Here is a 72,089-nt window from a genome sequence, read left to right as displayed (position 1 = left end):
ATACGGATTTCAACGAGTTTTTCCAACTCAAGCAATCCGGCCTTCACCTACAGGCATTCAAAACAGTTTAACACATAAGCATCTAGCCACATGTTAAGCATGTTGTCATGGCAACATTCACACTCATGCGATATGCTAAAGCGGAAATACTTACATAGTACTCCGTGCCAAAACAAAGAACTTGTTAGCAAATATGCATGATCCAAGTCCATGTGAAGTGTCTAATGCATCGCATACAAGATGTTACTAGAATAGGCTCGGCTATCCTAAACATGTCATGTGAAAATGCACAGTTATCACATATTCAGTTTGGAATTTGAAGTATTGATGCAATTAGCGTGATGTACCGAGCCTAATGCATGCAATACAAATGCATGGATGCACACATGCATAGCATAAGGTATGCTAAATTAGACGTGCCCTAATACTAACCATCAAAGCAGGTAAGTAAAAGGGAAGAAAGAAGTGGGGATTGGAAGACATTCACACACCCACACACACTTATTACAGATTTGCCCTCGCTCGGAGGGACCGAATAAATATTACAAATTAACTAACTTTGCAAGCTAATTAAATATTACAAATTAATTAATTAACGAATTAACTAATTAATTAAAGCAGGAAAACGCCTCGGGAAGCGTGCCGTCATGCGCAAGCTGCCTCTGTTTTCCTTCCTTTCCTCCTCTGGAGGCTGTCAAAACCTCAGGACTGCATCCTTGGACAGAGGGGATCACCACCGGCTGATTGAAATTGCCACCGGCAGTGTGGTATGGCCATCGGCACAAAATTGAATCTGTCGGTAGGGAAAATTGTGCCGGTCGGCACATTACACTGCCGGTCGGCAGAGTATTCCTGCAGAACCTGCAACTCACAGCAACAAAGGGCAAAACAAGGCATGGCAGCATATTTCAAGGCATGTATGCATCAACCATGTCTCTTATCATTGTGATGACTCAAAGGGACATGTGCCTCGGTTTTCGGACCACCAATCACGCATTTCCATGCATGATGGCCCAAGGAACCAAGCATGCAACTTTGATTTCAAATGCATGCAAACCAATCAAACAAACTAAAGCCCAACCTCTATCACATGATCAAGAGGCAAGGCATGCATGCCAATGCAATGCAACCTAGGCATACGAGCTAAGGATGCAACATGCCGATACAAGCAAACATGCAAGGTGAGCATGCAAATAAGCAAAGGATGGTCTTAAACATGAATTAGGCAGCTCTAGTTAGGCCCAAAACAGTGGCCATTGGAAGAAGATGAAGTGCCTCGAAATGCGCGTGCACGGGCACGCAAACCGAGGCAATGGCATATGCAATGCAATGGCTAAAATGGCATATAGAATGCAACATGGACTTATACTAACATGAGAGAGCCTCAGCCACACTCACATAAGAGGCCGATGGATGAAAATGAAGTGCCTCGAAATGCGTGCGCACGGGCACGCAAACCGAGGCAATGGCATATGCAATGCAATGGCACGGAAAATGATATGCAAACATGCCAATGGGATTTCAGCACTGAAATGTGGGGAAAACAGCCCCGAAATGAGGCGAAAACACACCCGATGCATGGAATAGTCCCGAAACATGGACTTTTGGCACCCGAAATGGCTTACAGCTATACAAAGCATGCACAATTGGTACATGGAATGTAAAGACAGAAGCAAGGCAGCCCCAAAATTAGCATTTTACCAGTACAAAACATGGCCAAACAGCAAACCAAGATAGGGCAAAACTAGCATGCAAGAAATGGTCCTAAACATGCGATTATGAAGCAACTCACAGCTGCTAACTCCAAATAGGTTAGGGCCCTTCAACAACATTGAAGAGGGACCCAAAATATGCACATTTACAGAACTGTAAAAGCCCCAAAAACAAACATGGGTAGGGCTAAGCTCTTATGCAAAAAATGGGCCAAAAGGTGGCCAAAGAAGCAAGTATGCAAAACAATCATCAAACAGCCAAAGACCCTTAATAAAACATGACAAGGGGGTCAAAATATGGCTGTTTTTAGTTCGGACCAAAGTCCAAAAACAGCAACATCAGGGGCTGCCAAGGCATGCAAAAATGGGACCAAAAAGAGAATATAATGGCAAGTATAACATGGAGGTCCAAAACAGTGTTGAGCCCTTCTTCAACAATGGTGCTCCAATGGCCTCCTTGAGCTCTAATCCAAGACAAAAACTTCAAAACACACTCTTTAGAACCTCAGCTCCTAGAGGAAGGTGAAACACTAGGTGTTTGTGTGCAATAATGAGACACAAAACACCTAGTGTGCAAAATGAGAGGGAAAGAGAGATAGGTGAGTGTATCTAACCCTAACCCTAGAAAACCAGAGCTCTCCTCTGTATTTTCCTCTCTCAAAAAAATGTCTAAAGCCTCCCCTTTTTGCCTTAGAGAGAGTTCCTCCCTATAAGCCTCTTGTAAAGCTTACAAGACAAGCTTTGCAAGAGGGAGATCCCTCCATACACGTGTATGGAGGGGAGCAAAAGTTATACAGCTGTCCAAAAATATCTGCAAAAGCAGATGAACAGAAATCGGCCGGCAAAAAATGCCATCTTGGCCAAACAAAGTGCCGACCGGCACAAAATAGTGCTGACCGGCAACAAATAGTGCCGACCGGCAAACTATTTTGCCGGTGGCAGCAAAAACCAGCCGGTGGCATCTAGCCACTGCCGGTGATGGGTGGGGATGGTCTACAAGCCCCACCCTGCCTCTCAAAGGCAAGATGCAAGTGTTTGGTGCAAAACCAGACACTAAACGGTCGAGTTCGGGGATCCTGAGGCGGGGCGCGCGAGCCGAGACCTCCGGGAACTCCAAACGAACACAAACATGGATAATCACCGAGTGTTCAAACGGTGACGTCCAAGTCTTGAGGACGGTCAAAAATGGGGTGTCTACACCTACAGAATGTCAGCTTCGCCACCAACTGCATCGTATGCCGAGAATTTCATGTCGAAAGAGCCCCCGCTATTGGGGCAAATTGTAATCGACCTCTATCAACCCGAAACCATCCCAAGTTCCAGCAATGACAGGTCGAAAACAACGGGGCTCTGCTCTGATATAGCGACCCAAACCTTCCACCAAGATAAGGCGAGTGGTAAGGACAAGGTGAAGGTGGACACCGATCCTTATGAACGACTCCTATGGGCAGTTGAGGCTTTGAAAGTCGGAGGACTGAATAGACAGCAGGTGCTCGCTGTTGCAGTAAAAACTATGGATGACTTTTTTCCCACTCAGAGTGAGAGTAGTTCAAGCCAAGGGAAAAATCGGGACAAGGACCGTCGAACCAGAACCGTTCCTTTCAACCCTAACCCTGCACCCGAAAAAGATCAGAAAACCAAATCAGCACCTGCCGACCCTTTTACCAGTGCGTCTGGCAAAAGTCCGCAAACCTCGAAGTATCTACCCCGAGGTCATAGGGTCATCCATGCCCTCTACATGCCTTTGTCCAAGGCGCTTCAAATTCTTGCTGAAAAGGGGCATCTCAAACCCCTCGAGCCTCGGCCTCTCCCTAGTCATCTTCCATCTAGTCATGACGCTACCTAGTACTGTGCGTACCATCAACAAACCGGCCATACCACTGACAACTGCTTCCGTCTTCGCCACGAAGTACAGGATTTGTTTGATAACGGGGTTGTCCTCCCACCCAGCTCAACAAAGTCCATCATCACTGGGTTAGTGAACTTCGAGGATAATACAAGTATATGATCGGGGGGTGAACCACCTACGGGCGGCGCTTAGTTTATTCCAGATGTGGCGTATGGAACGCACTATTTTGAGCATTTGCGAATGCTAGCTTTTGTACTGTCTGACTTGGGTATTCAGTCAGTTTTGTTGTCTTGTATATAGTCAGTCTTTTTGTACTATGTCAGTCGGGTCTGTCTTGTTATATTGAGTCAGTCCTGTTGTACAGGAGTCGAGTGATTTCGGGGGTGTTATCTCGGATATCAATGTTTTGTTTCGTATTTGTCTTTTTGCTTTCTTTTGGGTCTATTTCTGCCATGGAGCCAGTTACACCAGAAGATTTGAATGAAACAGCAGTAAATTTTCATACTCTTGTGTTTGCTTCTGTCTTGCACCGGTTGTGCCAGAAAGTTTGAATAAAACGGCAATGCTTTTCACTTACTTTTCTGTGCCTCGAAATCATTGCATTGACCTAAGTTTTTTAAAACTTTTTGAACAATATGTTGAAAACAAAGAGAAAGGAATTCCTTGAGATTTGTAAAATTTTGATCAAGTGAGAGAAAGAGAGGCGCGCCAAACCCTTAAGGAATGAGATCATGTTTGTTAAACGGGAGTACTGAGAAGGATCTTGGCTTGATCCACATTGGTTCTACATTGTCTTCAGCACAAGCAATTAGTCGCTTTCTTAAAAGATTTCAAAAAATGTTTTGCGCCGTCCTGCGAAGACCTGTGTGGAATCGCTCTTGAGATTGTGCAGCTTAGGATCGCTCTTAACCTTGAGACTCGACCCCCTTACTTTCAAACCTTGAACCTGGATTCAGATTGTTCAACGGTCAACCACAATGTGAGGCCTGTGTGGCCAGATTCGAAGCAGCCCTCGAACAAGAGGCAAGAAAGTCAGATCAAGAAGGTTAGACGCCGTCAGAAGAAAGCTTGCAAAGCCAGATCAGAAGCACCCCTCAAATTAGGGGCAAAAGAACTACAGATGTGCTCGAAGGGCGAAAGGTTGGGACATTTCTCAAGCTAACGAAGATCGGCAAGAATGCCAAATCCAAGAAGGGAGGAAAGAAAAAACTATTGCTGAAGGACAACTGAGTTCCTATCCATAACACTAGGGGCAAATTCAACCGCCCATTGGATTGACTTCTACATTATCAGCGAATATCAGCCATTCTTTTGGATACAGATGGCCTCGAAATCTTAAAACCATTTGACATGGACAAAGCTACACTTTTTCCCTTGAGAGGCTCGCTGGGCCGAAAACCTAGAACGGCGACCCAAGCAAAAGTTAGAGCAACAACAAAAAAAAAATACAAAGTTTGAAAAATAAGGAAAAGAACAAAAAGAAGAAATGAAAAGAAATGGAAAGAAAAGAAAAATCGAGCTCGCAAGGTTGAAAACCCGGAAGGGCGCCTTGGCAAAAGTTAGAACGTAGAAAGAGAGTTTAATACACGAGTGTACCTTAAACTGGAACTACGTAAGGCTTGATTCCCATGTTTGGGATACGTAGGCAACTTCGTTTTGAAGTTCAACCATAAACACTTCCAAATCGATTGTGTCCATGTAATGGTTTTGATCATCTTTGTCTTTGCTCTATCCGAGACCTCGGTTGTGATCGTCACTTTGAGGACTGATTACGGTATGCTGCGGCGCAATTCAAACAAGGGGGAACTTTCTGTTGCCATTCAGTGCCGTTCAGACAAGGGGCAATTTTCCATTGCTTCCGATTCCAGGTTTTACATCTCAAGAGTAGGTTCCGTGCTCGTTGAGCAATGGCCGTTTGCAAAAACAGTTTTTGAGAATTTTTACTGAGGTTGACTAATTTTCTCAAAAATTATTCCATTTTTCTGAAACTGGACCTTTTGTTGGACCCAAAAAGGAAAATTTGCAGTGCTCACAATCCAACTTGCATGATTTTGAATCAAAAAAGTTGAACAAGTGTGTTAATCTAACTCTCATAATGGTCGAAATTGTTTTAGTAGAAAGCAAAAACAAAAAATGGTCAAAATGATGAACTAGGGGGCAGAGTTGAGTCAGGTGTTCTGTCTTTTCCTCATTGTTAACATACTTGCCAGAAAGGGCACAACTAAAGCTAAAAACAAAGGGCTGAAAGCTCTCAATATCCTCCAAGCAACGAGGTATCAAGCCAAGTGCGAAGCACGAACTAGAATGGATCGAGATACTCCACTCCCTCATCCGGGGCATCACCTAGACATCACCAAAGAAAATAATTGCGAGCTGGAAATGATTGGGCAGAAACCCACAACTTCCTGTTTATCCATCAACTGCCCAAGGGAGGGATAAAAATGAGAGATTGAAGAATAGAGAGATGTGCGTTGAGAGAAAAAGTAAGGAAAAGGGTTTTTTCAGAAAAACAGAGCCTGAGGGCCGAGCGATGTGAGAATCACAAATGAGAAACGGTGGTAACCAATACCCGAAGAAACTGGCTCCTTGCGAACTGAGAGGTCTCTCGCCTTTGTAATACGTCTGAGTGTCGTGTTTGTTGTTTTCTTTATCTCGATTCTTGTTTTGAGTCGTTTCGAGTGTTACTCGATGTGTTTAGGTTGCTTACCTTTGTTTGTCTTCGTTGAGTCATTTTGACTGTGGTCAGCTGTAGGCTCAATACCCGGTTGAGAACCCTTCTCTCATTATAATTTCAAAAATGAATCATTTTGTGCTCAGAGTGCTGTGCCATTCTCTACATTTGTGCAAAACAGAATTCATTCTTTCACAAAACCGCAAGGTTTAACCGAGGTCATTTCAGAGTAGTAGAATCAGGACCTATCTGAAGCTATAGGGTCCAGGTTGCAAAACAAAAGAAAAGAGGGAAAATTCGGAGCATCTGAGTTTGTTTCAACGCTACAAAGTTCCGTCTTTCCATCCTGTGTGTTCAGAGAAATAGAGTACTGTGTTATGGGCTGTGTGTTCAGAATGAGCAGTGTTCAGAATGGGCTGTGTGTTCAGAGAAATAGAGCATTGTGTTATGGGCTGTGTGTTCAGAATGAACAGTGTGCTGTACGAACTGTGTGTTCAAAGTGAATCAAATGCTATGTTGACTATCTCAATATCGGAATCACGATTAGGAGTGCTCTCCCTGAGTACCAATCCCTGCCAGAGGCATCTTGGTCGTGTTCGCAATGAGTCCTAGGAGATCAATTGTGATGGTGGAAATTAGAGTTCGAATGGCTGTTGCCTAGAACATAAAGGTTTGGAATTTCCAAAACTAAAGTCTGGTTTAAATACCCAGGGGCGTACCCCCGGCTTGAAACCTGTATGGAAGCCTCATAGGTTGAGGTAGCAGGTACGCACCTCGATTCTGGATACTGAACCAACCTAGTCTGCCACCCCGTTGAAGAATAGGGAAAGTTGTGAATATGATCAGGAATAAAAGCGGCATCCATGGTTTCCCCAACAGATGTTGCTCCTTGTCAGCATTTCAAAACCCTTGTACTACGAGTTGAAGGTTAGTGTTCGAGGAACACAGGAGGGGATCCCCATTGGAGTAGAGCGGTTCACCGCCACTTACCTCATGAGGTGCTTCATAAAGCGCCGCTCTGTCTGTTTATTGCATTCTTTAAACATCATGCATTGTTTTGCATTTTGTCTATCTAGATCCTTTCTCAGTCATGCACAGTATTGTATGTACTATTCATTTAGAAAATCTAATTCAGTTTGACTGATACCTTTCTCCTCTCGCCGTTGGCACGCGTTTGGATACGCTGAGAGATGCTTCCCTTCCTCTCTTGCGTATAATACAGTGAGAGATGCTTCCTTCCTCTCTTGCGTGTGATACGCAGAGAGATGCTTCATTTCCTCTATTGCATGTGATACATTGAGAGATGCTTCTTTTCCTCTCTTGCGTGTGATACGCTGAGAGATTTTCTCTTTCCTCTCTTGCGTGTGCGACGCTGAGACGTTTACTTTTCTTCTCTTGCGTGTGATACGCTGAGAATTTTCCCTTTCGTCTCTTACGTGTGATACGCTGAGAGGTTTACCTTTCTTGTCTTGCGTGTGGTACGCTGAGCAATTGCCCCTTTCCTCTCTCGCGTGTAATAAGCTGAGAGTTGTGCATTGTTTTTCACTTTCTTTCTTTCTGAAACACGGGGATATGTCCCTATGTTTCTCTTTCCTTTGGGGAACACGGGGATATGTCCCTATGTTTCTCTTTCCTTCAGGAAACATGGGAATATGCCCCTATGTTTCTTTCTTTTTCTGAAACGGCGGGGATATGTCCCTATGTTTCTCCTTTTCTGGTTTACAGCATTTGGAATACGTTCCGATGCTCATACCATTTCGAAACACTCAGATATGTCCCTGTGTTTCTTCTTCCTTGGTTAAGATCACTTGGAATACGTTCCAGTGCTTGTACCACTCCTTTTTCTCTCTCGCATGTGATACGTTAAGAGATGTCTCGTTCCTTATGCGATTTCAGCGTGTTTGGAATTTATCTCAGGACGCGTGATGTGCTAGCCTGGGCGGGTTTTATCTCAGGTTGTGTTTGGTACACACCTGGGCGGGTTATTTTTGGACCTCCTTTCACGATCTCAGCGTGGTTTGAGTATCCCGTTCCTTACGCGATTTCAGCGTGTTTGGAATTTATCTCAAGACGGGTGACGCACGGGCCTGGGCAAGTTTTATCTTAGGTTGTGTCTGGTACACGCTTGGGCGGGTCATTTTTGGACCTCCTCTTACAATTTCAGCGTCGTTTGAGTGTAGCCATTCCTCACACGTTTTTGGCGTATTTGGGATTTGTTTTTCCTCCTATCACGATTCCAGCATGGTTGGAGTTTGTCACCCTTAGCATCTACTTTATTATTTCATCGCACTGTTTTGTGCACCTTACTTGCATTAGGCATTGCATCGCCCTATCTTGCGCACCCTATATGCACCTGTTAGTGCTTTGCATTGGATTTTTCACATTGCGCTATTTTGTGTACATCATATGCACCTGTTAGTGCATTACATTTCACTCGCGCTATCTTGCGCATCGCACTATTTTATGCATTACATCGCGCTATCTTGCGCACCTTACTTGCATTTGTTAGTGCATCGCATTGTCGTGAATCTTTCACTTGCATTGTCTTACATTCCCTATAACCGGCATTGTCTTGCTCATTATTTGCGTAGTCCTACGTTCCCTATAACCGGCATTGTCTTGCTCGTTATTTGCATAGTCCTGCATTCCCTATAACCGGCATTGTCTTGCTCGTTATTTGCGTAGTCTTACATTCCCTATAGCTGGCATTGTCTTGCTTGTTATGTGCATTGTCTTGCAAACTTATCTAACTTGCATTGTTTTGCAAACTTTTCTAGCCTGCATTGTCTTGCAAACTTATCTAACTTGCATTGTTTTGCAAACTCATCTAACTTGCATTGTTTTGCAAACTTCTCTAACTTGTATTGTTTCGTGTACCCTTAACTTGAGTTGTTACGTTCGTTATTTACATTGTTATATACGTCTTTAACTCGCGTTGTCTCGCATGTTCTACCTATATTGTTATACACACTTTACTCGAGTTGTCACGCAGTTTGAAATTGCATTGTTATGCATGTTTCTAACAATATTGTACCTGTTAAGTTTCATTCTTTTGCAGGCACGATATTGTATGTACGGTTCATTTGAATTTGGCGCGACCAGACGAACCAGACAGGTACGATATTGTATGTACGGTTCATTTGAAGCTGGCGCGACCAGACGAACCAGACAGGTATCGCGTACTCCGTGTGAGAAGTAGCGAGAATTGTATAATTCTCTTATATCCTTTCGGCATGTAATGTAGTTAGATTTGTATTTGCCTGCTTAAAACTGTTGCATGTTTTACTTCGTTACAGCTTTCTTTGCATGATCATAAGTTATGTTCGGCACCCTGCATGTCACTTGCATCTTGCCCCTGCCTTCGGGCACATATCTTGCTATCTTGCATTCTTGTCTAAGTCTTCAGCCTTGTCAAAAATGGTTCATCTCTGGGCTTTGACACTCACTCCCGTCATCTTTATGACTTTCGAGTTCTGTCAAAGAGGGGCAACTGTAGACACCCCATTTTTGACTGTCCTCAAGACTTGGATGTCATCGTTTGAACATTCGATGATCATCCATGCTCGTGTTCGTTTTGAGTTCTCGGAGGTCTCGGCTACGTGCCTTGCCTCAAGATCTCTCAACTTGTCTGTTTTGTGCTTGGTTGTGGACTAAACACTTGTGTTTTTGCTTCTAAGGGAAGAGGGTGGCTTGTTTGCCATACCCTCAACCCACCGGCCAAGGCTTGAAGCCATCGGCCCTGTTTTCTTTCCATCGGCCAAAAGCATTGGCCGATCAGCACTATATTTAGTAGGCCGGTACTTATGTTGGTCGATCGACCTTTTTTGGTGGCCGAACCCTATTCATCTACTTTATGCAGATATTTTGTGCCAGCTGGCACAGCTGGCATCCACCATTAACCCCCTCCATACACGTGTATGGACGGATTTTCCCTTTGCTTAGCTTCTCCAAGAAGCTTTGCAAATTGGATTTCTATAAGAGGGGAGGCCCTCCTCCCTTCTCAGAGGTTCTGAAATTAGGGTTAGAAAACGTTGTGGGTATGTTTGGTTTGAATTTCTAGAGTGATTTTGGGAAAAAAAATTTAGAAACTTTGTTTGGTTTGTAAATTTTCCAAAACAATTTTCAAAATCACTTTCTCTCTCTTACCTATCAATCAATCACTTTTTCTCTCTCCTCTCTCCTTCTCAATCACTTTTTCTCTCACACACATCTACTCAATTATAACAAAATATCAAATCATTACAAACTCCCAAACTCCAAAACTACTTTCAAAATATATAGCCAAACAAACCAAAAAATTTCTAAACTCTCTCCCCAAAACAATTTTCAAAAACTACTCTCCCAAAAACAAACCAAACAAGCCCTGTATCTCTTTCTATCTCTATCATTTGTGTGTGTATTTGTGACCTAAAGTGATTTTGTTCACACTATTGCACACAAACACCTAGCATTATACCATCCTTGGTTACTGAGGTTCTAAGGAGTTGGTTTTTGGTGTTCTTGGGTGGGTTTGAACTCAGAAAACTTGCTGGAGCTTTGTTCTTGAACAGGTTCTACAAGGGTAAGTTCCTCGCTTTACATATCCCATTCTTGCTTAAGCTTTTAGCCCTTCTTGCTGATTGTTTTAAGCTTAGATTATAACTGATAAAAGTTCTATTTTTAGTGCTTAAGACCTTTGTTTAAGGTCATTTTTGTGCTTGGGGTTCTTTACCCCCTCTTAGGCCTTGTTTGGCCTTGTTCTTGTGCTTTTTTTTTTAAGCTTTGAGATCACCTTGTTTTGGCCTTCTCACCACTGAAATCCCTCTGGATTTTAGGGGTGGGGATGGTGTTTTAAGGTCTCAAATAGGAGAGGGTCATCCCCTCTCCTTGTCATCTTGAATACTAGCATAAGTGGCTTATGTTGGTGGCTTGTATGCCTAGCTTGTTTTAGCTTCATTTCAGCAAGTATTTGGTGTTGTTTTGCCATGATTTACCTCTATTTAAAGTTGGTATAGTGGTCTCTTGCGTGCACCATATACTTACCTTGCAATCCCCTCATTTGCCTTAACATGTATCTAGCATTTAGACTGCCATGCTTCCATGATTTGGCTCAACTCCATGAAGCTTCTAGCCTTGTTTTAACATGCTTGAGCTCTATTTTTCATTGTTTTGGTCATGATTACATTGTTTTGTATAGCTACCATGCAATCTAGCTTGTTAGCTTTGGGTGTTTGAGTCACTAGCATGCTTTATTCGAATCATTTCAGTGGTTTGGCATCACTTGTAATGTTATTTCAGTCCATATAGTATGCTCATGTACTTGCATTTGTCACTCCTTTAATGTTTTAAAGGGTTTGTGTTTTGTGCCTCATGAATGTGTCATTGCGTATGCCACCATGCTTAGGTCTTTGGGATGCCATCTAAGTGAGTTTTTGGGCTTACTTTGACTTGCCATAACTCTATTTTTCATTGCGTAAATCATGCCATGTTCGGTTTTGATAGGTGTAGTGTAAAACCCTCTTTGGTAGCCTTGCATGCCTCATGTTTCGGCATTGTGTTCTAGCTTGTGTTGGCTAGTTTCGAGCTTGCTTTCGGTCTTGTTTGGACCTGTCTTAGGACTGTTTTAGGTCCTCTTGGCCCTTTGTGGCTTGCTTTGTATAGCCATGGTTTCAACCCTTAGGCTAGTTTTAAGCTTTAAGCTTTCTTGCATGCTTTGCTTGTGTACTTTGGTCGGTTTGGCACCTCTTCTAACATGATTTCAGAGCTTAACATGTTTGCCTAATAACCATCTTTGTCTCCCTTTAAGCGTTCTTAAAAGTTGCTCTACAATGCTTAAGGTAGTGGACCAATAACATGCATGTTTATATGTGTATTTCATGCCTTTGTTTCATCACTCTGGCCACTGATTTGGACCTATTTGAGAGCTGTCCATTTTGGTTTAAGACCCTTATCGCATGTTGTTGCATGCTTGCCTTGCATGTTGTTGCATACTTGGCCTATTGCATGTTGTTGCATGCTTGAGTTATATTGCATTTGACATGCCCCTTTTGTTAAGTTGCTTTGCATGTTTGCATGTATTGTCCCTTGCATGTTATTGCATGCTTGCCCCATATGTTGTTACATGCTTGCCTATCCTTGAATGTTGCCACATGCCTTGCATGTTTGCATGCTTGTTTAGGTTGCATTGCATTTGGCATGCTTATTACCATTATCCCCGTATGGCATTGTCCTTGACATGCTTCATGTTGCATTAGTTTTGCTTGCATGCTTGCATCCCTTGCCTCTTGATCAAGCATGATAGAGGTTGGGACCCCTTGTGTGTTTTTGTGCATTTCATTCCATATTCAAGTGCACACTTGGCTCCTTTGGCCATCATGCATTGAAATGCGTGATTGGTGGTCCGAGGGTCGAGGACTACACTCCTTTGAGTCTCAAACATGATAAGGAGGGTGGTCGTGCAAACATTGCCTTGTAAATGTATTGCCATGGCCGATGGCTCTATCTCTTGGCCGATGGACTCTCAGAAAGTTCCCAAGCTGGTTCAGAAGTGTCACAGGAGTTGGCACAGTTTTCAGAGGTACAGAGCAGTGTAAATAGAGGCAACATGTGACATGGCGATGGATTTCCGAGCGAAGCCGTTCGAGCACGCTTGCATCCCTCTTCCCGAGGCTGTTTTTACTGTTTTCATAGCTTAATTGATTTGCCTAATTAGTTAAGTGTTGTGTAATAATTAATTTGCTTGATTAGTTAGTTAATTATGTAATTTATATTATTCTTTCGGTCCTCCGTCGAGAGGGCGCAATTGTGTAATAAGTGTACGTGTGTGTGATGCATGTCTTCCAACCCCCACTTCTTTCTCCCTTTTACTTAACCGCTTACGATGGTCAGTTCTAGGGCACGTTTCAATTAGCATCCTTATGCTATGCATGTTCGCATCATTCATCTGTATTGCATGCACCGGGCTCGGCACATCATACTAACTGCATTGTATTTCAATTCTAAGTTGAATACAGGTATCGAATTGTCGCATCTCACATGCAATTTTAGACTTGCTGAGCCTATTCTAGTTGCATTTTGTATGTGATGCATTAGCCATCTTAACATGGACTTGGATCATACCTTGATTAGTAGCATGTTCTTTGTTTTGGCTCGGAGTACACTGTGAGTGTTTACGCTTTAGCATCTAGCATGTATGTGAATGTTAACATGACAGCATGCTTGCCATGAGGCTAATTGCTTATGTGATATAATTGCCTGAATGCCTGTGGGTGAAGGTTGGATTGCCTGAATTGGGACAATTCATTGAAATCCGCATTTTTAGCCTACTTGCGAGTAGCAAACTTCAAATCATTTTCAAACGAACGGATATGCGATGCTTTGTTCCAAATCTGGTGATCTAGTCTATACTTGTATGTTGTGCGCATCACATGGTAAATTCTAGCTAATAATCAGAATAAGAACACATGTGTTTTCAAAAACAAGATATCATGCTTAGTACAGGCCGATCTTCGAATCGGGCGAGCGGAAGTGCTCATAGATGACCTTCCCCAATCGTACCCAAGTTCCCGAGCCGAGGCAACTTTGGTGATGACAGACACGTGGCCTTAGGCAGGAGTCGAGGTTTCCTAAATTCCCCCAAAATAAAGTATTTATGTGGCGACTCTATATCTGGCAAAGCAGTCCATGTTTGGCTCTTCTTTCTAAAAATCACTTTTCCAAAACGATTTATCGGATTTGGACTCTTTGGTGATTTATCAATCTCGCATTGCACCTTATGGGATTAGATTCAGAACCGTGACATTTGAGTCTGAACTGTAAAAGCATGAGGCCCTCGGGGCGCATCTACAATTTCTGGTGACTCGACTGGGGATTTAGTGAACTTGACTCGAACTCATGATATCTTGTTTTTATTACACTTATGTATTTCTTTGCATTGCATGTGCATTGGTGCGCCTAGGACACTGTGTTTGCCGTATGTTATTCCTGAATGGTTTGCCAGAGGCATGCTTCGAGAAGCGTGCCATAAGGCTGACCAGTTGCGGGCTCTGCCACGACGGGAACAGAAACCCCGATTTTTACCGGGGCACCCTTTTTGACCATTCGACCTAGTGCATATCGGAATCCATAGTGACTATTCCAAACTAGGAAAGGTTGCTTACCCGATTGTAGGTTGTCCGAAACCGCTGCGTTCATAGCGAAACCCTAGTTCTTGACAAAATAAGACAGGGAAACCCTACTCCAACATAGGGGTGTTTCGGCTCTCATTTGCTTGCTATGTGCTTTTAGAGTGTGCCTCTACAGGAATACGCATATCAGTTTGCAAGTCTGGGTATCAGGCCTGCGGGCATCAGTATTTTGAGAATCAGTTATATCTGCAGGTATTAGATTTAGTTTTGGGGCAGTAATTTGGGGAACAATGATTAGTGGTCGAATACAGCTATTCAGCTATGCTTATGTCTATTCTGGTGTAATTGGGCTGAGATGCTACTTGTTTTCTCTTTCAAGGGGTCAAGAATCAGTTCTGAGCAACCAATGTTCTCTTTCGTTGAGGCAAGGCAGAAAAGGGCCAGTCAAGGCTCACCGGTTCATCAGATCCGTCAGCCACCAGTCACATCACCTCTGTTCATTTCAGCAGACTCATGATGACACAGAATTTAGAAGAAATTGTGGTCATGGCAGCGGCACTAAACCAAGGAATCACCATATAGGGTGAGACTGATGTTGAGATGCAACGTCCGCCTAGGTCACCAGCCGCACGTCCAATCTGGGAACCCCAGTTATTTCAAACTCGTGAGCCACCACTTTTGAGTTGCTGGGAATGATTGGCGATCTCCAGAGATCTGTGGCCGATTTAGCCTACAGAATGTCAGCTTCGCCACCAACTGCATCGTATGCCGAGAATTTCATGTCGAAAGAGCCCCCGCTATTGGGACAAATTGTAATCGACCTCTATCAACCCGAAACCATCCCAAGTTCCAGCAATGACAGGTCGAAAACAACGGGGCTCTGCTCTGATATAGCGACCCAAACCTTCCACCAAGATAAGGCGAGTGGTAAGGACAAGGTGAAGGTGGACACCGATCCTTATGAACGACTCCTATGGGCAGTTGAGGCTTTGAAAGTCGGAGGACTGAATAGACAGCAGGTGCTCGCTGTTGCAGTAAAAACTATGGATGACTTTTTTCCCACTCAGAGTGAGAGTAGTTCAAGCCAAGGGAAAAATCGGGACAAGGACCGTCGAACCAGAACCGTTCCTTTCAACCCTAACCCTGCACCCGAAAAAGATCAGAAAACCAAATCAGCACCTGCCGACCCTTTTACCAGTGCGTCCGGCAAAAGTCCGCAAACCTCGAAGTATCTACCCCGAGGTCATAGGGTCATCCATGCCCTCTACATGCCTTTGTCCAAGGCGCTTCAAATTCTTGCTGAAAAGGGGCATCTCAAACCCCTCGAGCCTCGGCCTCTCCCTAGTCATCTTCCATCTAGTCATGACGCTACCTAGTACTGTGCGTACCATCAACAAACCGGCCATACCACTGACAACTGCTTCCGTCTTCGCCATGAAGTACAGGATTTGTTTGATAACGGGGTTGTCCTCCCACCCAGCTCAACAAAGTCCATCATCACTGGGTTAGTGAACTTCGAGGATAATACAAGTATATGATCGGGGGGTGAACCACCTACGGGCGGCGCTTAGTTTATTCCAGATGTGGCGTATGGAACGCACTATTTTGAGCATTTGCGAATGCTAGCTTTTGTACTGTCTGACTTGGGTATTCAGTCAGTTTTGTTGTCTTGTATATAGTCAGTCTTTTTGTACTATGTCAGTCGGGTCTGTCTTGTTATATTGAGTCAGTCCTGTTGTACAGGAGTCGAGTGATTTCGGGGGTGTTATCTCGGATATCAATGTTTTGTTTCGTATTTGTCTTTTTGCTTTCTTTTGGGTCTGTTTCTGCCATGGAGCCAGTTACACCAGAAGATTTGAATGAAACAGCAGTAAATTTTCATACTCTTGTGTTTGCTTCTGTCTTGCACCGGTTGTGCCAGAAAGTTTGAATAAAACGGCAATGCTTTTCACTTACTTTTCTGTGCCTCGAAATCATTGCATTGACCTAAGTTTTTTAAAACTTTTTGAACAATATGTTGAAAACAAAGAGAAAGGAATTCCTTGAGATTTGTAAAATTTTGATCAAGTGAGAGAAAGAGAGGCGCGCCAAACCCTTAAGGAATGAGATCATGTTTGTTAAACGGGAGTACTGAGAAGGATCTTGGCTTGATCCACATTGGTTCTACATTGTCTTCAGCACAAGCAATTAGTCGCTTTCTTAAAAGATTTCAAAAAATGTTTTGCGCCGTCCTGTGAAGACCTGTGTGGAATCGCTCTTGAGATTGTGCAGCTTAGGATCGCTCTTAACCTTGAGACTCGACCCCCTTACTTTCAAACCTTGAACCTGGATTCAGATTGTTCAACGGTCAACCACAATGTGAGGCCTGTGTGGCCAGATTCGAAGCAGCCCTCGAACAAGAGGCAAGAAAGTCAGATCAAGAAGGTTAGACGCCGTCAGAAGAAAGCTTGCAAAGCCAGATCAGAAGCACCCCTCAAATTAGGGGCAAAAGAACTACAGATGTGCTCGAAGGGCGAAAGGTTGGGACATTTCTCAAGCTAACGAAGATCGGCAAGAATGCCAAATCCAAGAAGGGAGGAAAGAAAAAACTATTGCTGAAGGACAACTGAGTTCCTATCCATAACACTAGGGGCAAATTCAACCGCCCATTGGATTGACTTCTACATTATCAGCGAATATCAGCCATTCTTTTGGATACAGATGGCCTCGAAATCTTAAAACCATTTGACATGGACAAAGCTACACTTTTTCCCTTGAGAGGCTCGCTGGGCCGAAAACCTAGAACGGCAACCCAAGCAAAAGTTAGAGCAACAACAAAAAAAAAATACAAAGTTTGAAAAACAAGGAAAAGAACAAAAAGAAGAAATGAAAAGAAATGGAAAGAAAAGAAAAATCGAGCTCGCAAGGTTGAAAACCCGGAAGGGCGCCTTGGCAAAAGTTAGAACGTAGAAAGAGAGGTTAATACACGAGTGTACCTTAAACTGGAACTACGTAAGGCTTGATTCCCATGTTTGGGATACGTAGGCAACTTCGTTCTGAAGTTCAACCATAAACACTTCCAAATCGATTGTGTCCATGTAATGGTTTTGATCATCTTTGTCTTTGCTCTATCCGAGACCTCGGTTGTGATCGTCACTTTGAGGACTGATTACGGTATGCTGCGGCGCAATTCAAACAAGGGGGAACTTTCTGTTGCCATTCAGTGCCGTTCAGACAAGGGGCAATTTTCCATTGCTTCCGATTCCAGGTTGTACATCTCAAGAGTAGGTTCCGTGCTCGTTGAGCAATGGCCGTTTGCAAAAACAGTTTTTGAGAATTTTTACTGAGGTTGACTAATTTTCTCAAAAATTATTCCATTTTTCTGAAACTGGACCTTTTGTTGGACCCAAAAAGGAAAATTTGCAGTGCTCACAATCCAACTTGCATGATTTTGAATCAAAAAAGTTGAACAAGTGTGTTAATCTAACTCTCATAATGGTCGAAATTGTTTTAGTAGAAAGCAAAAACAAAAAATGGTCAAAATGATGAACTAGGGGGCAGAGTTGAGTCAGGTGTTCTGTCTTTTCCTCATTGTTAACATACTTGCCAGAAAGGGCACAACTAAAGCTAAAAACAAAGGGCTGAAAGCTCTCAATATCCTCCAAGCAACGAGGTATCAAGCCAAGTGCGAAGCACGAACTAGAATGGATCGAGATACTCCACTCCCTCATCCGGGGCATCACCTAGACATCACCAGAGAAAATAATTGCGAGCTGGAAATGATTGGGCAGAAACCCACAACTTCCTGTTTATCCATCAACTGCCCAAGGGAGGGATAAAAATGAGAGATTGAAGAATAGAGAGATGTGCGTTGAGAGAAAAAGTAAGGAAAAGGGTTTTTTCAGAAAAACAGAGCCTGAGGGCCGAGCGATGTGAGAATCACAAATGAGAAACGGTGGTAACCAATACCCGAAGAAACTGGCTCCTTGCGAACTGAGAGGTCTCTCGCCTTTGTAATACGTCTGAGTGTCGTGTTTGTTGTTTTCTTTATCTCGATTCTTGTTTTGAGTCGTTTCGAGTGTTACTCGATGTGTTTAGGTTGCTTACCTTTGTTTGTCTTCGTTGAGTCATTTTGACTGTGGTCAGCTGTAGGCTCAATACCCGGTTGAGAACCCTTCTCTTATTATAATTTCAAAAATGAATCATTTTGTGCTCACAGTGCTGTGCCATTCTCTACATTTGTGCAAAACAGAATTCATTCTTTCACAAAACCGCAAGGTTTAACTGAGGTCATTTCAGAGTAGTAGAATCAGGACCTATCTGAAGCTATAGGGTCCAGGTTGCAAAACAAAAGAAAAGAGGGAAAATTCGGAGCATCTGAGTTTGTTTCAACGCTACAAAGTTCCGTCTTTCCATCCTGTGTGTTCAGAGAAATAGAGTACTGTGTTATGGGCTGTGTGTTCAGAATGAGCAGTGTTCAGAATGGGCTGTGTGTTCAGAGAAATAGAGCATTGTGTTATGGGTTGTGTGTTCAGAATGAACAGTGTGCTGTACGAACTGTGTGTTCAAAGTGAATCAAATGCTATGTTGACTATCTCAATATCGGAATCACGATTAGGAGTGCTCTCCCTGAGTACCAATCCCTGCCAGAGGCATCTTGGTCGTGTTCGCAATGAGTCCTAGGAGATCAATTGTGATGGTGGAAATTAGAGTTCGAATGGCTGTTGCCTAGAACATAAAGGTTTGGAATTTCCAAAACTAAAGTCTGGTTTAAATACCCAGGGGCGTACCCCCGGCTTGAAACCTGTATGGAAGCCTCATAGGTTGAGGTAGCAGGTACGCACCTCGATTCTGGATACTGAACCAACCTAGTCTGTCACCCCGTTGAAGAATAGGGAAAGTTGTGAATATGATCAGGAATAAAAGCGGCATCCATGGTTTCCCCAACAGATGTTGCTCCTTGTCAGCATTTCAAAACCCTTGTACTATGAGTTGAAGGTTAGTGTTCGAGGAACACAGGAGGGGATCCCCATTGGAGTAGAGCGGTTCACCGCCACTTACCTCATGAGGTGCTTCATAAAGCGCCGCTCTGTCTGTTTATTGCATTCTTTAAACATCATGCATTGTTTTTCATTTTGTCTATCTAGATCCTTTCTCAGTCATGCACAGTATTGTATGTACTATTCATTTAGAAATTCTGGTTCAGTTTGACTGATACCTTTCTCCTCTCGCCGTTGGCACGCGTTTGGATACGCTGAGAGATGCTTCCCCTCCTCTCTTGCGTATGATACAGTGAGAGATGCTTCCTTCCTCTCTTGCGTGTGATACGCAGAGAGATGCTTCATTTCCTCTATTGCATGTGATACATTGAGAGATGCTTTTTTTCCTCTCTTGCGTGTGATACGCTGAGAGATTTTCTCTTTCCTCTCTTGCGTGTGCGACGCTGAGACGTTTACTTTTCTTCTCTTGCGTGTGATACGCTGAGAATTTTCCCTTTCGTCTCTTACGTGTGATACGCTGAGAGTTTTACCTTTCTTGTCTTGCGTGTGGTACGCTGAGCAATTGCCCCTTTCCTCTCTCGCGTGTAATACGCTGAGAGTTGTGCATTGTTTTTCACTTTCTTTCTTTCTGAAACACGGGGATATGTCCCTATGTTTCTCTTTCCTTTGGGGAACATGGGGATATGTCCCTATGTTTCTCTTTCCTTCAGGAAACATGGGAATATGCCCCTATGTTTCTTTCTTTTTCTGAAACGGCGGGGATATGTCCCTATGTTTCTCCTTTTCTGGTTTACAGCATTTGGAATACGTTCCGATGCTCATACCATTTCGAAACACTCAGATATGTCCCTGTGTTTCTTCTTCCTTGGTTAAGATCACTTGGAATACGTTCCAGTGCTTGTACCACTCCTTTTTCTCTCTCGCATGTGATACGTTAAGAGATGTCTCGTTCCTTATGCGATTTCAGCGTGTTTGGAATTTATCTCAGGACGCGTGATGTGCTAGCCTGGGCGGGTTTTATCTCAGGTTGTGTTTGGTACACACCTGGGCGGGTTATTTTTGGACCTCCTTTCACGATCTCAGCGTGGTTTGAGTATCCCGTTCCTTACGCGATTTCAGCGTGTTTGGAATTTATCTCAAGACGGGTGACGCACGGGCCTGGGCAAGTTTTATCTTAGGTTGTGTCTGGTACACGCTTGGGCGGGTCATTTTTGGACCTCCTCTTACAATTTCAGCGTCGTTTGAGTGTACCCATTCCTCACACATTTGTGGCGTATTTGGGATTTGTTTTTCCTCCTATCACGATTCCAGCATGGTTGGAGTTTGTCACCCTTAGCATCTACTTTATTATTTCATCGCACTGTTTTGTGCACCTTACTTGCATTAGGCATTGCATCGCCCTATCTTGCGCACCCTATATGCACCTGTTAGTGCTTTGCATTGGATTTTTCACATTGCGCTATTTTGTGTACATCATATGCACCTGTTAGTGCATTACATTTCACTCGCGCTATCTTGCGCATCGCACTATTTTATGCATTACATCGCGCTATCTTGCGCACCTTACCTGCATTTGTTAGTGCATCGCATTGTCGTGAATCTTTCACTTGCATTGTCTTACATTCCCTATAACCGGCATTGTCTTGCTCATTATTTGCGTAGTCTTACGTTCCCTATAACCGGCATTGTCTTGCTCGTTATTTGCATAGTCCTGCATTCCCTATAACCGGCATTGTCTTGCTCGTTATTTGCGTAGTCTTACATTCCCTATAGCTGGCATTGTCTTGCTTGTTATGTGCATTGTCTTGCAAACTTATCTAACTTGCATTGTTTTGCAAACTTTTCTAGCCTGCATTGTCTTGCAAACTTATCTAACTTGCATTGTTTTGCAAACTCATCTAACTTGCATTGTTTTGCAAACTTCTCTAACTTGTATTGTTTCGTGTACCCTTAACTTGAGTTGTTACGTTCGTTATTTACATTGTTATATACGTCTTTAACTCGCGTTGTCTCGCATGTTCTACCTATATTGTTATACACACTTTACTCGAGTTGTCACGCAGTTTGAAATTGCATTGTTATGCATGTTTCTAACAATATTGTACCTGTTAAGTTTCATTCTTTTGCAGGCACGATATTGTATGTACGGTTCATTTGAAGTTGGCGCGACCAGACGAACCAGACAGGTACGATATTGTATGTACGGTTCATTTGAAGCTGGCGCGACCAGACGAACCAGACAGGTATCGCGTACTCCGTGTGAGAAGTAGCGAGAATTGTATAATTCTCTTACATCCTTTCGGCATGTAATGTAGTTAGATTTGTATTTGCCTGCTTAAAACTGTTGCATGTTTTACTTCGTTACAGCTTTCTTTGCATGATCATAAGTTATGTTCGGCACCCTGCATGTCACTTGCATCTTGCCCCTGCCTTCGGGCACATATCTTGCTATCTTGCATTCTTGTCTAAGTCTTCAGCCTTGTCAAAAATGGTTCATCTCTGGGCTTTGACACTCACTCCCGTCATCTTTATGACTTTCGAGTTCTGTCAAAGAGGGGCAACTGTAGACACCCCATTTTTGACTGTCCTCAAGACTTGGATGTCATCGTTTGAACATTCGATGATCATCCATGCTCGTGTTCGTTTTGAGTTCTCGGAGGTCTCGGCTACGTGCCTTGCCTCATGATCTCTCAACTTGTCTGTTTTGTGCTTGGTTGTGGACTAAACACTTGTGTTTTTGCTTCTAAGGGAAGAGGGTGGCTTGTTTGCCATACCCTCAACCCACCGGCCAAGGCTTGAAGCCATCGGCCCTGTTTTCTTTCCATCGGCCAAAAGCATTGGCCGATCAGCACTATATTTAGTAGGCCGGTACTTATGTTGGTCGATCGACCTTTTTTGGTGGCCGAACCCTATTCATCTACTTTATGCAGATATTTTGTGCCAGTTGGCACAGCTGGCATCCACCATTAACCCCCTCCATACACGTGTATGGACGGATTTTCCCTTTGCTTAGCTTCTCCAAGAAGCTTTGCAAATTGGATTTCTATAAGAGGGGAGGCCCTCCTCCCTTCTCAGAGGTTCTGAAATTAGGGTTAGAAAACGTTGTGGGTATGTTTGGTTTGAATTTCTAGAGTGATTTTGGGAAAAAAAATTTAGAAACTTTGTTTGGTTTGTAAATTTTCCAAAACAATTTTCAAAATCACTTTCTCTCTCTTACCTATCAATCAATCACTTTTTCTCTCTCCTCTCTCCTTCTCAATCACTTTTTCTCTCACACACATCTACTCAATTATAACAAAATATCAAATCATTACAAACTCCCAAACTCCAAAACTACTTTCAAAATATATAGCCAAACAAACCAAAAAATTTCTAAACTCTCTCCCCAAAACAATTTTCAAAAACTACTCTCCCAAAAACAAACCAAACAAGCCCTGTATCTCTTTCTATCTCTATCATTTGTGTGTGTATTTGTGACCTAAAGTGATTTTGTTCACACTATTGAACACAAACACCTAGCATTACACCATCCTTGGTTACTGAGGTTCTAAGGAGTTGGTTTTTGGTGTTCTTGGGTGGGTTTGAACTCAGAAAACTTGCTGGAGCTTTGTTCTTGAACAGGTTCTACAAGGGTAAGTTCCTCGCTTTACATATCCCATTCTTGCTTAAGCTTTTAGCCCTTCTTGCTGATTGTTTTAAGCTTAGATTATAACTGATAAAAGTTCTATTTTTAGTGCATAAGGCCTTTGTTTAAGGTCATTTTTGTGCTTGGGGTTCTTTACCCCCTCTTAGGCCTTGTTTGGCCTTGTTCTTGTGCTTTTTTTTTTAAGCTTTGAGATCACCTTGTTTTGGCCTTCTCACCACTGAAATCCCTCTGGATTTTAGGGGTGGGGATGGTGTTTTAAGGTCTCAAATAGGAGAGGGTCATGCCCTCTCCTTGTCATCTTGAATACTAGCATAAGTGGCTTGTGTTGGTGGCTTGTATGCCTAGCTTGTTTTAGCTTCATTTCAGCAAGTATTTGGTGTTGTTTTGCCATGATTTACCTCTATTTAAAGTTGGTATAGTGGTCTCTTGCGTGCACCATATACTTACCTTGCAATCCCCTCATCTACCTTAACATGTATCTAGCATTTAGACTGCCATGCTTCCATGATTTGGCTCAACTCCATGAAGCTTCTAGCCTTGTTTTAACATGCTTGAGCTCTATTTTTCATTGTTTTGGTCATGATTACATTGTTTTGTATAGCTACCATGCAATCTAGCTTGTTAGCTTTGGGTGTTTGAGTCACTAGCATGCTCTATTCGAATCATTTCAGTGGTTTGGCATCACTTGTAATGTTATTTCAGTCCATATAGTATGCTCATGTACTTGCATTTGTCACTCCTTTAATGTTTTAAAGGGTTTGTGTTTTGTGCCTCATGAATGTGTCATTGCGTATGCCACCATGCTTAGGTCTTTGGGATGCCATCTAAGTGAGTTTTTGGGCTTACTTTGACTTGCCATAACTCTATTTTTCATTGCGTAAACCATGCCATGTTCGGTTTTGATAGGTGTAGTGTAAAACCCTCTTTGGTAGCCTTGCATGCCTCATGTTTCGGCATTGTGTTCTAGCTTGTGTTGGCTAGTTTCGAGCTAGCTTTCAGTCTTGTTTGGACCTGCCTTAGGATTGTTTTAGGTCCTCTTCACCCTTTGGGGCTTGCTTTGTATGGCCACGGGTTGAATCCTTAGGCTAGTGTAGACACCCCATTTTTGATCGACCTTGAGACTTAGACGTCACCGATTGAGCGCTTGGTGATGTTGCATATCGCGCTCGTTCAGAAGTTTTAGAGTCGCGGCCTTGAGCCTCGCCTCCGGACTTCCGAACCCTCTTTTGTGCCTTGCCTCGGTTTGCGAACCAGACTCGGTTTTCTCTGTTTCTTTTCCTGAGGGGAGGGAGAGGTCCTGTAGACCATCTCTTAGTGGCCGTGGGCTACATTTTATGGCCATAGGCCATTTTGCCCATTTCGGAGCCCGGTTCCCGGTTTTCGGAGCTGTCAGGCCGTGTGCCTCGGTTTGGGACCGCTTAACCATCTCTGTTTTCTCTAAATTTTGGCATACATCTTATTTGCTCCCTTTTGAGGGACACTGGGGTCTGAGAAACCCACTTCGTGGCCGAACGCCACTTTTGGTGCTTGGCAGCCCATTTTCGGGACCCCGAACTGCGTGTTTTCGCCCCCGAGCATTCGTTTTGCATTGGTTTTCGTTCATTTTTGGAAGGTGCCTCTGTTTCATCACCGGGAAGGTCACTGGAGGGTGGGAGGCCAGCAATTATCTTGGCAACCAGTTATATTCCATTTTCGCCCTCCGACACCCGTTTTTCGCACTTCCGAGCCAATGTTGAACACCTTGGGGCCACTTTCTTCAACCCCAAACCACATATTTGTGTTGTACACACATGGGAGGACCCTAAAAGTTCATGGCCGGCCACTAATGCTGCTTGACCCTTTTGAACCCCTCCTTCCGAGCCAATGTTGAACAACCTGGGCCTTTTTTCTTGAACTTTGAACTACATATTTGTGTTATACACACCTGGGAGGCCACCTTTTTGTGGTGGCCGGCCACTAATTATTCTTGACCCTTTTGACCCCTAGCCGGCCGGCTAGGGGGGGTGGCCGGCCGGCCACCTGCAACAAAAATACCTGGCCGGCCATGTTCCTCTCTCCTTCCACTTTACAGCTGTACAGCTGTTTTCCCCAGAAAATATCTATATCCGGGGGATATTTTGTGGGGGAAAAAAACGCTTCATTTCCCTCCACTCTTGCCTAGAGTCTTCTCTCCCTCTCTTGCCTATATTGCTGGCCTCCCAACTCTAGAAAAAGGGTTACAAGAGTTGCTTGGAGGAGATAGATACATATCACCCCATTTCCTTCAAGTTTTGGGCTCCATTTCTTCATCATCTTCAAGCTCTACCATCACCACTCTGTTCCAGCAGCAAAGGAGGGGATTCCAGCAGCTTAGAGTCACCAAATCTGGTCCAAGAAGCATCAAAAGTGTTGGTCTTCAAAGGTAAGTCCACTTTCCCTCTTTTCTAGCTCATTCTTGCACCATTCGTCTAGCCATCTTGCTTACTGATTTGAGCTCCGACCAAAACTGAAAGTGGCCTTATTTTAAGCTAATTTTCTTGTTTCATTAAGGGCTCAACCCTGTTTGAGGCCCCCATATTGCACTTGCTTCAATATCCCCTTGTATGTCAATTTTCTTGCATGCTTTGGCAACCCATTATGCTTCCATTTTTGGGCATTTTACAGTTCTATAAATAGGCTTATTTTGAGCCCCTTTTCAACATTGAAGGAGGGCTCATCACTGTTTGGGACCTCCATATGTCACTTCATGTTATATCTCTCTTTTGGTCCCCATTTTTGCATGCTTTGGCAGCCTATCATGCTTCTGTTTTTGGTCTTTTTATAGGCCTAGAGATGGCCTTATTTTGACCTTCTTAACATGTTTTATTAAGGGTCTTTGGCCGTTTGGTGAATGCTTTGCATACTTTGTGTTATAGCCTCTTTTGAGCCTCATTTTGCATTGCATTTCTAGCATGTTTGTATACTGTTTTTGGGTTTTTACAGTTCTGTAAATATGCTTATTTTTGGTCCCTCTTCAATGTTGTAGAAGGGAATTTTTCAGTTTGGGCTGTGCATATACCACTTGCCTCTTTGGCCACCTTTTGGCCCATTTTCTTGCATAAAATCTTAGCCATATCTATGTTTGTTTTTAGAGTTTTTACAGTTCTGTAAAGTTGCTTATTTTTGGTCCCTCTTCAATGTTGTTGAAGGGTCCTAACCCATTTGGGGTCAGCAGCTGTGAGTTGCTTCATAACCTCATGTTTAGGGCCATTTTTGCATGCCATTGTTGCCCTATCTTTGCTTGCTGTTTGGCCATGATTTGTACTGGTAAAATGCTTATTTTGGGGCTCTCTTGCTTCTTTCCTTTCATTCCATGCACCAATTATGCATGCTTTGTATAGCTGTAAGCCATTTCATGTGCCAAATTTTGCATTTCGGGAGAGATTCCTTGCATCGGGTGTGTTTTCGCCTCATTTCGGGGCTGTTTTCCCCCAATTTTCAGTGCTGAAATCCCATTAACATGTTTGCATATCATTTCCATGCCATTCCATGCACATGTCAATGCCTCGGTTTGCGTGCCCGAGCGCACGCATTTCGAGGCACTTCATTTTCATCCATCAGCCTCTTATGTGAGTGTGGCTGAGGCTCTCTCATGTTAGTGTAAGTCCATGTTGCATTCTATATGCCATTTCCATGCCATTGCATTGCATATGTCATTGCCTCGGTTTGCGTGCCCGTGTGCACGCATTTTGAGGCACTTCATTTTCATTCATCGGCCTCTTATGTGAGTGTGGCTGAGGCTCTCTCATGTTAGTGTAAGTCCATGTTGCATTCTATACGCCATTTCCATGCCATTGCATTGCATATGTCATTGACTCGGTTTGCGTGCCCGTGTGCACGCGTTTTGAGGCACTTCATTTTCATCCATCGGCCTCTTATGTGAGTGTGGCTGAGGCTCTCTCATGTTAGTGTAAGTCCATGTTGCATTCTATATGCCATTTCCATGCCATTGCATTGCATATGTCATTGTCTCGGTTTGCGTGCCCGTGTGCACGCGTTTTGAGGCACTTCATTTTCATCCATCGGCCTCTTATGTGAGTGTGGCTGAGGCTCTCTCATGTTAGTGTAAGTCCATGTTGCACTCTATATTCCATTTCCATGCCATTGCATTGCATATGTCATTGCCTCGGTTTGCGTGCCCGGTTGCACGCGTTTTGAGGCACTTCATTTTCATCCATCGGCCTCTTATGTGAGTGTGGCTGAGGCTCTCTCATGTTAGTGTAAGTCCATGTTGCATTCTATATGCCATTTCCATGCCATTGCATTGCATATGTCATTGCCTCGGTTTGTGTGCCCGTGTGCACGCATTTCGAAGCACTTCATTTTCATTCATCGGCCTCTTATGTGAGTGCGGCTGAGGCTCTCTCATGTTAGTATAAGTCCATGTTGCATTCTATATGCCATTTCTATGCCATTTCCATGCATATGTCATTGCCTCGGTTTGCGTGCCCGAGCGCACGCATTTCGAGGCACTTCATTTTCATCCATCGGCCTGTTATGTGAGTGTGGCTGAGGCTCTCTCATGTTAGTATAAGTCCATGTTGCATTCTATATGCCATTTTCATGTCATTTGCATTGCGTCTGTCATTTTCTCGGTTTGCATGCCCGTGTGCACGCATTTCATGGCATCTCTTTTTTTACAGCATAGTGCATACTAGGTTGTATCTTAGATCGTATTCATGCATTTCCTCGGTTTGTGTGCCCGTGTGCACGCATTTCGAGGCATCTCATTTTTATAGCATTGCGTATGTTAGGACTGTATCTTAGTTGCATTTCATGCATATCATGCATATTGCATCGTGTTCGGGATAGGAGTTAGCCCGGGCACGGGAAACGAGGTGCGTTTCGTACTCCGAGTGACGGAACGTGTCTCAATTCCCTGTCACCGACACTCCGGATTACCCATGATGGAGTTAGGTTCTTGTTGTGTTTACACGTGCATTCATTCTATATTGAGCTGCACATTTCGATTCCTCTGCCATCATGCATCGATATGCGTGATTGGTGGCACGAGGATCGAGGCATGCATATATCTGTGAAAATACATTGCCATGCCCCTTTCCTGCTCTCTGTTGCAGCAAATGAAGAATCAGCAAACTTCCGGAGTTTGGCGCGCTGTTCAAGAAAAATCACAAAACAGAGGATAATTGGGGCATCCCAATGGATTTCCGCGCAAGGCAGCCCAGACAAGCATCATTCATCAGAAGCAAGGCAGTCCCTGGCTTGCACGCCAGTTTTACAGCTTTCTTAGTTAATTTGATTGATTAATTAGGAATTTGTATATTATCTGGACTGTATTATTCGGACTGTAATATTCTTCCATTCGGGACTGTATTATTTATTCGGACCCTCTGCGCGAGGGCATAACTGTAATAAGTGTACGTGTGTGTGTTGTATGTCTTCCAACCCCACGTCTTTCTCCCTTTTATTTATCCGCTTTTGATGGTTAGATTAGGGCATATTTCAATTAGCATACAGTATGACAGCATGTTTACATTCATTCATCTGTTTTGCATGCACCGGGCTCGGATGCACCGGGCTCGGCGCATCATACTAACTGCATTGTATTTTCAAATTCCAAATTGAATACATGTTAGTTGTAGCATTTCATATGCCATGTTTAGAATAGCCGAGCCTGCTATAGTTGCATTTTGCATGTGTTGCATTAGGCATTTCTGTATACTTAGGATTCATGCATGATTTCTAATGTAGTCTCTTTTTTGGCTTGGAGTACCCGGTGAGCTTTATGGTTTAGCATCCTTGCATGCGTGTAAGTGACTGCCATGAATAGCATGCTTACCATGAGGCTAAATGCTTATGTGATATAACTGCCTGAATGCTTGTGGGTGAAGGTTGGGTTATTTGGATTGGGACAATTCATCAAATGTTTGTTTTAAGCCCACTAGATAGTGGCAAAACCATCTTTACTAAGCCCACCTGCGGGTGGCAAAATTTGCATTTTAAGCCTACTCGCGAGTAGCAAACCATCTTTCAAACAAACAAGCATGAAATGTTTTGTTCCAATTCGGGCGACCCAATCTATACTTATATGCTGTGTGCATCACATAGTAACCTAGGGTAATAACTGGAATAAGGACACACAAAGTTTTCAAAAATAGATATCATGGTTAGTAGAGGCCGATCTTTGATCGGGCGAGCGGGGGTGCTCACGAAGTGACCTTCCCCAATCGTACCCAAGTTCCCGAGCCGAGGCAACTTTGGTGATGACGGACACGTGGCCTTTGGCACCGAGTCAGGGTTTCCTAAATTTCCCATTGAAAAAACATTTAGGTGGCGACTCTGTATCTGGCAAAGTAGTCCATGTTTGGCACTTCTTTCAAAAACTGTTTTCTCAAAACGATTTGCCGGATTTGGACTCTTTGGTTCAGATTAAGAACCGTGACAAATTTGAGAGTCCTGAGTGTAGTGACCCCAAAATGAACGGAACGGGAGCTCGTTCCTTCCGGGAGCGTTCGGGGACGTCTACAGTTTCTGGCGACTCCGCTGGGGAGTTAGAGAACTTGACTCGAACTCATGATATCTGTTTTTGACTACACTTGTGTGATTCTTTGCATTGCATTTGCATTGGTGCGCCTAGGACACCGTGTTTGCCATCTGCTATTCCTGAACGGTTTGCCGGAGGCTTGTCTTGTCAAGGCATGACCATAAGGCTGACCGGTTGTGGGCTCTGCCAGTATGGGAACACAAACCCCGGTTTTACCGGGGTACCCTCTTTGACCATTCGACCTAGTGCATATTCGGATCCATAGTGACCATTCCAAACTAGGACAGGTTGCTTACCTGTTTGTAGGTTGTTTGAAACCGCTGTATGCGTAGTGAAACCCAAGCTCCTGACAAAATAGGACAGGGAAACCTTACCCCAACATAGGGGCGTTTTGGCTCTCACTTATCTGTTATGTGCTTTAGAGTGCGTCTCTACAGGAATGCATGTATCAGTTTGCAAGTTTGGGCATCAGGCCTGCGGCGCCAGTTCAGTATTTTGGGTATTAGGCTTGTGGGCACCAGTTCAGTATTTTTGAAAATCAGTTATATCTGCGGGTATCAAGTTCAGTTTTGGGGACGGTAATTTTGGGAACAGTGATCAGTGGTCGAATGCAGTTATTCAGTTATATTCATGTCTGTATTGGTGGGATTGGGCTGAGATGCTGCATGTTTTCTCTTTCAGGGGGTTCAAAGACTCAGTTCAGAGCAACCAGTGTTCCCCTTTGCTGAGGCGAGACAGGAAAAAGCTCACCGGTTCTTCAGATCCGTTAGTCACCAACCCGGTCTATCTGATCCATCAGTCACCAGTCACATCACCTCTGTTCAGTTCAGCAAAACTCGTGATGACACAAAATTCAGAAGAAATTGTGGTTTTGGCAGCCACATTGGACCAAGGAATCACATTGCAAGGTTATACCGATGGTGAAGTGCCACACCCACCCAGGTCACCTGCCTCGCATCCGATCTGGGAACCCCAGTCATTTCAAACCTGTGAGCCCACCACATTCGAGTTAATGGGAATGATTGGTGACCTTCAAAGATCCGTAGCGGATCTAGCCTGCAGAATGTCGGTTCCGCCGCCAAATGCATCGTATGCTGGAAATTTCATACCGTAGGAGCCCCCGCTACTGGGACGAATTGTAATCGAACTTAGCCAATTTGAAGCCATCCCAAGTTCCGGCAATGGCATGTCGACAACAACGGGGCTCCACTCTGATGTGGCAACTCAAACCTTCTACCAAGCCGAGGCGAGTGGTAAAAACAAGATGAAGGCGGACACCGATCCCTACGAACAACTCCTGTGGGCTGTTGAGGCTTTGAAAGCCGGAGGATTGAATAAACAGCAGGTGTTCGCTGTTGCTGTAAAAACTGTAGATGACATCTTCCCTACTCAGGCCGAGAGCAGCTTAAGCCAGAGGGAAAGTCAAGATGGGGACCGTTGTGCCAGAACAGTTCCCTCCAATCCTAACCCTGCACCTAGAAGAGATCAGAGAGCCAAGGCAACACCTGCCGACCCTTTTTCGAGTGCGTCCAGCAAAAGTCAGCAAGCCTCGAATTATCCACCCCGGGGTCGCAGAGTCTTCCATGCCCTCTATATGCCTTTGTCTAAGGCCCTTCAAATCCTCGTCAAAAAAGGGCATCTCAAACCCCTCGAGCCTCGGCCTCTCCCGAGTCCTCTTCCAGCTAAGCATGATGGTACCTAGTACTGTGCATACCATCAGCAAACCGGTCACAGCACCGACAATTGCTTCCGTCTTTGCCACGAAGTGCAAGATTTGATTGACAATGAAGTCATCCTCCCTCCAAGCTCGGCAAAGTCTGTCACCACCAGGTTGGTGGATTTCGAGGATAATGCAGGTATGTGATCAGGGGTTGGAACACCTGCGGGCTGCGCGCGGTTTACCTCGGATGTGGCGTATAGCATGCACTGTTCTGAGCAATATGCAAATACCAGTTTTTTTGTTTTCTGACTTGGGTATTAGGTCAGTTTTGTTTTGTTTTGAGTCTGTCTTTTTGTTTTAAGTCAGTCTTTTTTTGTTTTGGGTCTGTCTTGTTGTATTGAGTCAGTCCTGTTGTATAGGAGTCGGGTGATTCCGGGGGTGTTACCTCGGGCATCACCATTTTGTTTCGTGTCTGTCTTTTCGTTTTGTTTTGAACCTGTTTCTGTCAGGGAGCCAGTTGTGCCGACAGGTTTGAATGAAATAGCAGTGGTTTTTCACGCTCTTGTGTTTGCCTCGGCCATGTGCCAATTGTGCTAGAAAGTTTGAATGAAACGGCAGTACTTTTCGCCTACTCTTCTGCACCCCGAAATCATTGCATTGACCTAAGTTTTTCAAAACTTTTTGAATACCGCGGTGAAAACAAAGAGGGAGGAATTCCTCGGGATTTGCAAAACCTTGATCATTTGATAGAAAGAAAGGCGTGTTAAGCCCTTAATGAATGGAATCATGTTTGTTAACGTGAGTACTGAGAAGGACCCTAGCTTTGATCCAGATTGGTTCCACACTATCTTCAGCACGAGCAATTTGTCACTTTCTTAAAAATTTTCAAAAACAAAATGTTTTGCGCGGTCCTGCGAAGACTTGTGTGGAATCGCTCTTGAGATTGTGCAGCCTAGGATCGCTCTCAGCCTCGAGACTCAATCCCTTCGCTTCCAAACCTTGAACTTGAATTCAGAAGGTTCAACGGTCAACTATGATGTGAGGCCTGTGTGGCCGGATTTGAAGCAGCCCCCGAACAAGAGGTCAGGAAAGTCAGGTCAAGAAGATCAGATCTCATCAAAAGAAGCTTACAAAGTAAAACAGCAGCCATTCTCCTGGATTTAGATGACTTCAGGATCTCAAAACCATTTGGCATGGACTTGTTATACTTTTACCCCTTGAGAGGCTCACTGGGCCGAAAACCCGGAAGGGCGACCCAGGCAAAAGTTAGAGCAAGAGAAAAAATACAAAAAAGAAGCAAAAAATGCAAAAGAAAAAGAACAAAAAGAGAAAAGAACAAAAGAACAAAAAAGAAAGATGCAAAGAAAAGAACAAAAAAAAAAGGAAAAGAAATGAAAAGAATTGAAAAGAAAAGAAGAACAAAGCTCGCAAGGTCGAAAACCCGCAACGGGCGCCTTGGCAAAAGTTAGAGCCTAAAAAGGAGAGGTTAATACCCGAGTGTACCTTAACCCCGAACTACGTGAGGCTTGATTCCCATCATTGGGATATGTACGCAACTTCATTCTGAAGTCCAGCCGTAAAACAATTCGATTGTGTCCATGCGATGGTTCTGATCATCTTCGCTTTCTCTGTATCCGAGAGTTTGGTTGTGTTCGTCGCTCTGAGGACTGCCTATAATGCGCTGCGGTGCTATCCAAACAAGGGGCAACTTTCCATTGCCATTCAATGCACCGCGGTGTCATTCAAACAAGGGGCAACTTTCTGTTGCCATTCAATGCGTTGCGGTGCTATCCAGACAAGGGGCAACTTTCCGTTGCCATTCAATGCGCCGCAGTGCCGTTCAAACAAGGGGCAACTTTCCGTTTCCATGTAGTTCCCCTCAAGCAAGGGGCAATTTTCTTTCGAATCCGAGGTTGCGCATCTCGAGAGTAGGTTCCGTGCTCGTTGAGCAGTGGTCGTTTGCAAAAATAGTTTTTGAGAATTTTTACTAAGGTTGACTAATATTCTCGAAAAGTATTCCATTTTTAAAACAGGACCATTTCTTGGACCCAAAAGAGGGAAAATTTTCAGTGCTCACAGCATAACTTGCATGATTTCAAATCAGAAAATTGAACAAGCATGTTAATCTAACTCTCATTTTGGTCAAAATTTTTAGGAGAAAACTAAAAAAAAAAATGGTCAAAATGATGAACTAGGGGCACAGTTGAGTCAGGCTTCCTGTCTTTCCCATTGTCAACATACTTGCCAAAAAGGGCACTCTACTTACCAGAATAGGGCACAACCGAATTTAACAACAAAGGGTTGAAAGCTCTCTCATCCTCCAAGCAGCGAGGTATCAAGCCGAGTGCAAAGCACGAATTGGAATGGATCGAGATGCCCCATTCCCTCATCCGGCGCATCGACAGATGTCACCGAAGGAAATAGCCACGAGCTGATTATGTTGGGTGTGAGCCTGTAACTTCCTGTTCATCCATCAACCACCCAGGGGAGGGATAAAAAAATGAGAGATTAAAGAATAGAGAGATGTGCGCTGAGAGAAAAAGTGAGGAAAAGGGCTTTTTTCAGCAAAAACAGAACTTGAAGGCCGAGTGATGTGAGAATCACAATTGAGAAAGGGTAGGAAACATTACCCGAAGAAACTGGCTCCTCGCGTACTGAGAGGTATCCCGTCTTTGTAACACGTCTGTGTGTCGTGTCTTTTGTTTTTGTTTGTCTCGACTCTGGCTTTGAGTCATTCCGAGTGTGCCTCGATGCGTTTAGGTTGTTTACCTTTTCTTTTCCATTGTTCAATCTTCTTCGCTGTGTTCAGTCGTAGGCTCAATGCCCAGTTAAGAACACATTTCTTAATTTCAAAAAATTGTCTTGCGCTCATAGTGCCGTGTTGTTCTCCACATTGTGCAAAACAAGATTTTGTTGTTTCAAAAACCGCAGGGTTCAACCTAAGTCATGTGGGAACAGCAAAGCTAGAACCCATCTGAAGCTATATAAGTTCCAAACTTCGAAGCAAAAGGAAAAGAGGAAGATGTCGGATATCTGAGTTTGTTTCGACTCCTGCAAGTTCCGTTATCGCATCCTGTATGTTCAATCTGGGCTGCGTGTTCAGGAAATCAGAGTTTTGGCGGCGTGTTCTACTCTAAATTAGTGTGAGCTGCGTGTTCACTATCAATCTAGGCTGCGTGTTCAGGAAATCAAAGTTTGGGCTGCGTGTTCAACTTTCAATCAGAGTGGGCTGCGTGTTCACCATCAGAGTGGGCTGCGTGTTCACCTTCAATTTGAGCTGCGTGTTCGGAAAATCAAAAGTTTGGGCTGCGTGTTCAACTTTCAATCAGAGTGGGCTGCGTGTTCACCATCAATCTGGGCTGCGTGTTCAGAAAATCAAAAGTTTGGGCTGCGTGTTCAACTTTCAATCAGAGTGGGCTGCGTGTTCACCATCAATCTGGGCTGCGTGTTCAGAAAATCAGAGTTTGAGCTGCGTGTTCAACTTTCAATCAGAGTGGGCTGCGTGTTCACCTTCAATTCGAGCTGTGTGTTCGGAAATCAAGAGTTTGAGCTACGTATTCAACTTTCAATCAGAGTGGGCTGCGTGTTCACCTTCAATTCGAGCTGCGTGTTCGGAAAATCAAAAGTTTGGGCTGCGTGTTCAACTTTCAATCAGAGTGGGCTGCGTGTTCACCTTCAATTCGAGCTGCGTGTTCAGAAAATCAGAGTTTGGGCTGCGTGTTCACCTTCAATTCGAGCTGCGTGTTCGGAAAATCAAAAGTTTGGGCTGCGTGTTCAACTTTCAATCAGAGTGGGCTGCGTGTTCACCATCAATCTGGGCTGCGTGTTCAGAAAATCAGAGTTTGAGCTGCGTGTTCCACTTTCAATCAGAGTGGGCTGCGTGTTCACCTTCAATTCGATCTGCGTGTTCGGAAAATCAAAAGCTTGGGCTGCGTGTTCAACTTTCAATCAGAGTGGGCTGCGTGTTCACCATCAATCTGGGCTGCGTGTTCAGAAAATCAGAGTTTGAGCTGCATGTTCAACTTTCAATCAGAGTGGGCTACGTGTTCACCTTCAATTCGAGCTGTGTGTTCGGAAAATCAAGAGTTTGAGCTACGTGTTCAACTTTCAATCAGAGTGGGCTGCGTGTTCACCTTCAATTCGAGCTGCGTATTCGGAAAATCAAAAGTTTGGGCTGCGTGTTCAACTTTCAATCAGAGTGGGCTGCGTGTTCACCTTCAATTCGAGCTGCGTGTTCGGAAAATCAGAGTTTGGGCTGCGTGTTCAACTTTCAATCAGAGTGGGCTGCCTGTTCACCATCAATTCGAGCTGCGTGTTCGGAAAATCAGTGTTTGGACTACGTGTTCAACTTTCAATCAGAGTGGGTTACGTGTTCACCATCAATTCGAGCTGCGTGTTCGGCAAATCAAAAGTTTGGGCTGCGTGTTCAACTTTTGATCAGAGTGGGCTGTGTGTTCACCATCAATTCGAGCTGCGTGTTCGGAAAATCAGGGTTTGGACTACGTGTTCAACTTTCAATCAGAGTGGGCTACGTGTTCACTATCAATTCAAGCTGCATGTTCGGAAAATCAAAAGTTTGGGCTGCATGTTCAACTTTCGATCAGAGTGGGTTGTGTGTTCATCATCAATTCGAGCTGCGTGTTCGGAAAATCAGAGTTTGGGCTGCGTGTTCAACTTTCAATCAGAGTGGGCTGCGTGTTCACCATCAATTCGAGCTGCGTGTTCAGAAAATCAAAAGTTTGGGCTGCGTGTTCAACTTTCGATCAGAGTGGGCTGTGTGTTCACCATCAATTCGAGCTGCGTGTTTGGAAAATCAGAGTTTGGGTTGCGTGTTCAACTTTCAATCAGAGTGGGCTGCGTGTTCACCATCAATTCGAGCTGCGTGTTCAGAAAATCAAAAGTTTGGGCTGCGTGTTCAACTTTCAATCAGTGTGGGCTGCGTGTTCACCTTCTATTCGAGCTGCGTGTTCGGAAAATCAAAGTTTGGGCTGCGTGTTCTACTCTCAATCAGTGTGGGCTGTGTGTTCACCATCAATTTGGACTGTTTCTTCAGAAAATCAATGTTTGGGCTGCGTGTTCAACTCTCGATCAGTGTAGGCTGCGTGTTCACCTTCAAATTGGACTGCGTGTTCAGAAATTCAAGTACTTGAGCTGTGTGTTCAAAAATGCAAACCGAAATGAGCTGTGTGCTCAGAGTCGAGCTGTGTGCCTGAAAACGAGCTGTGTGCCCAAAATAAGCTGCGTGCCCGAAAGAGCTGTGTGCCCAAATTAAACAAAGTGTTGTGTTGTGAGCCGTGTGCCAATTGAATAGAATGCATGTCGTAAGCTGTATGCTAAGTCTTGCATTGTGCATGCATCTCCTCGCGCTATCTTGCGCACCTTACCTGCATCGCACTGTCTTGTGCGCTCCCGGTCTAGGAGACCTTAAATCCTCTAAAGGTGCAATTCCTTTGGTGTTTGTCGTGCCCGAACGACTTCTGGTGGTCTGGTATAGCCACCTGCCTGTGTTCGCGGTGAGTTCCTAGGAGACCAACTGAGACGGTGGAAACTAGAGTTCGAATGGCTCATGCCTAGAACACAAAGGTTCGGGATTTCCGAGACTAAAGTCTGGTTTAAATACCCAGAGGCGTGTCCTCGGCTTGAAATCTGTATGGAAGCCCCATAGGTTGAGATAGCGTGTATGCACCTCAATTCTGGATACTGAACCAACCTAGTCTGTCACCCCGTTGGAGAATAGGGAAAGTTGCGACCATGGTCAGGGAGAAAAGTAGTACCTGCAGTTTAACCAAGAAGAAGCGAAAGATCCCCAGCAGCATGAGGTAAGTCATTGTCGATTGCCCCTGTAAGGTACCTTTACCTCTTAGCTATTACATTGCATTTTAGCCACTACATTACAGTGCATTGTATAAGTCCAACTTTCAAAACCGGCTTCGCGTAGCGTATAAGTCCAATCTTCAAAATCTTCTTGCATACCATTTTGCATTTTGCCCCCTTTTGCCTGCGGGCACGCCTACGGGTATATTTCTTCGCTATTTTGTATGTTTGTCTAAGTCTTCGGTCATGTCAAAAATGGGTCGTCTCTGGGCTTTGACATTCACTCCCGTCATTCTTATGACTTCCGAGTTCTGTCAAAGAAGGGCAACTGTAGACACCACATTTTTGACCGACCTTGAGACTTAGACGTCACCGATTGAGCACTTGGTGATGTTGCATATCGCGCTCGTTCAGAAGTTTCAGAGTCGCGGCCGTGAGCCTAGCCTCCGGATTTCCGAACCCTCTTCTGTGCCTTGCCTCGGTTTGCGAACCAGACTCATTTTTCTCTGTTTCTTTTCCTGAGGGGAGGGAGAGGTCTTGTAGACCATCTCTTAGTGGCCGTGGGCTACATTTTGTGGCCATTGGCCATTTTGCCCATTTCGGAGCCCGGTTCCTAGTTTTCGGAGCTGTCAGGCCGTGTGCCTCGGTTCGGGACCGCTTAACCATCTCCGTTTGCTCTAAATTTTGGCATACATCTTATTTGCTCCCTTTTGAGGGACACTGGGGTCTGAGAAACCCACTTCGTGGCCGAACGCCACTTTTGGTGCTTGGCAACCCATTTTCGGGACCCCGAACAGCGTGTTTTGGCCCCCGAGCATTCATTTTGCATTGGTTTTCGTTCATTTTTGGTAGGTGCCTCTGTTTCATCACCGGAAAGGTCACTGGAGGGTGGGAGGCCAGCAATTATCTTGGCAACCAGTTATATTCCATTTTCGCCCTCCGACACCCGTTTTTCGCACTTCCGAGCCAATGTTGAACACCTTGGGGCCACTTTCTTCAACCCCAAACCACATATTTGTGTTGTACACACATGGGAGGACCCTAAAAGTTCATGGCCGGCCACTAATGCTGCTTGACCCTTTTGAACCCCTCCTTCCGAGCCAATGTTGAACAATCTGGGCCATTTTTCTTGAACTTTGAACCACATATTTGTGTTGTACACACCTGGGAGGCCACCTTTTTGTGGTGGCCGGCCACTAATTATTCTTGACCCTTTTGACCCCTAGCCGGCCGGCTAGGGGGGGTGGCCGGCCGGCCACCTGCAACAAAAATACCTGGCCGGCCATGTTCCTCTCTCCTTCCACTTTACAACTGTACAGCTGTTTCCCCCAGAAAATATCTATATCCGGGGGATATTTTGTGGTGAAAAAAAAGGCTTCATTTCCCTCCACTCTTGCCTAGAGTCTTCTCTCCCTCTCTTTCCTATATTGCTAGCCTCCCAACTCTAGAAAAAGGGTTACAAGAGTTGCTTGGAGGAGATAGACACATATCTCCCCATTTCCTTCAAGTTTTGGGCTCCATTTCTTCATCATCTTCAAGCTCTACCATCACCACTCTGTTCCAGCAGCAAAGGAGGGGATTCCAGCAGCTTAGAGTCACCAAATCTGGTCCAAGAAGCAACAAAAGTGTTGGTCTTCAAAGGTAAGTCCACTTTCCCTCTTTTCTAGCTCATTCTTGCACCATTCGTCTAGCCATCTTGCTTACTGATTTGAGCTCCGACCAAAACTGAAAGTGGCCTTCTTTTAAGCTCATTTTCTTGTTTCATTAAGGGCTCAACCCTGTTTGAGGCCCCCATATTGCACTTGCTTCAATATCCCCTTGTGTGTCAATTTTCTTGCATGCTTTGGCAACCCATTATGCTTCCATTTTTGGGCGTTTTATAGTTCTGCAAATAAGCTTATTTTGAGCCCCTCTTCACCATTGAAGAAGGGCTCATCACTGTTTGGGACCTCCATATGTCACTTCATGTTATATCTCTCTTTTGGTCCCCATTTTTGCATGCTTTGGCAGCCTATCATGCTTCTGTTTTTGGTCTTTTTACAGGCCTAGAGATGGCCTTATTTTGACCTTCTTAACATGTTTTATTGAGGGTCTTTGGCCGTTTGGTGAATGCTTTGCATACTTTGGGTTATAGCCTCTTTTGAGCCTCATTTTGCATTGCATTTATACCATGTTTGTATACTGTTTTTGGGTTTTTACAGTTCTTTAAATATGCTTATTTTTGGTCCCTCTTCAATGTTGTAGAAGGAAATTTTTCAGTTTGGGCTGTGCATATACCACTTGCCTCTTTGGCCACCTTTTGGCCCATTTTCTTGCATAAAATCTTAGACATATCTATGTTTGTTTTTAGAGTTTTTACAGTTTTGTAAAGTTGCTTATTTTTGGTCCCTCTTCAATGTTGTTGAAGGGTCCTAACCCGTTTGGGATCAGAAGCTGTGAGTTGCTTCATAACCTCATGTTTAGGGCCATTTTTGCATGCCATTGTTGCCCTATCTTTGCTTGCTGTTTGGCCATGATTTGTACTGGTAAAATGCTTATTTTTGGGCTCTCTTGCTTTTTTCCTTTCATTCCATGCACCAATTATGCATGCTTTGTATAGCTGTAAGCCATTTCATGTGCCTAATTTTGCATTTCGGGAGAGATTCCTTGCATCGGGTGTGTTTTCGCCTCATTTCGGGGCTGTTTTCCCCCACTTTTCAGTGCTGAAATCCCATTAACATGTTTGCATATCATTTCCATGCCATTCCATGCATATGTCATTGCCTCGATATGCGTGCCCGAGCGCACGCATTTCGAGGCACTTCATTTTCATCCATCGGCCTCTTATGTGAGTGTGGCTGTGACTCTCTCATGTTAGTGTAAGTCCATGTTGCATTCTATATGCCATTTCCATGCCATTGCATTACATATGTCATTGCCTCGGTTTGCGTGCCCGTGTGCACGCATTTCGAGGCACTTTATTTTCATTCATCGGCCTCTTATGTGAATGTGGCTAAGGCTCTCTCATGTTAGTGTAAGTCCATGTTGCATTCTATATGCCATTTCCATGGCATTGCATTGCATATGTCATTGCGTCGGTTTGCGTGTCCGTGTGCACGCGTTTTGAGGCACTTCATTTTCATCCATCGGCCTCTTATGTGAGTGTGGCTGAGGCTCTCTCATGTTAGTGTAAGTCCATGTTGTATTCTATATGCCAATTCCATGCCATTGCATTGCATATGTCATTGTCTCGGTTTGCGTGCCCGTGTGCACGCATTTTGAGGCACTTCATTTTCATCCATCGGCCTCTTATGTGAGTGTGGCTGAGGCTCTCTCATGTTAGTGTAAGTCCATGTTGCATTCTATATGCCATTTCCATGCCATTGCATTGCATATGTCATTGCCTCGATTTGCGTGCCCGTGTGCACGCGTTTTGAGGCACTTCATTTTCATCCATCGGCCTCTTATGTGAGTGTGGCTGAGGCTCTCTCATGTTAGTGTAAGTCCATGTTGCATTCTATATGCCATTTACATGCCATTGCATTGCATATGTCATTGCCTCGGTTTGCGTGCCCATGTGCACGCATTTCGAGGATCTTCATTTTCATTCATCGGCCTCTTATGTGAGTGCGGCTGAGGCTCTCTCATGTTAGTGTAAGTCCATGTTGCATTCTATATGCCATTTCCATGCATATGTCATTGCCTCGGTTTGCGTGCCCGAGCGCACGCATTTCGAGGCACTTCATTTTCATCCATCGGCCTCTTATGTGAGTGCGGCTGAGGCTCTCTCATGTTAGTATAAGTCCATGTTGCATTCTATATGCCATTTTCATGTCATTTGCATTGCGTCTGTCATTTTCTCGGTTTGCGTGCCTGTGTGCATGCATTTCGAGGCATCTCTTTTTTTACAGCATAGTGCATATTAGGTTGTATCTTAGATCGCATTCATGTATTTCCTTGATTTGCGTGCCCGTGTGCACGCATTTCAAGGCATCTCATTTTCATAGCATTGCTTATGTTAGGACTGTATCTTAGTTGCATTTCATGCATATCATGCATATTGCATCGTGTTCGGGATATGAGTTAGCCCGGGCACGGGAAACGAGGTGCGTTTCGTACTCCGAGTGACGGAACGTGTCTCAATTCCCAGTCACTGACACTCCGGATTACCCATGATGGAGTTAGGTTCTTGTTGTGTTTACACGTGCATTTATTCTATATTGAGTTGCACATTTCGATTCCTCTGCCATCATGCATCGATATGCGTGATTGGTGGCACGAGGATCGAGGCATGCATATATCTGTGAAAATACATTGCCATGCCCTTTTCCTGCTCTCTGTTGCAGCAAATGAAGAATCAGCAAACTTCCGGAGTTTGGCGCGCTTTTCAAGAAAAATCACAAAACAGAGGCTAATCGGGGCATCCCAATGGATTTCCGCGCAAGGCAGCCCAGACATGCATCATTCATCAGAAGCAAGGCAGTCCCTGGCTTGCACGCCAGTTTTACAGCTTTCTTAGTTAATTTGATTGATTAATTAGGAATTTGTATATTATCTGGACTGTATTATTCGGACTGTAATATTCTTCCATTCGGGACTGTATTATTTATTCGGACCCTCTGCGCGAGGGCATAACTGTAATAAGTGTACGTGTGTGTGTTGTATGTCTTCCAACCCCACGTCTTTCTCCCTTTTATTTATCCGCTTTTGATGGTTAGATTAGGGCATATTTCAATTAGCATACAGTATGACAGCATGTTTACATTCATTCATCTGTTTTGCATGCACCGGGCTCGGCGCATCATACTAACTGCATTGTATTTTCAAATTCCAAATTGAATACATGTTAGTTGTAGCATTTCATATGCCATGTTTAGAATAGCCGAGCCTGCTATAGTTGCATTTTGCATGTGTTGCATTAGGCATTTCTGTATACTTAGGATTCATGCATGATTTCTAATGTAGTCTCTTTTTTGGCTTGGAGTACCCGGTGAGCTTTATGGTTTAGCATCCTTGCATGCGTGTAAGTGACTGCCATGAATGGCATGCTTACCATGAGGCTAAATGCTTATGTGATATAACTGCCTGAATGCCTGTGGGTGAAGGTTGGGTTATTTGGATTGGGACAATTCATCAAATGTTTGTTTTAAGCCCACTAGATAGTGGCAAAACCATCTTTACTAAGCCCACCTGCGGGTGGCAAAATTTGCATTTTAAGCCTACTCGCGAGTAGCAAACCATCTTTCAAACAAACAAGCATGAAATGTTTTGTTCCAATTCGGGTGACCCAATCTATACTTATATGCTGTGTGCATCACATAGTAACCTAGGCTAATAACCGGAATAAGGACACACAAAGTTTTCAAAAATAGATATCATGGTTAGTAGAGGCCGATCTTTGATCGGGCGAGCGGGGGTGCTCACGAAGTGACATTCCCCAATCGTACCCAAGTTCTCGAGCCGAGGCAACTTTGGTGATGACGGACACATGGCCTTTGGCACCGAGTCAGGGTTTCCTAAATTTCCCATTAAAAAAACATTTAAGTGGCGACTCTGTATCTGGCAAAGCAGTCCATGTTTGACACTTCTTTCAAAAACTGTTTTCTCAAAATGATTTGCCGGATTTGGACTCTTTGGTTCAGATTAAGAACCGTGACAAATTTGAGAGTCCTGAGCTGTAGTGACCCCAAAATGAACGGAACGGGAGCTCGTTCCTCCCGGGAGCGTTCGGGGACGTCTACAGCTAGTTTCAAGCTTTAAGCTTTCTTGCATGCTTTGCTTGTGTACTTTGGTCGGTTTGACACCTCTTTTAACATGATTTCAGAGCTAAACATGTTTGCCTAATAACCATGTTTGTCTCCCTTTAAGCGTTCTTAAAAGTTGTTCTACAATGCTTAAGGTAATGGACCATTAGCATGCATGTTTATATGTGTATTTCATGCCTTTGTTTCAACACTTTGGCCACTGATTTGGACCTATTTGAGAGCTGTCCATTTTGGTTTAAGACCCTTATCGCATGTTGTTGCATACTTGGCCTATTGCATGTTGTTGCATGCTTGAGTTATATTGCATTTGACATGCCCCTTTTGTTAACTTGCTTTGCATGTTTGCATGTATTGTCCCTTGCATGTTGTTGCATTCTTGCCCCACATGTTGCTACATGCTTGCCTATCCTTGAATGTTGCCACATGCCTTGCATGTTTGCATGCTTATTTAGGTTGCATTGCATTTGGCATGCTTATTACCATTAGCCCTGTATGGTATTGTCCTTGACATGCTTCATGTTGCATTAGTTTTGCTTGCATGCTTGCATCCCTTGCCTCTTGATCAAGCATGATAGAGGTTGGGGCCCCTTGTGTGTTTTTGTGCATTTCATTCCATATTCAAGTGCACATGACTCCTTTGGCCATCATGCATTGAAATGTGTGATTGGTAGTCCGAGAGTCGAGGACTACACTCCTTTGAGTCTCAAACATGATAAGGAGGGTGGTCGTGCAAACATTATCTTGTAAATGTATTGCCATGCTCTGTTTGTCCTCTGCTGCAGCAGCACGGCATTCTGCAAGAAGAAATGGCCAGTCGGCTACTTTCAGTGCCGGTCAGCTAAACATTGTAGGCCGAGAGCTTTACAATTGGTCGATGACCAATTTCCTATGGCCGATGCTCTATCTCTTGGCCGATAGACTCTTAGAAAGTCCCCAAGCTGGTTCAGAAGTGTCACAGGGGTTGGCACAGTTTTCAGAGGTACAGAACAATGTAAACAAAGGCAACATGTGACATGGCGATGGATTTCCGGGCGAAGCCGTCCGAGCATGCTTGCATCTCTCTTCCCGAGGCTGTTTTTACTGTTTTCATAGCTTAATTGATTTGCTTAATTCGTTAAGTGTTGTGTAATAATTAATCAACTTGATTAGTTAGTTAATTATGTAATTTATATTATTCTTTCGGTCCCTCCGTCGGGAGGGCGCAATTGTGTAATAAGCGTGCGTGTGTGTGATGCATGTCTTCCAACCCCACTTCTTTCTCCCTTTTACGTAACTGCTTACGATGGTTAGTTCTAGGGCACGCTTCAATTAGCATCCTTATGCTATGCATGTTTGCATCATTCATTTGTATTGCATGCACTGGGCTCGGCACATCATACTAACTACATTGCATTTCAATTCTAAGTTGAATACATGTATCGAATTGTCGCATCTCACATGCAATTTTAGACTAGCCGAGCCTATTCTAGTTGCATTTTGTATGTAATGCATTAGCCATCTTAACATGGACTTGGATCATACATTGATTACTAGCATGTTCTTTGTTTTGGCTCGGAGTACACTGTGAGTGTTTACGCTTTAGCATCTCACATGTATGTGAATGTTAACATGACAGCATGTTTGCCACGAGGCTAATTGCTTATGTGATATAACTGCCTGAATGTCTGTGGGTGAAGGTTGGATTGCTTGAATTGGGACAATTCGTTGAAATCCGCATTTTTAGCCTACTTGCGAGTAGCAAACTTCAAACCATTTTCAAACGAACGGATATGCGATGCTTTATTCGAAATTAGGTGATCTAGTCTATACTTGTGTGTTGTGCACATCACATGGTAAATTCTAGCTAATAATCGGAATAAGAACACATGTGTTTTCAAAAACAGGATATCATGCTTAGTACAGGCCGATCTTCGGATCGGGCGAGCGAGGGTGCTCATAGATGGCCTTCCCGAATCGTACCCAAGTTTCGGAGCCGAGGCAACTTTGGTGATGATGGACACGTGGCCTTAGGAATGAGTCAAGGTTTCCTAAATTCCCCCAAAATAAAATATTTAGCTGATAACTCTGTATCTGGCAAAGTAGTCCATGTTTGGCACTGCTTTCTTAAAATCAGTTTTCCAAAACGATTTGCCGGATTTGGACTCTTTGGTGATTTATCAGTCTCGCATTGCACCTTGCAGGATTAGATTCAGAATCGTAACATTTGAGTCTGAACTGTAGAAGCGTGAGGCCCTCGGGGCGCGTCTACACGTTGCACCATTTTACACAAAAACAGGAATGATGGAAATTGAATATTATACATTGTCTTGACAATTGCTTAGTCAGGTAGTGAACCGACCAATACATAAGAAACAGAGTAAAACAACTCAAATAAATAAATAAATAAATAACTAATGTAACAACTCGACAAATGAAACCACAACTCGATAAACGAAACAAATGCAACTCGACAAGCTACAACAAAACAACTCGATAAACAAACTACGATAACTCGATAAACAATTTGAAACAAACTTGAGAGCGACTCAACAAAACTACTAAAACAAAACAGCAGAATGCATCCAGAGTAGAACAAAACATAGGTTCTCAGCATTCTCAACACACGGGATGACCAAAGGCATTCTGCTGGACACAAACAGTGGTTATCAGCCACTTGGTGGTGATTGTCGGCCACTAAAGTGGCCGATCGGCTACCTTAACTGGCCGGTCGGCCAGTGATGCAGGGAGTCTCCAGATTGCTGCCACGTGTCTTCCATTCAGTGCCTTATCTTCTACACAAGTTAAGACTTCGTAGTTTCTTCATTCCAGCTCTGTGTTTTGCCACAAATGGAGCCATTCTTCAACGAAAAACTCTCATCTTGGATAACAACTTTAGATGTCTCCAAAAAAGTGAATTTATGGAGTTTTGAGATAAATGTACTATTCCTGCTAAGTCGTACTCCACTGTGTTTTTTGTTCCTTCATGCCGCAGCTAGATGTTGGAACCCGGTTACACATGTGCTTAGCTTCGGGGAGGCAAGAGATGTGCCTTACAATTGAAGAGTTCCAAGTTTTGATGCAATCTAGGTGTGCCGAGGAAATCTTGTCCCAGTTCTATTTTGGCCATATCCAAGCTTTAGGATGGATGTGTGGGCTCACTTTACATGATGCCTGATCTTTGGTTCACAACGGAGAGTTGGATATCCCTAACCTCATTCACCGATTTTCTGACCCCAGCGATCGCGGCGGCTGTCTTTGGGAAAGTTTTGCGGCAGCATGCCCTCTGCTTGTGTATGTTAGCCCATTTTCTGCTTGCCCCTGGCTTCGGAGGGTCTAGCATCCGCTTGATCGAAGTTGCCCAAGGCTTGAAAGAGGGCAAGAGCTGTATTGGCTTGACACTAGCCGAGACTTTGATGGGCTTGGATGCTTTTCACCGACGAGAGACAAACAAGTTCGCAAGAAGTCCACTACTTTTGCAAGTAGTGTTTCCCACCCTGCCTCGCATGTGTTTCTCACATCACTCAGCCCTCAAGCTATGTTTTTCTCTCAAAACCTTTTCTCACTTTTCCCTTCACATACATCCCTTTATTCTTTAATCTCTTTTATTTTTCATCCTTCCCTAGGTATGGCTTATGGACAGGTTGAAAGTAGTGGACTCTTGTTCTGCATACTCAGTACGAGGCTACTTCTTTCACCAACGGCTAGTTGATTTCCCAAATGGAAGGTAGTGGTGCCATTGGATGTGCAACAGGTCTGCTGCTGACATTGCTTGGCGTTGCCCCTGATTTGATCTGTCTAAGATGAGCTATAGCATGTCTCGACAACCTGGCATTCAATTGATTGGCTTGGCGCACTATGTCTTCTATTTTCCATTCCGGTTCAAGCGCCAGTTCAGACATGACTAGACTTGCCCGGAAGAGGGGATAGAATACCCGACTTCATTTCCAATCTGAGGCTCACATCTAGCTCAATATCCCACTGGATAGAGGACAAGAGAACGTCTGGCTCCCGTTCTCAATTTCAGTTGCGCCCTTTCTGGCGAATGCATAGCTTGGCTTGAAGATGAGACACAAACCGGGCCTACTTTGGCATCTGAAGCTTCCATAAGCTCTGGGAGGGGACACAAGAACACCTGACTCAACTATGCCCCAAGTTTATTGCTTTGAACTGTACTTTCAAGTTTTCCTTTTGAATGTAATAAAAAGTAGCTTCGATTTGTATCAAGAGTTAGAGAACTTTATAGTGAAATCAGTGAAATTGAAGGTTGTGGGCACTGAAAATTTTCCTTTTGGTCCAAAAATAGTCTAAGTTGTAAAAAGATTAATTTGAACAAAATTAACTTTTATTAAAACTTTTGAAAACCATCTTCGATAAAGATCAGAACTGGACACACCCGAAATCTATCCCTGAGATGCACAACTCCGAATTCAACAAATGGAAAGTTGCCCCTTATCTGTATAGCACAGCACTGCACTGTACTGTAACTAGCTCTGATAGTGAAGATTACAACCAAACTCTTGGATGCAGAAAAGACAATGATAACCAGAACAATCTTATAGACACAGTTGATTTGGAAGTGTTTATGGCTAGACTTCAGAATGAAGTTGCTTACATATCTCGAAGATGGGAATCAAGCCTTACGTAGTTCGGTTCGGGTTCACTCAGGTATTAACACTCTCATTTTGCGTTCTAACTTTTGCCAAGGCCACCCTTTCTGGGTTTTCAACCTTGCAAGCTCAGTTTTTTTTATTTCAAATTTTTCATGCTCTAACTTTTGCCTAGGTTGCCCTTTAGAGTTTTCGGCCTAGCGAGCCACTCAAAGGTAGTATTTCTTCAACTTGTCTATGTTGACTGGTTGGGAGAATTTGAGGCCATCTAGATCCATAAGAATGACAGCTCCGCCCGACCAAATTGATTTAATGATGTAAAGACCAGTCCAATTAGGTCTGAACTTGCCCCTAGGGTCATGGATGGGAGCTTGGTTGTCCTTGAGCACCAAATCTCCTTTTTTCAGATTATTGGACTTAACTTTCTTGTCAAAAGCCTTGGCGATTCTACGTTGATAATTTTGGACGTAGTATAGTGCTTTCAGCCTCCTCTCGTCGAACAGCATTAGTTCCTCGAACCTACTCTGCTGCCAATCCACTTCTGCTATCTGACACTCAGCCATAACCCGCAGCGACGGAATTTCAACTTCAATCGGCAGAACAACCTCCATCCCATAAACCAGAGAATACAGAGTTACCCCAATAGATGTTCGAATTAATGTTCTGTAGCCCCAAAGAGCAAATGACAGCTTATCTAGCCAGTCCCTATAGGTTTCCACCATCTTCTGTAGAATGTGCTTGATGTTCTTGTTGGCGGCCTCAACAGCTCCGTTGGTTTGCGGCCGATATGTGGATGACTTATGAAAAGCCACGTTGTATTTCTCCAACAAGTCGATCACTTCTTTCTTGAAGTGAGAATCATTGTCCGAGATGATCTCATTCGGGACCCTATAATGATAGATGATATTATTCCTGATGAACTTGGCTACGTGTGACGCTTTCAGCACTACATAAGATTGGGCCTCAACCCATTTTTTAAAATAGTCTATTGCCACCAGGATATACTCATGCCCATTCGAACCTTTTAGCGTAACTTCCCCAATAACATCAATTACCCAGACTGAAAACGGCCATGGTGAAGGCATGTTGTACTTCATTTATCGCATCAATTAACTCATAAGCCGGCACATATCTCTGTTTAATAATGATTGGACGCATCCGAACTCCCAAAGGGATGTCTATCATGGAAGATAGAGTTAATAAAGCGTCAGGGAACCTGTTACTCTCTCTTAACAGATGCGTAAAGGTTAGCTTCTCAAACCTAGGAATAAGAACGTCTAGGGTTTGGTGATAGATTTTCATGCTTTCTTTCTTAACCTTCCAGTCTCATTTTACTTGAGACATAACCAGGTTCGAGTTCCCAATGACATCCAACCGTTTTGCCCCTAGTTCTAGGGTGGCTTCCAAGCCAGTGATACATGCCTCGTATTCTACTTTATTGTTTGATACCTTGAACCAGAGTTTGAAAGCTAAAGGTATGTGGGAATTTTCGGGCATTATCAGCAACACCCCTATCCCATAACTGTACTAGTTAGACGTTCCGTCAAAGTATATAGTCCAAATCTCTTATTTGACCTGCAGAATTACCTCATTTGGAAATAGATACTCTACTGCTTCGTCCCCCTCCACTGGGTGATCGGCTAGGAACTCCGCTACTGCTCTCCCTTTTACAGACTTGCGTGTCATATACTTCAAATCAAATTCGAAAAGAAGAAGCAACCAACGGGCTAGCCTACCCATAAGTTCTGGTTTCTCGAAGAGATATTTGATGGGATCTAATCTCGAAACCAGAATTACAGAGTGTGCTAACAGGTAGTGCCTCAACCTCCTGATAGCCCATACCAAGGCTAAACAAGCCTTCTCCAGCGGAGTGTAACAGGTCTCATATTCCAGCATCTTCTTGCTCAGGTAATAGATGGCCTTCTCCACTCTATCCTCAGATTCCTGCGCAAGCATATGCAGCCTATTGTCGTGTCGGTTACTGAAAAATACAAAATCAACGACTTCCTCAACTCTGGCGGTGACAACATGGGTGAGTTCTGTAGATATTGCTTGATCTGCTCAAAAGCAACCTAGCATTGGTCATCCTATTGGAATTTCTTTCCTTTCTTTAGAAGACCAAATAGTGGTTCACAAGTCAAGGTTAATTTTGAAATAAACCGTCTTATGAATTGCATTTTACCCAGAAAGGATCAACCTCCTTTTCAGTCCTTGGTGGTGGCATTTCTAGGATGGCCTCGATTTTGGAAGGATCAACCTCAATGCCCCTTTGTGTGATCAAGAAGACCATCAATTTCCCTGCTGTGACACCAAAAGTGCATTTTTAAGGATTCAACCGCAACTGATATTCTCTGATCCGTTGCAAAATTTTTTTAAGCTGGTATAGTGGCCTTCTCTTTCCTTGGATTTGACAATCATGTCGTCCACATACACCTCAACCTCTTTGTGGATCATATCGTGTAAGATCGTGGTTGCAGCCCGTTGATAAGTAGCCCCAGCATTTTTCAGACCGAACGGCATCACCCTGTAGCAGTAGGTTCCCCATGGTGTGGTGAAGGCGGTCTTCTCCCTATCCTCGAGTGCCATCAAGATTTGGTTGTACCCGGAAAACCCATCCATGAAAGAGAGCAACGCATGGCCTGTGGTGAAGTCCACCAATTTGTCGATGTGCGGCAGAGGAAAGTCGTCCTTTGGACTAGCTTTGTTCAGATCTCTGAAATTCACACACACCCAAATTCTGCCATCTTTCTTTGGCACCGGAACAATGTTGGCCAACCAAGTTGGATACTCAGATACTAACATGCGTCTATCTGCTTGGTGACCACTTCCTTGATCTTCAAAGCCCAATCCGGGCAAATTCTTCGAAGTTTTTGCTTCACGGGTCGGGCCTCAAGGTCAAGAGGGATCTGATGCTGTACAATCTCAGAATTGATTCCAGGCATGTCTTCATAGGACCACGCAAAAACATCTTTGAAATCTTTTAATAAAGTGACTAAGCGCTCGCGTTCCTCCGAAGACATGGACCCGATCTGGACCAGATGCAGATCCTTCACAGTACCCACATTAATTGAAATGATTTCATCAATCAGGTGTTTTACAAACCTCTTCTCCTCTTGATTAATCAAAAGTTTCAAAACTAGAGGAATTCCTTCCTCGTCGTTTTTATCAAAATTTTGAAAGTCATGATCAATGCAATACACAAGTGGCAAAGAAAAGTACTCGGAAACAGGAGTGGTACCATTCGCATTCACAACTTCCAGTTCATCCAATTCCTTGGTTACAACTGACTCAAAAGAGAAGGAAAAAAATGACCTGGACAAAACAACGGCATCTAGTTTATCAACCCCAGGAATACCAGACTCTGACTCAGAAGAACTAAAATCTGATTACGATTCCACAGACTCTATGGAATCAGATTCCGGTTCACTACCTGATTCAAAACTACTGGACAACAAGCCCTCCTCAAACTGCCAAACGAGAGAGGGTGTGATAGATGCATCCAGAATGCCAAAAGAAGGGCCCACAGCCGATTGATCTCCAATCATGGAAATAGAGAAGTCATCTCCCAAGCTCTTTGGTTTGATCTGAGGATCCAAAAGGAGACAAGCCAGCGCTACTCCTATCTCAAGTTCTATGCCATTAGACTCATCCTCTATACACTGTTCAGCCTTAACTAGTAGGTTAGTCTGTTCTTCTACAACTTCATCCCTATCCAACTGTAGGTCGAAAAAGATCTCAAAGTTGGGCAAACGCCGCTTTTCAGAATTCATCCATGGCTCGGGAAAGCTACATAACGAAAAATCTTCCCCCTCCCGGACAAAGCGGCCCTTCAAGGTTCCTTGAATGGGTCTATGCACCAACTCGTAGTACTTCCCAGTTTATTTAGCCTTAGCCCTTCTTGCCATTTCCTTTCCCTTTCTTACCAAATCCTCTTTGGTAGGCATGTAACCTAGACCAAAGGTATAAGGGTTGTGTGGCACTTCGGCTAATGCAGCAACACCCTTCCGGCCGCTCCTTCCCAATCCTATTCTGGGTACATGTTGCAGCTTATTCATGAGGTAGACAGATTGAGCACTGACATACAATCCCTTATCAATAGCCAAAATATCTTGCACTACCCAGGCCTTGGCCAAGGTAAACCCAGACAAAAAGACATCCTCATCGCCGTGTATAATTTCCAGTACCGATGTAGTGACTTTCGGCGGAGGATGTATGGAAGAGTTCCCAAAAACAATAGCTACCTCCTTCTCATGGGGGTACTTCAGAATCTGATGCATAGTGGAAGAGACAACTTTCATTTGGTGCAGCCACAGCCATCCAAGGAGTAAATTAAAGGTGGCCGGAACATCCAAGACGTGAAACGCGATGTCTTGTTATGCCGGGCCAACCTGAGTTTTGATCCGAACTGTTCCCATTACTTCCCGACTTGTATTGTCATATGCCCGAATCACCTGGGCTGTTAGTACAAAGTCTACCATCTTCGAACCGATAGCATAGGCCCTGTGCGACGGGCACACATTAATTGCAGACCCGATATCAACCAAGACAATTGGTATCCACTTCTCTTTACATTCCATAGAGATGTATAGTGGCTTATTGTGCTCTGAGCCCTCAGGTAGCAATTCTTTATCTGTGAAAGTCAAAGTTGGTGAGGCGCCTCCCGGGAACACCACTTCTACTAATTGCTCTGGGGTTGTGTCGATAGAGAGCTTAGCCTTATCCATTGCTGATAGGATGGCTTGTTTGTGCACTCTTGAAGCCATGAGCAAACCCCAGATGGAGATGTCTGCTTGAATCTTCTTCAGCTACTTCAGTACAGCTTCTTCTTCTAACAGTTTATCTTTCTGTTTCTCAGTTTCCTTATCCTTCACCAATGCCTCTAGTTGGTCCAAGTGTGCGGGCTTAAAATACCGCCTGCTCCGAGTCATGTGATCGACTTCCTCGGCATGCCATGTATCATCTGGCATATTCTGTCCCCAATCTTCATCCGTGTGGGCAAGATTCAAATCATCATCTTCCCACCATATTCCTTCGGCAACCGACAAGTAACTGTCTGGTTCCGTTGTAAACATTCTTGTATCCGCAACACAGTCAGTCCCCTCAGGGCCTTTGGCTTTTCTGGCCTTATACAACACAGTCAGTCCCCTCAGGGCCTTTGGCTTTTCTGGCCTTCTGATCAGTCTCAATTCTTTCATGCTCGAACCGCTTTAGTGTGGCCTCCTGTTCTGTATCGGCTGTACACAAGCTACCCAATTCTTGAGAAAAATTCTTAATATCAGTGCTCTCCGGCAACTTTCCCTTGTCGTCGACCATTTCGGCCGTTGCAGCAGTTCCCGTTTCTAACTGTCCCCGCTTTGGTTGAGACCCCTCATCAACATTTGGTTCATTATTGTGCCACCTTATATTATCCATTGATTCGTTCATATCAAACTAGCCAATCTATACATTCCCCAGATCTTATTCATCAAAGAACTGCAGATTACTGATGTCCTCCTCAAGCTCAGCTAAGTCATCTAGTCCCTGGCTTGGCCCGTCCTCCCAGACTACATTAACCTCCATTCCATTCGACAATTCCACCCCTGGCTTGGCCTAATCAGCTAGCGTAATATAGCGACAGGGGTTGTATGCTTTCTAAATTAAGCTCACAAAGCCCTCAGGCATGCCTTCTTCCACCACAGCCACCATCACGGGTTTGGGTTGGGATATGGACACCTTGATCATGTACAAGTATGTGCTTTCTGGAATGAACAGCGCCGGCTTAGGTAGGTGGGAGGGGGTGATGTATATGCTGGGATCGTATGGGACGACCATTGTTTGGATAAGGTTTACTTGCCTGGGTGGTGGGGGTCAGTTATGTGGTGAGAGATGATTTGTAGTGACGTTAGGCTTCTCAAGAGACGCTATCACTTTGTTGTCAATGAGATCCTGAATCTCATGACGGAGTCTAAAGCATAGGTCGGTATCATGACCATGTTACTGGTGGAAGGTGCAGTACTTTGGCGGGTTGTGTGTAGAAGGGAGGGGATTAGGCAATGGACATGGCTCTAAGGGCTTCAGATGCCTTTTTCTGATCAGGACCCTCAAGGCCGCAAATAGAGACATGTAGAGTGGGGTGAAAACCCTCTGGCCCCGGGGTGGGTACTTTGCAGGTTGTGGGGTAGTTTCGGATGCATGGGTAAAAGGGGTGGTTGTTTTCGGTATAGTGGTGACCATACCAACATTAGAGGTCCTTGCAGCTGCATTACTACTCATAGTCGCATTTGAATTGCGTGTAAAAGCCCTTTTGAGCTGCTCATTGTCATGGTCAATCAGACCCTGTTTCATCACATCCTCTATCTGCACCCCTATCTCATGAAAGTCAGCAAATGTAGGTAGAGGTAGGACTATCATCTTTTGTAGCAGCTTCGGTTGTAGATTACGAACGACCATTCTTATCTGTCCTTTTTAGCTGGCCAGGTGGTCATCATGGAGGTCTTGGCCCTTCATCGAGTGACGAAATAAGAAAAGCCCTCCTTCGGCTCTTGACGAGTTGCCTTAAGATCACGAGTTGTGACCTCGATTTGAGTGTTATAAGAATATTAGGCAATAAAGGCCTCGGCCATCTCTTCCCAACTCCTCTTCATAAAATCTTCCAGTTTAGCATACTAAATGGCCGCGATACCCGACAAGGTCCGGCCGAAAAGGGATAACTTCTGCAGTTTAGTTAGGCCCATCGGCTGCAAAATATCTGAAAATAGCCGCAAGTGGACCATGGGATCACCCGAGCCGTTGAAGCGGTCTATGTGTGGCATTTTAAATCTATCCGGCAATGTCACCGCCGAATCTGTATAGCCATCCTCTATATCTGGGATCGAATTAACACCCTGAGCTCGTTTGAAGGGCTTCTCAAGCTTGCTCACTTTCAGAGTGATCAGGTCAACCTCAAACTCAAAGGGTGCCTCCGTTGGGTAGACCGGTGCTTTGGAAGTCTGAGGTGGGACTAGCCTTGCTGGAATGTCCACATTCTCCTAGACATTAGTTGTATCCCCCGATATTGGAACCCTAACTGGGGGTGGATGCGAAGCAGAAGCTGCTGCTTGTTGTGGTTGTTGTTGTTGTTGAAGCCTAACGATGAGTTCAGCCTCCTAGGCTGCAATTTCCGCTTGGTGGATGGTGACTTCTGCTTGGTGGGCAGCGTCCAGCTGCATGGCCTTGATGGTTTGTTAAAATTGACGTAACATATCCTCCATATTGATTGAGGGCTGTTGATCTATCAAAATCGGTATGTAATCTCTTTATGATGTGGAAACAGAAAATTGGGCCCGATTTCGCACAGGTGACATAGATAGTGATTGCTGAACCGGTGATCTATGCCTGACTATCCTTTATCTAGTAACCGGGGGTAGCGAAGCAAACACTGGTTGTCCTCCAATAAGATCCTCAAATCGGTAAATCCTCCTAACTCAAGTCTAGAGTGCTTGGGAGGTAACTGCCTCGTTGGAAGCAATTGTGAAATACTACCTTGCAAAAAGAAAATAAAGCAAAAAAGGAAACAACAATTAGCAAATGCACAACACCTCGGCTTAGACAGAAACAACACACAGTTGAAATCATAAGCTAGACAATCTGTACTCAAACAATGATTTCTACCCTAAATTTCTGCCTCAAAATGGATACCCTCAAATTGATACCCAGACTTGCAACTGATACATGCATTCCTGCAGTGTCACACTCTAAAAGCACATATCAAGCAAGTGAGAGGCAAAACACCCCTATGATGGGGTAGGGTTACCCTGTCCTAATTTCGTCAGGAACTACGGGTTCACTACACAAACAAGCGATTTCAAACAATCCTGCTTTCGGGTGAGCAACCTGTCCTAGTTTGGAACAGTCTTTATGGCCTCCAATATGCAACTAGGTCGATTGGTCAAAAAGGGTGCCTCAACAAGACCACCTAATATGCCTCTTGCTCCTAACACCGAGAAGTAAAAGGAGGATCAAACGGTACAGCGGTAGGCCAGAGCCAAGGTTTGTGTTCCCATCGTGGTAGAGCCAGCAACCGATCAGCCTTTTTGCAAACTTTTCCAAGCGAGCCTCTGAAAAACTGCTTAGGAATAGCAGATGGTAAACACTGTGACTTGGGCGCACAAATGCAAATACAATGCAAAGAAACACATAAGCGTAAATAAAACAACATATCATGAGTTCGAGTCAAGTTCTCTCATTCCCCAGCAGAGTCGCCTGAAACTGTAGCTCAACTTTTTCGCGCCCCCCTTTCGAACAGCTCGAATTGGTCCTACAGTTTGGACTCCTGTCACGGTTCTGATTCTAATCTCACAAAGTGCAATGTGAAACTGATAAACACCAAAGAGTCCAATCCAACAAATCATTTTGGAAAATCGATTTTGAATCAAATAATGCCAAAACTAGACTGCTTTGCCAGATTATAGAGTTGCCACCTAAATATTTTATTTTTGAAAAATTTAGAAAACCCTGACTCGTGCCAAAGGCCATGTGTCCGTCATCACCAAAGTTGCCTCGGCTCGGGAACATGGGTACGAAAGGGGAAGGTCCTGAAATGAGCACCCCCGCTCGCCTGATCAAAGATCGGCCTCTACTAATCATGATATTTATAAACCTCGTGTGTTCTTATTCCGACTATTAGCTAACTTTACTATGTGACGCACACAAGCAAGTATAGACTAAAATCGCAAGATTTGGAATGAATTCAACTCCTGTTTGCTTTCGAAAATGGTTTAAATTTGCCATCCTCAAGTGAGCTTAGAAATGCAGATTTGCCATCAACGCATGATGGGCTTAAAACATGATTTGCCACTTCGTAAAGTGGGCTTAAAACATACATTCGTTGAACTGTTCCAATTCAAACAATCAAGCCTTCATCCACAAGCATTCATGCAGTTAATCATTTAAGCACATAGTCTCATGGCAAGCATTCGAAACATGGCATTATGGCAATCGCACTCATGCAAGTATGCTAGAGCATAAAACCCACCGAGTACTCCAAGCCAAAACAAAAACTAGTTAGAAAGATGCATGATCCTAACTATGTTAAGTGGCTAATGCAAGAAATGCAATAAAATAGTGTGGGAGCCAAATTCAACTGGATCAATAGGGACGAATGGACTCGTCCGGTTTGAACCGTAATATCTATTCGGAATTTATCCTAGTCAATCGAAGAGCCGAATAAATGTAACCGGCACTCCAGCCAATAGAAGAATGACCGAGTAGAAATACAATAAAGGATCAAAGATGGGCCTGGCCCTAAGGCCCAAAGAGAACACTATAAATACAGGATCATCAATCAGAGAAAGGTATGTGAGAATTATTACATTTAACTTGAAATACAAGTAATTCAGAGAGTAGAGACTGACATGCCCGTCGGAGTGCTAATTCTGGCACCCCCGACCGGAGTGTTAATTCTTTTTCAAGTGACTACCTGAGGATCATTAGCATCCCCCAGGATCTGAAGAGTATTTTCAAACCACTTCTCCACAATTGGCGTTGTCTGTGGGAATACTCAAATACATTCATGGCGGGCGTAACGGAAGACCCTCCGATAGTCACTGATGAAACCACTCAGAGAGACGACCTCACTCCAGCAAACATGCTTGGACAGGAGACTATCCCCGCAAGACGCGCTTTGAACTTCGCCTCACCCTCGACATTAGAGCATGAGGCAATGCAAGTGATCATGGAACAAGTGAAGAAAAACAAGCAGAGGTTGGAGAACATGATCGCTGAGAACAAACGTCTCCGTCAGGACTTTGCCTTGGAGGTGGCAAAGTCCAAACAAGCTGTATACCAAGATTCGGAACAACCTCTGAGGGCAGGTGGTCGACAACCTCGAGCCCGACAACACTCATTATCCCCGGAGCCCAAGAAGAAGGGACGACCCGAGACTTCCAGTTCCTCTGAAGAAAGTCCATGTATAAGGCATAAGGGCAGAAGAAACAGTTCATATGAGGAAGACTAGTATAATCCCTTTGTGCGACAGATCGCAAGGGCGGTTCTACCCAAAACGTTCAAAGCTTCATCATTCACTCTCTATGATGGAAAATTAGACCCCACCGATCACATCCATCACTACAAGCAAGCCATGACATTGCATGCAAACGACGAGGCCCTTATGTGCCAAATATTTCCCAACAGTTTGGGACCATTAGCTGTCAAGTGGTATTATAAACTGGAGCCAGCTTCGATCGAAAGCTTCCATCAATTACAAAAATCCTTCAGGGCTAGATTCATCACCACGAGGTCCAGCCAAAATAAGCCCACTCTCTCTGGGCAATGCAGATCCAGCCAGGAGAAACACTAAGAGCGTATTCAGCGCGCTATTGGGAGTGCTTTAATCTTGTCGACGACGCCTGCAATGACTCCATGGCCATCACCGCCTTCAAAATGGGTTTGTATCCTAACAGTGCTCTCCGTAGTTCCTTGACTAGAAGACCCCCCAAAACAATCTGGTCGTTGATGAAGAAAGTTGAGGAATACTACAAAGTGGAGGATGACGCCTTGCGAGTTAAAGCCGGAAACGTGGCCAACAAGCCGGCCCCTTCTAAAATTGCTCAGCCAATAAATTCTATACCACCTCAGAGCCCCGAGCCACGGCATCAACCTAAACGAGACAAGAGACGGGATTCCCGCCGATCAAGCGACCAATGCTCCCACTGAGCAAATGAACAACTACAAGTTGATAGCAGGTGCACGAGGCCCGCCGACAAGAAATATACGGAGTTGACAGAGCTGATCGGCGCGGTTATGTGCCAAGTCCAACACCTTTCGTTCTTCAAATGGCCATTCAAAATGGTGGGACCTCCCGACACGAGAAGGCGGAATAGACGGTGTGAGTATCACAAGGACCATGGCCATGATACTGAGAGTTGTTATGCATTGAAGGATCATCTGGAGGAATTGGTACAAGAAGGTCAGCTACAACAGTATGTTCGAAAAGACAACTCAACCAAAGCACTAGCCTTAAGACAGGATTCCCCTCCACTCGACGTGATCCACATGATATACAGCCTACCAATGTCATCCGCGGTGCATACGATTCAGTCAAATCCCGACCCTCAAAGTCAGCTCACTTTGGCTAAACGGCCCCATGAAGCTGCGAGCATTACTTTTGATGATTCAGATTTAGCCGCAGTGACACTTCCCCACATCGATCCCTTGGTAATTAAGTAACGCGTAAACTGATTAACAGTGGAGCGTGTACTCATTGATCCGGGGAGCATATCGGAGGTTATATACTACAAGACATTCACCAAACTCGGCTTCTCCGAATCAGATCTCTCTCTAGCTCCTTATCCCCTATTCGGCTTCAATGCCAATCCAGAGTACCCGTTGGGGAAAATCACATTACCCGTTCGAGCGGGCTCCCGAACACTGGATATGGAATTCTTGGTCATCAAGCTGCCATCGCCGTACAATCTCATCATGAGGTGATCTTGGTTGCATGTTATGCAGGCCGTGCCAAGCACCTATCATCAGCTACTATGCTTCCCGACAGAATACGGCATTGAGCAAATCTGTGGCTGTCAGAAATCGGCACGAGCATGTTATCTCCTTACTCAAAAGACACCAAAGGAGTTGCAAGTGAACTCTATTGAGGTAACAGATCGGGAAAGCCTCGATGATGTTGGGCGGCTCCCCAATGAAAAGGCCACGGAAGACCTAGATCGAGTTGAAATCAATGGCAACCTAGACAGGTTCTTCATGGTCGGCGCCTCCCTCAATCAAGCCGACAAACAGCAACAAATTTCCTTCCTGCTCAGCAACCTTGATGTATTTGCGTGGACTCCATATGAGATGTCGAGTGTAGATCCGTCTGTTTCGCAACACTGTGTAAATGTCTACATGCAAGCCGATCATTCAGAAAAGCCGGCGATCAGTCGCAGAGCACACTACCGCAGTTGCTGAAGAGGTTGATTGGTTGCTTGACGCCGGGGCAATCAGGGAAGTGACTTACCCTACATGGCTCTCTGATACTGTGGTTGTGAAGAAGAAAAATGGGACTTGGCGAGTCTATGTTGACTTCACGGACCTAAACAAAGCCTGCCTCAAAGATTATTTTCCTCTCCCCAGGATAGACCAACTGGTAGATGCTACAACACGTCATCAGCGTATGAGCTTACTCGATGCCTACAGAGGCTACCATCAAATTGCCATGCATCCGAAGGACCAAGACAAAACTGCATTCCTCACCCCAAGAGGAACCTATTGCTATAAGGTTATGCCTTTTGGGCTGAAGAATGCAGGGGCAACTTACCAGAGACTAGTCACCGCCATGTTCAAGGAGCAACTCGGCCACACTATGGAAGTGTACATTGACGACATGGTGGTCAAATCCAAGAAAGAGCAGAATCATATAGCCGATCTGGAGGAGACATCCGGCATTCTACGCGAATATGGAATGAAGCTGAACGCTTCAAAATGTGCATTTGGGATCGGCTCTAGCAAATTCTTGGGTTACATTGTCAACCACCGAGGAATAGAAGCCAATCCAAGGCAAATCACAGTAATCCTAGAACTCGGCTCCCCTCGATCTGTTAAGGAGGTTCAGAAGTTAATAGGGATGGCCGCCGCACTTAACAGGTTCATCAGTCGTTCCATGGACCGCTGCCGACAATTCTTTCATACACTACGGCAGGGCAAGGCTTTTGAATGGTCTGCCGAGTGCGAAGCCGCTTTCAACGGCCTCAAAACCTACATCCGATCAGTTCCACTCTTGACAACACCTTGGCAGGTGACCCGCTCATTCTGTATCTGGGAGTTTTTGACCGGGCCGTCAGCGTCGTATTGATAAAGGAAGAGCTGGGGGAGCAGCGGCCAGTATATTATGTGAGCAAGGCAATGATCGACACCGAAACACGCTACCTTCTGCTGGAAAAACTCATCATCGCCCTAGTCATGGCGGCAAGAAAACTGATACATTACTTCCAGGGGCATAGCATCAGGGTGCTAACAGATTACCCCCTCCAATCAGTACTACGTAGTGCGGAAGCATCATGACGCGTTTCGAAATGGGCTCTTGAACTCGGCCAGTATGATATTCAATTTCTTCTTAGAACCTTAATTAAGGGATAGGTGCTTGCCGACTTTGTGGCTGAATTCACAGGGGGTCTTGTCGACTTCAAGTCTGATGAAGTTCGACCTAAGCCGAACTAGAGAATTTATGTTGGGGACATTTGGCAGTTGTACTGTGATGGATCATCCAATCAACGGGACAGTGGAGCCGGAGTAGTAATCATGGCTCCCCGACGGTGCAATAATTGAGCAGGCCGTCAAACTCAGCTTCGAAGCATCAAATAACGAGGCCGAATACGAAGCCCTTCTGGCCGGTTTGAGGAATGCACACCTTCTGGGTGCTCGGCGTTTGCTGGTATTTTGTGATTCAAATTAGTGATCAATCAGCTAAAGGGGGAGTACGCAGCCAAAAATAAGCGTATGGCGGCTTACATGAAATCGGCTAGCGCCTTGCTGGCGAAATTTGACCATCATGAATGGAATCAGATAACACGTGACCAAAACACACATTCAGATGCCCTAGCTTGCCTAGCCTCCGCCATTAACTCATAGATTAAACGGACCATCAAAGTAGGTTTTATCCCGGAGTCGAGCATTGGCCCTTCGGAGGAAATCTAGGTCAATGTCATAGAGTTGGAACCGAGTTGGATGGACCCCATTTCTGCATTCCTGTCTTCTGAACAGCTCCCAGCGGACAAAAATGAAGCGCACAAGCTGCAAAACAAAGCCCTGTGATATTACTTGGATCCACAAGGAAAGCTTTATAAAAAATCCCTTTCTGGTCCATACCTGGAATGTGTACAACCGGATAAAATTGAAGAGCTTCTGGCTGAAATACATGAAGGCAGTTTTGGTGCCCATTTTGGCGGGCGCTCTTCGGCCCATCGAGCTATAACACAGGTGTATTACTGGGCGACAATGAGAGCTGATGCTGAATGCTATATGAAGAAATGTGAACAGTGCTAGAAGTTCTCCCTGTTAACCCATCTGTCTGCTGAAGAGTTAATCTCCATTACCAGTCCCTGGCCATTCGCCCAGTGGGGACTTGATATCATAGGACCATTGCTGAGGGCCCCAGGGAACAAGCGATACTTGATCGTCGCGACAGATTACTTCACAAAATGGGTCGAAGCGGAGGCATTAACGCACATTCGAGATGTTGATGTTAAGTTCTTTGTATGGAGAAATATCATAACACGATTCGGCAGCCCAAGAGCTCTTATTTCAGACAACGGCACCCAGTTTGATTGTGGCATCTACCGAGAGCTATGCAGCAAGTATGGTATCCGGCCTTACTTTTCTACGCCGGCTTACCCACAAAGCAATGGTCAAGCCAAAGCCTCTAACAAATCCATCTTGGACGGCATCAAGAAGAGGTTGGAGAAAGCGAAAGGCAAATGGGTCAAAGAATTGCCGAGTGTATTGTGGGCTCATCGAACTACGCCGAGGCGATCCACTGGAGAAACGCCGTTTGCTCTATGCTTTGGAACCCAGGCGATCATACCCCTGGAGATCGGCCACCCAACCCTGAAATTACAATTTTTTGGTATGGGCCGAAACGACATGATGTTGGCTTTGGATTTGATTCTGATCGAAGAATGAAGAGACCGTGCCCTTGCGTCCATAGCGCGGTACTAGTGTCAGCTTGCCAAGTCATATAATCAACGTGTTCAGCTGCGCCGCTACACACTAGGAGAGTTGGTCCTGAAGAAGGTACTTCCAGCTGCCAAGAAACCACGTAACGAAAAATTAGGTCCAAACTGGGACGATCCCTATCAGATTGATTCAATCGCAGGAGTAGGGGCATATCAGTTCAAAGACATGTCCAGAAGGAGTCTGTCACGGCCTTGGAATTCAACGCACTTGCGCAAATTCTATCATTAAACCCGACCTGTGGGGAATGATATTAGTTCAAAATAGCTCACCATGTACACATTCCACTTTTCTAATGCAAAGATTCCTGTTTACTCATTGTGCAATCCAGTTCAGAAGATTTCTGATAAAAGCCTCCGAATTCGGAGCGCCCTTCGTGGATATCACAATTGGCCAAATAAAGTCTCCAAATTCGGAGCCCTATCAGCACATGACGTCTTTGGGCCAAAAAAGCCTCCGAATTTGGAGCGCCCTTCGTGGATATCACGATTGGCCAAATAGTCTCTGGATTCGAAGCCCCATCGGCGCATGACACCTTTGGGCTGAAAAACCTCTAGATTCGGAGTGCCCTTTGTGGATATCACGATTGGCCAAATAAAGTCTCCAACTGCGGAGCCCCATTGGCGTATGGCGTCTTTGGGCCAAAAAAGCCTCCAGATTCAGAGCGCCCTTCGTGGATATCACAATTGGCCAAATAGTCTCCGGATTCAGAGCCCCATATGCGCATGACACCTTTGGGCCAAAAAAGCCTCCCGATTCGGAGCACCCTTCGTGGATATCACGATTGGCCAACGTCTCTGGATTCGGAGGCCAAATAAAGTTTCTGGATTCGGAGCCCCCATTGGCGCATAGCGCCTTTGGGCAGAAAAAGCTACCGGATTCGGAGCGCCCTTCGTGGATATCACGATTGGCAATGTCTCCAAATTGGGAGCCAGGGCTGTGCGTGACATGTGTATGCCGAATAGATGTTTTATGAAGTATGCTCTGTTATGTTGAGCCGGCAAAAACTGTTTACACGTTAAAGCATATAAAATACATTTATTCAAACATTTATACAATGAGACATGCAAACATGTGTGTGCTGAATATAAAACGAAACACAAACATTGAAAATAAAACATTTAATTTGATCAGCCAATGATTACATATTTTTGAACGCAATCTGCGTTTGAGTATTGCAATGAATATTTTTATCTGGTAGCTCCCTCATCGTCACTCTTCTCAACTTCAAAAGTGGAAAAGGGAAAATCATTCTATTGGTACAACGGCAACGCATAATTTACACCTGCTGCTTGGAGAGCCTCAACTTCCTGAAGTGCCATGATCTAGCCGTGCCTAAACCCATGATTTTCACATCGGCAAACTTCTTCGATGAGTTTCTCCTTGGTCTTCTGAATTCCAACCTTTCGGCCCTCATGAAAGCCTTTTTCATAGGTCGCGGCCCTTGTAGTCTCAATCGCGAACATGCTAGCCGTGTTCCGATCGGCAATAGCATCACTAATCAACTTCTGAGTCACCATCTCTTCCATAACCGGGTTGGGATGGCTGGCTGATTGAGACTCGGCAGACTTGATTATCCTTAGCTCACGCTCGGCTTTCTCCGCACGAGCTTCTAACTTCCGAATGCGTTCATCTCTCTGCTCTATATCGCGCCAAGCAGTGCGGAGACGCATGCCGATTTCATAAGTGGTGTACAGCCCCTTCACCGCCCCGTGAATGCCTTCACGAAACACTTCAAAGTCCTATCGACCCACCATCGACTGCTGGACTTCGGGTGGAAAGATCTGTCGAATGAACTCGATTGCCACATTTGGATCTCAAACGATCGAATCCACCTCTGTCATTGGTTTATTCCCCATGAAGACCGCAAAACTCAATGGGCGCAGAGTTGCATCGGATTCCCTTCCAGAACGGGGTTCAGGAGATTTGTCCTGTGGCTGCTTGTCCCTCCTGGGTGACCTGCTTCAATGACGAGGAGATTGGTGTCTCTCCTGCTCCCTCGAAGTCCTACTTCCCGTGCGCAAAGGTTTACCACTTCGACTCATATCTCCTCCCAGCTCAGCTAGCGTCCTCGCTTCCCCTCTGCTGTTGAAGAAAAGTCTATTCGACATTTGCACTTGTTTAACCATCCTCAAAGACCTGGATTGAGTTGTTGACTGAGCATATAAATAGGACCTTCGTTCACGAAGTACACACCCATTTATTCCCTACGAGGGTAGCACCTCCGTGGCAATCTCATTTATATCGAAACCTCAACAGCCCGGTGCTGATTGAGTCACATGCCTCAATCGCCCCATTAACCTCCTTTATTCGGCGTTCTATGTTCATGAACCAGCTGGGGTAAAAGCAAATTCATCAATCTAGTCATCTTAAGTGCCCCAACCGTTCCACGAATCGATTCATCAGTATAATATTCACAAATTCGTTTTATTCGGTGTTCTTGTTCATGAACCAGCTGGGGTAAGGGCAGATTTATCAATCTAGTCGGCTTGAGTGCCCCAACCGTTCCACGAATCGATTCATCAATATAATATTCATAAGTTCGTTTTATTCGGCGTTCTTGTTCATGAACCAGCTGGAGCAAGGGCAGATTCATCAATCTAGTCAGCTTGAGTGCCCCAGCCGTTCCACGAATCGATTCATCAATACAATATTCATAAGTTCATTTTATTCGGCGTTCTTGTTCATGAATCAGCTAAAGGTAGATTCGTCAAGCTGCCTTATGAGCTGACCTATTGGCACCTTATGAATTCATTTTATTTATGATTAAGTCAAATTCATTAATTTAATCGGCTATTAAGTTTTTCGTTTCACGTAGTCGTGACATTTTGTTCTAACTACTGATTCTTTTAATTATATACTCATACACCAAACAATACAAGCAATAACTTGAGAGCATAGAAAATTTTCATTCATAAATCGGGCGCTAATAGCGAACATTTTACACATGAAAATTCAAAAAAGATAAAAATCACTAACAAAGAACATACATTGAAATTGAAAATACCTAACAAAAATAATTTGATCCCCAAAATCAATCCTCAGGATCAGACTCTAGCGGCTCAACGTCTACTTGCTCGTATGAAATCGACATGTCCAATGTCACTCCACCGGCAGCAAGGGCTTTGAGCCAGCCATGTTTGAATCCCCGATTCTCGAATTTAGGGACCTCTTCTACATAGTTTTCTAGTGCGGCATTCTTTCTAGCCTCGAATGCTTCGGAAGCCTTGGAGTCGGCTTTTTCCTTCACCGCCTTCGACTCTGCCAATTCGGCCTCCAACTTGGTAAGCGCCTCTTTGGCTAACTTGAGCAATTCCTCACTCGCGTTTGCCCTCTCCTCGGCATTTGATCTGAGCTGGTCAGTAGTCCGCGCCCATTCCTTCTCGGCTTCGGCCTGCGCGCTCTCCATTATGGCTCTCATCGCCTCAAACTCGGCCCTGCTCATTTGATCGTCGACTTTCGACTGCAAACGGCCAATCCTTTTCAACGGCATCATGCTAGCAGCGGCTTAATTTGGTGATCCTTCTAACCGTCTATAAAACAAGTTGGGATCGTCAGATACCAAGAAATACCGTATGCAAACAAAACCAAAACAAGGAGTTAGGATGAAGTCACATACCAGGAGTAACGCTATTGCTACCAAATCCGACTCCGCCCGAAAGGTTGCCTTGTCAGCCGGTAACGAGACCGAGGCAGCCAAGCTCAACGCCATAGTGGGATCCTTCAAGGCTGACGCTTTGAAGGAGATTGGCGTGTTTTTTATCTTTGGTTGAACAACGAAAGGAACAACCACATCTAACTCCTCCAAATGTGGCCATTTATCAACAGGGTTCTCCTTAGAGCCAGCCTCGCCCTCGGCAGCACGTTTCTCTCCCCGATCTTCTAAAATCGGTCGTTCTTCTAGATCCGGCCGATCGGCTGCCTTTGTCATCTTGACCACGTCAATGTGAGCTGTTTCCTCTATAATAATGGGTTCGGAAGATTTAGTCGAGGCAGGTATAGAACGGGTGGCCTCAGCTTTCCGTCGGGCGGCCAGGCGTTCGGTATTTCTCTTTCGTGCCATCTGCGTGAGACTTTCCCCAGCCATAGCCTCAGAATAAGCGCCAAGAAGGTCTCCCAAATTTGTAAAAGTATCTTCGAAGATGTCCCCTCGGCCTAATGTGGATGAAGGGTCGGACGAGTTCAGTCCAGCTTCCTCAAAGGTCGAGTTAATAGCTTCATCAACCTCCACTGCCAACTGATTCGGGTCCTCGGCGATTGGTTTCACTGCATGTTCTTCTAAGTGCTCAGAATCGGATGTCTCTAAACCGATCTGCCTCAAGTTTTTGAAGCTGGGGAAGATGAGAGCTGTAAGATGGATGTCGCCTCGCACGATCAGAATGTTATCTGCTACCGAGAATGTAGTATAAGTTGGCTCGTACCGCAGGAGAATGTGGGCCGCCCTCCCTTGTTTTTGAAGGTTTGGATGGCCGATGAATTGTAGCGTGGTCTTAATTTCTGCAAGCACAATGTCGTCTTTTGAAACTGACACTCTCTTCAAGTCGCTGCCTGCACAAACAAAACGATTAGATGTGTATAGTGCCAAACACAAATATGGAAATAACAAAAACATGCGACCTAATCGGCCACCTGGTTCGCCTTGGAACAGGGTCTAGGCGATCTTCACATTCGCCGAATTCCCAATTGTCGCGGACGACGACCATCACATCATCGACACACTTGCCAGAGCTGGCAAGCATAGTCACTAAGTGATGATCAGTATCCTTGGCTCTAAGAAAGTAGCGTCCTAGCCGGCCGGTAGATTTGCCTAGGACATAACAGTGTCGAATGGCAGGTATACCTAAATTAATCCTAAGGCGCCGATTTATCTCTACAATTCCCATTATGATGCAAAAGAAGTTCACGTTGGGCTGGGAAGGAATTAGACCCCAGTATCGAAGAACGGTCCTCAAAAATAGGTGAAGAGGAAAGTGGACTCCATCCTCAGCAATTGATAGAAGAGGAAAGATGACTGTGCTCTCATCTTCCCTCTCCATATCAGTAGTGTTGTCTTCCAAAAATGACTGATGGACATCATCAGGGATGGAAAAATGACGTCGAAAGCCGGAGATTCGATCCGCTGAAAGGAGATCCTTCAGATGTTTTGCATTTTGGCCAACCCAAGGAATATGGAAAACTAAAAGAAAACAAGGAAGCAGGAACAAAAATGAAGGAAAGGAAAACTTACAGGAGACGAAGGAAAAGACAAGAAACAAGGAGTTGTAGAAGCCGCGAAGTGAAGGAGTTGCACTAGAAGGCGAGCCAGATATCTTTGAGTATTCAAAACATACACTCGGAGAGACAATTTCAAATCGCATTAAATGGAGGCAGTGTATGAAGGGGCGGGAAGGCATTACAATGACCAAAAAGTGTGTGCGCGTTCTACACGCATTGGGAAGAGGGTTAACCGTCGAATTTTTGACTTCGCAGGCTAGAAGCCAAACACGCCGACTAACTGATGATAGTGGGGTGTTTGGGGGGCAATTGTGGGTGCCGAATTCAACTGGATCAATAGGGACGAATGAACCCGTCCGGTCTGAAATGTAACATCTATTCGGCATTTATCCTAGTCAATCGAAGAGTCAAATATATGTAACCAGCACTCCATCCAATAGAAGAAAGGCCGAGTGGAAGTACATATAAAGGATCAAGGATGGGCCTGGCCCTAAGGCCCAAAGAGAACACTATAAATATGGGATCATCAATCAGAGAAAGGTATGTGAGAATCATTACATTTAACTTGGAATACAAGTAATTCAGAGAGTAGAGATTGACTTGCCCGTCGGAGTGCTAATTCCGGCACCCCTAACTGAAGTGTTAATTCTTTTTCAGGTGACTACCTGAGGATCACTAGTGTTCCCCAGGATCTGAAGAGTGTTTCTAAACCACTTCTCCACAAATAGGCTTGGCTACCTACTCATGGTATTTGCAACACATTGATAACATGCTTTGAAACACGTATTCAAAGAAGTATTGAAATCGACAATGCAGTTTGAATGATGCGCCGAGCCTCGGTGCATGCAAGACGAATAAATGATGCAAACATGCAAGCATAAGGTATGCTAATCTAGACATGATCCCTAATCTAACCATTGAAAGCGGTTAAATAAAAGGGAGAAAGACGTGGGGTTGGAAGACATGCACACAAACACACACACTTATTACAACATTATGCCCTCGCGAAGGAGGGTCCGAATGAATAAGCTAAGCTATACTAAGCTAAGCTAATTATTACAAAACAAAACTAATAACTATTCTAGTTAACTAATTATTACAACACAATTGAATAACTAGCTATCCTAAGCTAATTAAAATATAACACTAGAATTGAATAGTTAGCTACGCCAACTAACGGAAGTAATTTAAACAAAGCAAGTAAATGGTCTCGAAGGCAAGGGGTGCATGCATGCTCAATTGCTCCGCCCGAAAATGCCCTTGCCTTGCCATCGAATGCATCTGTTTGCACTCGTTTGATCTCTGAAAACTGTACCAACTTCCAGATTGCCTCTGCCTCAACACAGGAACACATTTGTATAAAAATTCACTGGTGGCTGGTCAGCCACAAAAAGTGGCTGTTGGCCACCTCAACTGGCCAGTAGGCTAGTTTAAGTGGCCGGTCTGCTACTTCAAGTGGTCGGTCAGCCACCCCCATTTCTGGACTTCTTCTTTTGCTACAATAGAGAGCAAACAGAGGCAAAGCAATGCATTTTCAAAAAATTTGTGTACTGCTACCCTCCTTATTATCTCTCAAGCTCAAAAGAGTGTAGCTCTTCGCTCTCAAGCCATCAATCAAGCATTTTCAATGCATGATGGCCAAAGAGCCAAGGTTGTATAAGGTCAATGAATGCACAAACAAGACCAAAACAACCACCACCCTATCATGCATGATCAAGGGTGACGGTGACCAAGAAAAATGACACTTTTCAATACTTTGAGTATGAAACGTCCCATTTTCCTTGTGTTTGGATTAACATCCGATCTAAACACATGCAATGCAACACAAAGATGCTTATCTTGCTTCTTTTACTTTGTTCATTTTGTTTACACATTTTAGATTACCAATCCATTCTTTAGTTGATTAGTCCAAAAGGTAAATGTCCTCTAATTGAAAGTAGACATAAACCACAAGTACCTTGAGCAAAAAAGAGGCCTCATGCTGTTGGTAATGAACTCCCGAAGGAATTAAACCATTAGGCATGAGGGTCTCAATTCCATACTCAAGCCAACAAGGGGTTCAAAGTCACTTTCAAAACAAAGTAAAGACTAAAGAATAGAGGGAGATTGCAAATATTTCAGTGCTGACATGGCATGTAAAATGACACTAAATTATGTAAGCAACACATGCAAATCATGTTTAAGAGCCTAACTCATTAAGCTAGTGAAGACTATTACACTATAGCCATGTAATACAAGCCTCAAAGGGCCAAACCAACTCAAAACAGAGTTGAAACCAGTCAAAACAGTGGCTAAAACATGTTGAGATTAAGGAACGAAAGGCTAGAAAAACATGCTCACATGTTAACTTGCAAACAAGACTCAAGACACAACTCTCAAAAGCATGAGCGAAATAAATGAGCATGTAACAGACCTATATACATTGAAATTACATGTAAAAACACACTACAACATGCAATCATTCCAAGCAAAACATGTTTAGAGGCCTAAAATGCCAAGCTAGTGAAGCTATTTGCACTACAACTATACAAAACAAGGCCCGCATGACAAAAGGAACCCATAACAGAGTTAAATCATGCCAACTCAGAGGCAAACACATGCTGGAAATAAGCTAAGTTAAGCTACAAAAACATGCTACCATGTGATGCTAACTAGGCATGGAAGTGAAACACAAGGAGGGGAGGCTAACCCCTCCAATTTTGGGCTTCAAAACATGCTTTTTACCACTGAAATAACTCTGAATTTCAGTGGTTTAAAGGCCCAAAAAATTTGATTTTTATATGCTAGAAGATGGTGCAAAGGCTCATACAAATAAGCAACAAGACAACCCCTTAGCACAAAATGGCTTCAAACCAACATGTTAAGGCCCAAAAATCAGAACTTTTTGTAGATGAAAATTAGGCCCAAAACAGTATAAAAAGATGGCCAAACAAGTGATTAAAACTACGCTTACAAGGTAAGCAATATACCTCTTGAAGCACAGCACAAAACAGACACATTCTTAGGCTCAAACAACCTTCCAACAACCCAAAATAGGTAGTCCAATTTGGTTAAGGGCTAGTGTGCAAATGTATAGAGAATTCTAACTATCAAGCATAAAACAAGAGAAGAGAGAGAGAGAATTCTAGAGAGAGGGGAAGAAATTTGCCCAAAAATTATCCAACCTCTTCAAATAGGGGAGAGATCCCCTTATATATAGAAATTCAAGCCAAAGGCATGTATTCATCTCTCCATACACGTGTATGAAGATGGCCTTCAGTGAACAACAGCTGTCACAGTTGGCTAAGAAATATCTGAAAGAGAGAACAAATGGCCGTCGGCCACTTTAGGTGGCTGACCGGCCACCTTAACTAGCCGACCGACCACTTCAAGTTGTCGACAAGAGGAAAAAGTGGCTAACAAGGCCAAAAAGTGGTCGACAAGGCCCCTCCCCCTTCCAGGCAAGAGGCACTAAGGTTTGGTCCCAAAACAAGCACAAAACAAAAAGGGTTTAGAGGCTCAAAGACAAGGCGTTACGCCGAGAACTTCAAGCGCTCAAAACAAGTACAAAAAAGTACAATCATTGAGTACACAAAGGATGACGTCTAAGTCTTAAAGTCGGTCAAAAATGGGGTGTCTACACTTATCAACCTCAGTTTTATGCTAGCATATGATTGAGCTCGTGTATGAGTGCCAACCTAATTGGGATTGACACATTGGGTATGATGCTTAAGTACTAGCCCCTTTCTTTATTGATGTATCACTTTGTATCACCTTGTATTACTTTGTGGTTATCAATAATGTTTTTTGATGATAAAAGAAAAAAAAAAAAAAAAACACACAACAACAACAACAACAATAACAACAACAACAACAACAACTCTCAGTAGTCACCCAAAGTCCATTACTATACTTGCAAGATGTTTAAAATTATAACGATTTATAATTATTATGTCATTTCAAATTTCAAACTTTTTCTTAATTATATATTTTTTAATTTAAATTAAAGAGATGTTAATTAATGTATGTTTTTACCACATACCTATCTAATTTTTTTTCCACCCTTAAGAATGTAATATATATATATATATCTATATAATAAGGCAAAAGGTTTTTTGAAAATGTCTTAAAATGTATAAGAGATACATTTTGAATCAAGGGTTTAGATCCATTCTAATAAATGTCAATGGTTGAGATGTGTTTGATTCCCACCCAAACACTCATCTCTCTCTCACTCCCACGTCTGCCTAAACAGACGCCTCCCTTTACACGTTCTCTCTCTACACATCTAGCCCTCTCTACACATTCGCTCATCGCCGCCATTGAAGGGGAAGATCGAACTTGGCTCATCGACACCTACCCTCCTCACACTCGCACCCGCTCCCTTCAAACCCATCGTTGCTGCAATTCAAACCCATCGTTGGTTGAGTTCTGCTCATCGTCGCCATTGAAGATTGACACCCACCCCCCTGGCTATAGACATCCCTCTTTGCTCGGCTCCCCATCGTTGCTTCAATTCAAACCCATCGTTCTTCGGTTCAACAGAGGTAAGTTCTTCAGTTCTAGAGGCTTCAATTGTTTATGGGCCATTTACATTAGGCTCCATAGTAAAACCCACAATTTTTTGAATCAACTAATACATTTTATTAGTTTTTGGTTGTGGTGAACAAGATAGAACAGAAAAGAAATCATATTATATAGGATCGAAAATGCAGAGTGGGTTTCTGCAAGACTGTAACTGGTTTTGTATCTGGATAAAAAATGTTCTGAATGTGCTCCCTTCGAACTCGCACTCGCAACGTTCGATTTTTGCCTCTCCCCTTCTCTCTTTGATTTTGGTTTTACCCTAATGACAGTGAGTCTTCGCTTTCCTTTCATAGATCAGTTTATTACTTCTTTTAATTAATTTCAATAAATTTCTTGATTTC

This window comes from Camellia sinensis, chromosome 4, assembly GCF_055761805.1.
Source record: "Camellia sinensis isolate YWXY chromosome 4, ASM5576180v1, whole genome shotgun sequence".
Lineage (NCBI taxonomy): Eukaryota > Viridiplantae > Streptophyta > Magnoliopsida > Ericales > Theaceae > Camellia > Camellia sinensis.
This window is presented reverse-complemented; position numbering follows the sequence as displayed.